Source organism: Protopterus annectens, chromosome 7.part0 (genome assembly GCF_019279795.1).
Source record: "Protopterus annectens isolate FY-2018-M chromosome 7.part0, PAN1.0, whole genome shotgun sequence".
Lineage (NCBI taxonomy): Eukaryota > Metazoa > Chordata > Ceratodontiformes > Protopteridae > Protopterus > Protopterus annectens.
In genome coordinates this window covers 151388544-151460632 of record NC_056739.1, presented here as the reverse complement: position 1 = coordinate 151460632, position 72089 = coordinate 151388544, and positions in this window count along the sequence as shown.

Here is a 72089-nt window from a genome sequence, read left to right as displayed (position 1 = left end):
AAGTTAAAGACACACTTACTAGGATTTAGCAGGATGGTAAGACCCTGTCTGTCAAACAAATCTGTTTCCCACCCCTTAGACTAAAGCCAAAGAGGTGTTAAAAAAATGTCATTCAGAAAACCACTGGGTTATCTTCAAGACACAGTTGGAGACAGACCACTCCCCACCTCCCCGAAGCAGAGGGGTAGGTAACTCAAATGGAGGTTGCCTCAGGGGCAGAGTCAGATCTCATAATCAGGGTTTTCATGGTTACTTCACCAAGGAACCCTATTAGCACATCTGAAGGGTTAACAATCTGCTGCACGCTGCAGGTAGTTGGGGTTGTGCTTAACCTTACACCCACAAGCCAGGAAGAACATTACATTGGATTCCTGGGTTCTAAGGATAAGCTCCAGAGGCTACACCATTCCATTTTATATCCTCCAAGAAAGAGGTTAAAGATTCCAGATGTTCCACCCTGTCAATTGGAATGTGCAGATCAAAGGCTTCAAAACTGCTAGGAAAAAAGAGTTATCTAACTCGTCCCCACAAACCAGTTAGGATCAAGAGTCTGTTCAAGACGCTTTTTAGTTCCATAGAAAACAGAAGCCTTCAGGCCAGTTTTGGACCTTAGCCACTTCAGTTAATTTGTGAAACAGACAAAGTTCCAGATGGTCACAGTACAGTGCATATTACCTTTGTTGAGGAAGGATGATTGGCTCTCCAGGGCACCTACTATCATATACGGATACAGGGGCAATACAGGAGAATTCTCAATTTCTGACTGGTAGTCAGTAATTTTCAGAGAATTGCCTTCTGTCTCAACACAGCACCCCCCCCCCCCCCACACACACACACACAGATGTCCACCAGGGTTATGGCAGTGGTAGCAGCTCATCTCCAACTGCAAAGGTTCCAAGTCTTCCCATATGCAATTGATTGGCTCCTAACTGCTACTTCGACAGATCTATATTGGTACAGCAAAAGGCACTACCACCCCATCTTACAGATCTGCTAGGAATCACAATAAATCAAGCAATAAGCCAACTATCTGCTGTGCAGCAAATAGAGTTTATAGGATGTCATATCAACACAGTTCTTCAAATTGCCAAACTTCCAAAGGCCAGGTTCTATCCTTAAGACTAATGGACACTCTGGTAGTCCATCATACCCTTCCTCAAGCAAGATTGACTCCCCATTTGTTAGGCTTGATGACCTCTTTAGTTCCACTTGCAAGATATCACACAAGAGTGTTATAGTGGACCCAGTACTCACAAAGTCTTCACCCCCTCTATGCCAAAATTTGTTTCACACCAATTTTCAGAGATATTATCAAATGGTGGACAACCTCCCTGTCAGTCACAGAAGACCTTTTTGCCCACCAATTCCTTGGGCCACAGTGACCATGGGCATTTCCTTTCTAAGGTGGGGGGCTGTTGTGAGGGGACGGTGGTTCAAGGTACTTAATCACCTGTAGAGGTCAAACTTCACATCACTATCTTGGAGATGAGAGCAGTCTGCCTAGCACTGCAGGCTTTACAGGACTAATTACCAAGGGTCTGTAGACAGACAATTTGTCAGTGATGTGATACATCAACAAACCAGGGAGAGAACATGATCATACCCACTTTACATGAGTCCATAAGAGTTTGGCAATGGGCAATATATTCCCATTGTTTTCTGGTAATAATGCACATACCCAGGACGTCAAATGTACTAATGGACCAGTTAAGCATGTCAGTTCTCTTGCCCAACCAGTGTTCTGCCAGACAGATAGTGGCAACAGACATTTTCAGCCACTGGAGCCAACTTTGCTGCATTCTCTTTGTTTCATACCTGAACAAAGTATAGCAGTTCTTTGCCCTAATCCCTCCACAGGGACAGTCAGAGAGAGAAAGATGCACTAGTCCACAATTTGCCTCTGGGTCTCCTATATATCCTTCTCCCATACCACTTTTAACAATATCCATTCAGAAAGCAACAAGGTGCAAGACAAGGGTGGTCCTCGGTGCTCCTTGTTGCTGTAGCAGGTTTGGTTTCCCTTCTTTTGTCCTCGTTTAATACACCGACCTAGGGCATTGGATCCTTGTCCAGATCTTCTGAGTCACTCATCTAGGTTGCCTCTAACAAATGTACAAGCCCTAAAGTTGACCGCATAGTTTCTCCAGTTTTTAAGATAGCCAGAGATGCTAGCCTTTCCTCATTGATGGTTCACATTATTTCATTCTCACAAAAAATAGTTAACCAAAAAAGATTTATCAAAGCAAGTGGAATAGATTTTCTATCCAGGCTTCATCAAGGGGATCAGATATGCTCTCCATTCCTCTCCCATCGATCTTGGATTTTCTATCAGAACTTTTTCAGCAAGTATCTTGTTTTTCTACAATCAAAGTGCAAGTTGCTGCTACTTCATATTTTCACATAGGGCATAATGATTTTTCCATTGCCTCTCTTAAAATCTCCAAAACTTTTCTCAAGAGAACTTCCCTGCTAAGATCCCCAAGTAAAGATACATTTCCCCCATGGGACCCCATGGTCACACTTCAAGCTTTATCTCAGAAACCTTTTGAACCAGCAGCCTCAGTGGATCTTAAGTATCTCTCTTGGTAGACCATTTTTCTAGTTGCAATTACATCTACTAGACAGATTTCTGAATTACAAGCACTATCAAGCAGACCACTTTATCTAATTTTCCATAAGATAGAGTAACTATTAGAACAAATGTTTCTTTTTTTTTCCAAAGGTGATATCCAAAACAAATTTGAATCAATCTATTAATTTGCCAGTCTTTTCCCCAAGTGGAATATCTGCTGCACACACTTGATGTTCAAAGACAGCTCAAATTCTACTTACACCATATGAAGGATATAAGAAAGTCAGATCAACTGTTTGTATCCTTTTCCAAATTAAAATTAGGAAGAAATATATCAAAAGTCACAATTTCCAAATGGCTGTCAGGCTGCATTTCCTTTGTAAATAGTGACCAGGGTTTACCCCTACATATGACACCAAAAGTCCATTCCACAACCTGTAGGACATTCATGAAGAGAGTTCCATTGATTACATTTATGCAGCAGCAGCATGGTCTATGGTTCACACATTTATATCTCATTACGTACTATATATGCAGTCTAGCACACGTTCATCTTTTGGTTCCAGTATACTCAGGAATGACCTTTCTTGATTCCACTTGGGGTTCTTGTTTGATAGCTTGGGAATCTGTCCCAAACTCTGAATTGGACAAAAACAGACAACATTGGATATGTAACTTACGCACTTACCATAAAAACAGATCAGTGTTGCCTCATTTTCATCCAGTTCAGTATCTCTTCTTTTTTCTACCTTCTAAAATTGCAATCTGTATTTTCTGGTGCTTGGATAGACCTCACCTAAGACCCTGTCAGTTCAAAATGTTCTTTTGATTCTTACTGTGGTATTAGCAAGTCTACTAATCTTGACACCTGTAGGTTTCTGCAGCATCTGGAATAGGTCAATAATTTGGATAAAGTCAGCAAACTCAATCTGAGGTAACAGTGGAGAGGAGGGAATTATGGGTAGAGGAGGAGATCTAGAAGAAGATGCCAAGGTTGGATTCAACAACCCAAACATTGAACTAGATGAAAATGAGACAACACTGATCTATCATTAAAATAAGTACATAACTTTTATATATAACTCATTGCAGACTACAGAGTATCCACATTTTCCATATTTAGATGACTTGCTTATCTTTGCAGAGTCTTTTTCAAAGCATCAGGAATCTCTGTCTTTGGGTGAGAGGTCTGTTTTACAAGCTGGAATTCCAAAAGAACATTCAAAAGTTTTTCTAATCTCCTTCACACAAGATTGTGTTCCTGGGATGTTAACTAGACATCTCAGTTCAAAGAGCTTTTCTTCCACAGGAAAAATATAGATCTTTATCTAGATCTGGTTCTAAGGTTTTCCACTCAAACTTCAGTCACTGCAATGGAATACCTCAGAATTTTGGGTCTCATGGCTTTTATGATTCTCATGATACCTCGGGTAAGACTCCACATGAGAAAGATATAGTGGTATCTGAAGTCACTTTGATCCCAGCACCAACACCCTTTTTCTTTTCAAACCCTAGTGATATGGTTTATCAGAAGAGAAATCATTTTTCAGAGTAGTCAGTCACCACAGATGATTCAAACTTAATTTAGGGAGAACTTTTAGGTGAGATAAAGGTGCATAGTGTGTGGGACACCAAAAACAGATGCAAGCACTTAAATATCAGAGATGCTTGCCCTTATCAAGGCACTCAACTCAAAGAATCATCTTTGGTCCCTGGGACCTCTTCGAGTTGCAGACAATATCATAGTCATGTGGAACATTAACAAGCAGGGGGACTCAGGTTATGCCCCCTTTGCAGACTAGCTGTGTTAGCTTGGGATATAGTTTCACAGCACAGTCTCACTTTACAGGCATCCTAATCTCCATCAGAGCAAAATTGTGTGGCTGACTAGGTGAGTAGGACAAGAACAGACCTTCATGAATCAAAACTAGATTGAGGGTCTTCTAAGATTTGAATCCTTGTGGAGTTCCTCAAGTAGTCCTCTTTGCCTCCTCTCTGAACAATCAACTGGCAAGATTCTCTTCCAGGACTCCATGCAGGAAGGCCTGGAAGACAGATGCCTTGTTTTTCTCTTGGGCAGGAATGTTCCTGTAGGCTTTTCCACCCTTTCCACTAATATATAGAGCACTTCTGAAGATTCATAAGGATTCCCCTTACATCATTGTTGTGACACCCATCTGGCCCAGGCAACCATGGCTGTCCCTTCTTTTGGAAATAGCCAGGGGTAATTGCCACAAGCTTCCTCATTGACCGGATCTACTTTCACAAGAACAGGGATGTTTGACACACCCTAACATCGCTCAACTTAAACTGACAGTCCAGATGAAAGTGCCTTAATTCCTTTTAGACACCTGTTTACTGAGGATGTCCAGCAGGTACTAATGGAGGCAAGAAAGCCTGCTACTAAAAAGTCATATATTAGCAAATGTAAAAGGTTTTCTAGTTAGTGCCAACAACATAACCAGCACCCATTCAGGGTTAGATGATCTCTAGTTTTACAATATTTGTGTGAGTTGCTACCCTATGCCCTTTCTTATTCCTCTGTCGAGGTTCATTTATCAGCAATTTCAGCATGTTTGCCCATGGATTCTCTTCTTTCAATACAGTCACATGTCAAAAATGTTTTTGAAAGGGGTTTTGTACAAGAGGCTGTGGCCAGTCTTTTGGATCTTAATTTTGTGTTAAAGAAGCTAACATTTTCTCCATTTGAACCAGATAACCTATCTGACTTGAGGTTCTTAACATGGAAGAAGACAGTTTTACTGATTACCTTGACCTCTGCAAGATGAGTATTTGAGTTGCGAACAGTGAGTCAACCTACCTCATTTTCCATAGGGACAGGGTTTCTTTAAGAACTAATCCTCTGTTTATGCCTAAATTGGTACCAGAGTTTACTTTAAGCCAAATTATCCATTTATTCGCCAAAACAAAACTATTCCAGGCAGGGTCACGACCCACTCTGCTAGGGACTTGGCTTCATCTGTGGCCTTTTGAAAAGGTTTGGATTATAGAAGTATTCTAGAAGTAGCAGCTCAGTCCTCTAAACATACTTTTACAAAGCTTGATTACTTCTCTATGTCCAGATCATGCTTTGCTAGGACCATTCTCCAGGATCTCCTGTGGTCTTTTCCTTCCACCTCCCAAGTGTAGTTAGCTAGGGTAATTTATCCATATAGCCAGGGCTACTGCAGCAGTGATAAATATAACGAGCTTAGTACAGTTGTATATTTATTTATTTATTTATTTGACATTTATTGACCGAGTTAGTCCGACTGGGCAAATATCCGTTTTTCAGTGGATGCCTGAGAAGAAAAGCTCCAGCTTATACAAGTAAAAAATGTCTATGACAAAAATAGAACAAGAAATGTTTTGATAATAAAAACCCAAAGAATAAAAGTAATTACATACAAGAGTTTAGCAAGAAAAAAAACTTATTATGACAGCAGATGTTTGAATGATCAGTGTTGCAGTAACTGATCCCTACCTTCATCCACCCCCCACCTTATTTATTTTTGTTGCTAGCATTGCCATTTCAGGGCTGATTCTCCCTGTCTATATTGGCAGGGAAGCTGTTAAGGGCTTGGCTCCCAAATTTGTATTTTAGTCAGTTCAGCTTGAGTTGCTTGACAGTTTGGGGGCATGGAATGCATCCTGAAGCTTTGGATACTGGCCAGCTGTTATATCCTTGGCAGGATATAACCCCATATAGCTAAGGCTACTGTAACAGTAATCATTCAAACATCTGTCATTATGATAAGTAATGTAACAGTAATGTAACAGTAATGTAACAGTAATCATTCAAACATCTGTCATTATAAGTAATGCAACAGTAATGTAACAGTAATGTAACAGTAATCATTCAAACATCTGTCATTATGATAAGTAATGTAACAGTAATGTAACAGTAATCATTCAAACATCTGTCATTATGATAAGTTTACTTACACAACTGTACTCTCTGCATTGTGTGAGTTATAAAGTACTAATAAGTATTGTCACAAAACTGGTTTCAAGAAAGCTGTACAGACCAGGCATGAGCCTTCTATACTGAAACAACCTTATTTGTATTTCTTCTGTATTAATACAGGGGAGTAGATAAGAAGTCTGTATTCTGTTCATGTTCAAATAAGTAATACATATGTAAACTAACATCAGCACTACCTCCCCTTCTTACTATTATTCTTAGATCACAGGTGATAAACTAGGTCTTTTTAATAACTGTGCTCATAGCCGGTTTTAGGCAGCAGCCAGTGAACCCTGTGGTTGCTGGGGCCCCCTAGACCTGGGGTGCCCCAGCCACAGCAAGTTATCTTATTTTGATCATTTGTAACATATCTGTCAATACAACAAAAGCTAGTACAGCAATCATGTGTGCTTAATAAACCAGACGTGTAATAATAACGCTGAATTTTAAAGGCGATATAAATAAAAGGTATTCTGGTTATAGTAACAATATTTTAACAAATAACAGGCTTCACAGTTTTATTAGATATTTTACCACTGACATAGTGCCCTTGGCTTAGTTAAATCCTGCTAGTGGACACTATTTCCATAAAAACTAACATCATAGCCAGTTTTAGGCACCTGTAATAACTGTGGCTGCAGGGAGCCTCCTTTAATCATCCTTGACTGTGTGAGGTCCTCAGAACAGCTGCTGTTTGTTGGGGGAAAATGAGGAGAAAAACAATTGTATTCATTTTCCAGTTGTGCTGATTACCCCAAACAGGTTGTGATATGACCCTGATAAGGTAAAGCTGATAATCATGAATGAACATGAGCGAGGTAAGCACTGGAGATCAGCAGCCCAGAATGACCAATCTCAGTGCTTACCTTCAATTTTAACAAGAGCTGATGTATCCCATCATCAGGAATAGTTTTCTCTTTAAGAGAGTTTTATAAATACTGGCAGAATACCAAATACCGTAACACTCAACTTCTTTGTTTAAAAATTCTGGGCAAAGCCAAAAATAATAGCAGAATAAAGGCTCAAAATCAGAAACACAATTTAAATATTACTGTAATTCACTGAAAAAAGTTAACAGAGTATTTCATTTTGCATCAACATGCACTTGTGGACAATAAAAAAGTATTAAACTCTGATGTCTGGATTTATTGACTGGCTGTAATCCTGAATGATTTACTAGCAAATCAAACATTTAAGAGAGACAGAGCAAAATGATAAATTATCAGCAACAAATATTATGAAATATATTATCAAGGACAAAATTATGAAAATCAGGGGCAGTCTGTGAAATCAGGGAGAGTGATAGGTATGCATTACTCCTTAATGAGGTAAATAAAAGGGACTTACCCCTGCTGCTGTTTGACGACTGCTAAACTGCAGTCATTGATCTGATGTGGCAGTACCGTTGTTGCACAGTGTATTGCAATTTTATGAAATAAGTTCAAAATTAGTATTACTATGGCTTACACGCACATGTGTGTTATCGTGCAAGTGTAAGAAGCTGGATATACTTTATTTCACTTTCTAGCACACACATCATCAGCACTGTCATTATGCCTGTGTGTGTGTGTGCATGTGGGAGTGGTTGCAGCACATTTAAAAGTAACAAGTTGGCCATATTTTCTTTCACTTACCATCACTAACCTAGACCTTACATATAACCGGTGGTTATCTTTGGTGGTTTGGCCAGAAGAGGGTGTGTGAAAGTAACTGTTCATTGCTACCCTGACAGAATGAGTAGCATTGTCATCTCACAGTGGTTTGCACTGGTTGAGTTCTTGGCTATGTGGAGTCTGCATTCCTTCCGTGTCTGGGTGAGTGTGTCCACCCATGTGCTCTGGTTAACCCCAGCACCTTTAAAATATGCAGCTGGTGAAATGGAATTCCTCCCTTTTCTCTGAAGTTGAATATGCAATATGTGCGTGAGTGTGTGTGTGTGTGTGTGTGTGTGTGTGTGTGTGTGTGTGTGTGTGTGTGTGTGTGTGTGTGTGTGTGTGTGTGTGTGTGTGTGTGTGTGTGTGTGTGTGTGTGTGTGCATGTATCACATATCACTGAATGTGAAGTTGTTCAATCTCGCCGTTCATTCTTACACATCGGTTTGGAGCCGATACTTTGGCTCCGAGTTGGCCGCTTTCACAAGCTCAAGGTTTTAGAGTAGCTCGAAGCCAAGACCCTATCCCATGATGCTCTCTGTCTCACCTCAGATCTAGTTTGGCACTGCAACAGATCGGAGGTCGAGAAGGAGTTCGGGCCAGTATTCTTCTTTAATTCAAATTTTTGGATAGTTATTTCCACTTTTTCTTGCATATATATATATATATATATATATATATATATATATATATATATATGTATATAGAGTGTGTTTTTGGCTAGTTAACCTTAGTGTGTGTTTAGTCTCTATTCCTACAGTTTTTGATGAATTTCTTCGTCTTTATATAGCGGCTGCTCTTAGGCCTTATTGGCCGTGTTTTTGTTCTCTAATTCCGTTAATACGGAAAGTTTAGAAAGTAGAAAATACTGTTCATTACAGTTTAAATAGCTGTTTGTGTGTGTTATTGGCTAGTTTGACAGTAGTTTGGGCTAGTTTTTCCTGACTGGTTACCCTTAGACATTACATAGATATATATATAGACGTGTGTGTTCTCTGGTTTATATACTGTTGGATATAGCTGATCAAAAAGAGAAACAAAAATCTGGATTTAAGAAATGCCCTAACTGTGATCAGAAAATGTTCATAACTGACTTGCATGTCAGTTGTGTATACTGTTTGGGGGCAGTTCATCTGCAGGAGGATTGTTCCATCTGCCACTCCTTTAGCAGTAGGGTGTTACTGGAGCGTAGGATGCAACTTGTAGACAGGGAATTGCTGAAACCAGATTTCCAGGAATCATTGAACAAGGCTGACTGGACTTCTAAGTCTTTGAAAGGTTCAAAGTCATCAAAAGCATCGTCGGAGCCGAAGTCGTCAGCTCCAAGCCTTATTGAGAAGGTGTGGTTGCCGGTTCTGCAGTCTTCGGAGCCAAGCAATGAGCTAGTGTTTCGGAGCTGGTCCCCGGTGTTGGAGCCAGTTCCCGAAATCTTGAGGTTGCCCATTTTGCAGTCGGTGGCTTCCTCGATACCTTCTACTCATTCTTCGAGAACCCTCTCCAATGTGGATGTGGACCGAGTGGTGCAGAGGCTTCTCGAGAATCCAGCACTGGCCAAATTATTATCGGCTTTGACCCAACTGGTTTCAGAGCTGAAGACTATATTACCTGCTGTGTCTACACCTCCTCCGAGCTGAGCCAGGCCTTTGGAGCCAGGGGAGGTGGAACGGATGATTGTGGAACCCTCGGAGCCGAGGCCTGTTCCAGTGCCATCGGCTCCATCAATTCAGACTACTTCGGTGCCATTCGAGGAGTCTGGGAGCCAACACTCTCTGGTCGGCTCCAGGGGGGGGTTGTCAAACCAATGGGTCAGTTCTGACTCTTCCACTCTGAGCTTCGGCTCGGATGAGCTTGGCTCCTTCCTCTGGGTCGGAGCCCACTGTGTCGGCACTGGGGAGGGTGCCTTCTTCCTCAGAACCGGCTGTTTCCTCACGTTAGAGCAGTGGAGCCTTCGATGCTATGAGGAGAGTTATGTCTTCCAAGACTCCTACGTCATCAGGACCTTCCTCCCCTAAAGTCCCGCTTTCTGCCTCTGCATCGCAGGTCCCTGTAAAGCATCGAGACCCAGAGCCAAAGATAGCCCTATTGGGTGACCCTTGTTCTACTGAGACCTCACCGGAAGCTCCCACCGATGAGGTCCCCAGGATGAAGCTTTGCAAGAGGAGGCATTTGGACTCCCCACAAGAGTCTATTACATCAGACACTGATTTAGAGAAGTCAGAAGTGTTTCCATGGTCCCCTAGGAGGATATCTCCTTTGGTGATATCTTTGAAGTCCTGAAGCAGAGGGGTGACTGGCAGTCCATTAGCCCTACTGATGATGAGTCAGTGCTTCTGAAGGCCTTTGGGTCTCAACCTTCCACCTTCTGGGTGACTCCACCCTTCGATGAACTCATGGAGTTGGTTGCTCGAAGGGTGCAGGAGTCTCCTGATACTGTGGAACCTGTTCCTTGAAGGCCCAACAAATTTATTACTTCACCCCAAGACAAAATGTTCCTTACCAAGGGAGTGCCAGTTGATGCCATGGTGGTGGCGGCGGCCACCAAGAAAGAGATGTCTGAAACCTCTTCTACTGTTCATCCTCCTAATAGAGATTCTAGGATGATGGACAGGTATGGGAAATGCATCTTTAGTTCAGTGACTTTTGCTATGCGATCGCTCAGCTATTTGACTCATTTTACCCGCCTTCAAAGAGATCTCCTAAAAGAGCTTGGAGATACTCTGCAGGGTAGTACAGCTGAAGGTGTCTCTGATAAGGTGACGGCCCAGCTCAATACCCTTAATTCCATAGTTTATTCATCCATGCGGCTCATTTCTTATGCAGCCGATGGTTTGAGTCGGGCAGCAAGTTCAGCAATAGCTCTGCGGAGACATTCCTGGATGCGCTTATGCTCCTTTGCTGAAGCCTTCAAATCTTCCTTCGTTAATACCCCATTCAATGGTTCATCCCTTTTCAGGCCTAAAGTCAAGGAGACCCTCACTAGGTGTGAACAAGATGGAAAGACTCTATCTGCCATAGGAGTCCATTTTTCCACCCCTACTAGACCGTACCCCAAATGGCAAAAGGGAGGAAAAATGTGGTTCCTAAAGTCCCAAGGAGCTTTTCAGAACACATGTACTGAACCCCCTCCAGGGGCAGAGGAGGGGGTAATAATGGAAGGCACCGCCCAGGTGGCAGAGGAGGTCCACAAAATGAGGGTGACAGGGATCATTTCTTTGGCAAGCCTTATCAGCGCTCCTGAAAGGAGGCCCAACTGTCCTACTCTGGAGGCAGTTGGGGGTCGCTTGGCTTTGTATCCAGACACCTGGCTAGAAATTACAAAAGATTCTTGGGTACAAAGCATTGTTACCAGAGGTTGCATCGTCCCTTTTTCAGAACCCCCACCTGTTTGAAAGAAAATCCCAGATGTTCCACCCAGTCTCAGGGATCAAGCAGCCATAGAAATCCAAAGGCTGCTGGAAAAGAGAGTCATCCAGCCAGTCTCAGCAGACCAAATAGGACCCGGAACCTACTCCAGATTCTTTTTAGTTCCAAAGAAAACAGGGGTCTGGAGGCCCATCTTGGACCTCAGCAGACTCAACACTTTTGTAAAGAAGGAGAAGTTCCGGATGGTCACAGTTCAATCAATTCTTCTGTTCCTAGGAACGGGTGATTGGATGTGCTCTATAGATCTCAAGGATGCATACTATCATATCAAAATGGCCAGACCATCCAGAGATCACTTGCATTTCTGGCTGGGAGCCAGCCACTATCAGTTCTGAGCACTACCCTTTCGTCTCACAACAGCCCCCAGAGTATTTACCAAATGCATGGCAGTGGTTACGGCTCACCTGAGGCATCTAGGATTCCGAGTGTTTCCGTACCTGGATGACTGGCTCCTCACCGCCACCTCCAAGCATCAATTAATTCAATCCAGGGATCACACTCTCAATCTGTGCTCTCAGTTAGGAATAACTATAAATTTCAACAAGTCTGTGTTGTCACCATTGCAGAGTAACTCCTTTATCAGTGCAGACTTAGACACCACCACCGCCATGGTAAAATTGCCACTAGACAGAATAGTTACTCTTCGACAACAGGTATCAGACATTCTGAAGAGCAAAATGTTACAGCCTCTCAAGTGTTGAAACTACTAGGTACTATGGCAGCAATGCTCATAGCAATTCCTCTGGGGCGTATGTACATGAGAATACTCCAATAGTTACTCTTCACCCAGTGGTCTTACCAACAACTTCCAATGTCATTCTTGATAATGATTACAGATTCATGCAGAAAGGATCTTCTTTGGTGGTTGACCAGCCACCATGTAACAGTAGGTCGCCCTTTTGTTCTTCCCTTGCCATCAGCCACGGTGACCATGGACGCTTCTCTGATAGGGTGGGGGGGGGGCTTTTTCAGGGAAGAGCATCCCAAGGCACCTGGTTAGAGACAGAGTCACAGTTGCATGTAAATGTCCTGGAGTTGAGAGTGGTACTTTTGGCGTTGCAGTATTTCCATCACTCTCTACCTCTGGGGACAATTGCTATCCAGACCGACAACGTCTGTGGTCTGGTACATCAACAAGCAAGGGTGAACCAAGTCTTACCCCTTATGTCGAGAGGCCCTGAGAGTTTGGCATTGGGCTGTATTCACTGGGCGCTTTCTGATAGCAACGCACATCCTAGGGAAATCCAACATGATTGCGGACAAACTGAGCAGAGCCATTCTGATGCTGCATGAGTGGTCCCTCAAAAATGAGGTTGCAGAGAAGATTTTCCACAGATGGGGCCAGCCTTGCTGCGACCTGTTTGGATCCCCTATAAATGCCAAATGCAGAAGCTATTTTGCCCTGAATCCCCCACCAGGGGACAGCCCAAGGGATTCGCTCGTACATGATTGGCCCTTGGGATTCCTATATGCCTTTCCACCAATTCCCTTGATTCCAAAATTCTTGCAGAAAAACAAAGCCCTGGGGAGAACTGTTATTTTAATTGCCCCATTTTGGCCCTGACAGATTAGGTTCCCCTTCCTTCGACTCTTCCAACTGGAGGAGCCTTGGATTCTGGACCCAGTTCCAGATCTACTGACGTATTCATCAGGGGCCCTTCATCCTTTTCTTCATTCCCTCAAATTGGCAACTTGGCTGCTCCAATTCCCAACTTAGTCAGGTCACACGATTTATCCTCAGAGGTACTGCATATTCTTGTATCCTCTCATAAAGCTTCCACCAGAAAGTTGTACGACAGCAAATGGAAGCGATTTGCCTTTTGGGTTTCCCAGAATAATATTGAACCTTACGTCGCCCCAATTGCTAGCATTTTGGAATTCCTAACTAAGCTTTTTAATGAAGGTGCTGCAGCTGCCACTATTAGAATTCAATTGGCTGCAATTTTGAATTTTCACCTTGGATCTGAAGGTTCTAACCTAATGTCTCACAGACTATGTAGGGCCTTCCTTAAGGGTACCATACATCTTAGACCGCCTGTTAGACAACCTTTTACTCCCTGGAATCTGAATTTTGTGTTGTCATGGATTGTTCTTCCCCCCCTTTGAACCTGCATCATTCTGTCATTTAAAATTTCTCTCTTGGAAAACTATCTTCTTGGTAGCTATTACCTCAGCACATAGGGTGTCCAAACTTCAGGCCCTATCTGTAAAACTCCCATACTTGGTGTTTCATCCCGACAGAATGTCACTGAGGACTAACCCTTCCTTCCTTCCAAAGGTGTGTTCGGAGGCCAACCTGAATCAAACTATTGAACTCCCAACTTTCTTCAGTAACCATTCTAACAAGTTGGAGTATATGTTGCATAAGCTTGATGTTCACAGGCAATTAAGATTCTATTTGGACAGAACAAAAGAATTTTGAAAATCAGAACAACTCTTTGTTTCTCATGTTGACACAAAGAAAGGGCTACCAGTATCCAAAGTTACTCTTTCCAAATGGTTAACTGACTGCATAAAATTCACATATTCCTCAGTGAATCAGCCATTAGAACATAGTGTAAAAGCACATTCCACGAGGGCTGTTTCTATTTCCTCAGCTTATCCGGCTAGGCTGCCTTTGGACACTATATGTGCAACTGCCACTTGGTCTAAGCTGTATACATTCATCATGCACTACAAAGTAGATAGGGCCTCCAAGGACAGGGCTTCCTTTGGTTCCACTGTCCTCAGGAATATACTCCCGTGAGCCACCCTGGATTAGGGTGCTTGCGATGCTACCCATGTGTAAGAATGAATAGCGAGATTGAACAACTTCACATAATGAAGTTATGTACTTACCATAATGTTCCATGTGAGTTGTTCATCTCGCCTTCATTCTTAGGTTCCGACCCACCTTCCCCCTCCAGGCTTCTCGAAGAACGAGTAAGACTTACGGTCTGGTGGGTCTTGTTCTAGGATTTCTTACTCTGGCTGGAGTACCTTTTATGTGTTATTATGTTTTACATGCTGGGATCAGCAAACTAGATCTGAGGGGATACAGAGAGCATCATGGGATAGGGTCTTTGCCTTGAGCTACTCTAAAACCTTGAGCTTGTGAAAGTGGCCGACTCAGAGCCAATGGATCGGCTCCGAACCTATGTGTAAGAATGAAGGTAAAATGAACAACTCACATGGAAAGTTATGGTAAGTACATAACTTCTTTTTTATCTGTTCACACACATAATAATGCTGGGACACATACATTACTCTTCTGCGTAACAGTAACAAATGCATTTAACAAACAAATATATTTCAAAAGTAAGGCATGAAATATTTCACAGAATGTTCATACATTTAGATCTTCTAGAGTGTTGTCACCCCCACACTCAAGACTGTATAAATGGATTTTGACAAAGACTTGATGGTGACCTCTGCCCTCAACCTGTACCTAACAGCAACAAAGCGAAATACATTACTGTAATCACTATTTTTTCACTTTTCTCCCAATCAAACATCAGGCATGTATACAGGTACCTTTGTGTGGTAGGGGTGGGGAGTGAGAAGGCAGGCTGTATATATGCATAACAGCAGTCACTTGAAATACATGACTGTGGTCATTTGAACCTCTACTTTCGTCCCAGTTAATACCAGAGGAATGTACAGGTATTTTTGTGGGGTTAGGGAGGCAGGCAGTATTCCCAGACAGGATTTGTGTATTCTCAGAACAACTGTCTTGTTAGTTTATTGTGAGCTAATATTTTGAATATTAAGCTTTGGGCACAACTTATAGCTTCCTTGAAAGAAAAAAAAGTGATTTTTTTTTTCTTACTTATGATTTTTGCTCAGGCTACCACTGGATTAAAAGGTTGGGAAATGCTCTAAAATGCATCCAGGAGAATGTATAACCCTGTAGCTCCTGTGGGCCTCACCCTAATTGAGTTATTTCCCAGGTGATTATTACTGTGCTTTCTTTTTTCTATTACTGCGCTGCCTTGGTCAGGAAAGGTATGTTGAAATAATACAAAGAAAGCTAATGCCGAACAGCAGTACTGATTTTTCCCTTAATCACAATTTTTGTTTGAACCATCACTGGATGAATAGGTTGTGTAAAAAGAAAGAAAAAACACGATCTGAAGTAGGAGAATTCATTTGTCAGCAACCTGTGGGTATGGATCCGATATCGGATCCGAACCGGCATGGTTTATCCAGCTATGGATCCGAGCTCCTAGCTCCTCCCCTCACCCATAATGCCCTGCTCTCCCTACATGACCCCAGATCTAGTTTGCCGCGCATGGTGAAGGCTGGGTCGTCAGAGCTCCAAAAGCTAAGTTTATATATTCTTATTAAGGGGTTTTAAAACTTTTAAAACTTTTTAGTTGTGTGAAAGTTGTAGGTTTCCCTTCTATTTTTATCTTTTTTGGGTTAATTTAATATAGTTTTTACCCTCCCCTCACTGGTTCATAGTTGGTGTGTGTGTGTGTGTGTGTGTGTGTGTGTGTGTGTGTGTGTGTGTGTGTGTGTGTGTATTTTTTGGGGCCTTGTGTGAATGCTTTAGTTTATTTTAGTGTTACTATTTAAAAAAAAAAAAAAAAAAAAAAATAGTGATGTCTGAGGCCCCACAGGCTATTTTTTCAAAGTGCTCCGAGTGTGGCCATAAGTTTTCCCCTGCTGATGGCCACACTCGGTGCATTCGATGCCTTGGGGTTGAACACCTCACTTCAGGGTGTTCAATCTGTGCAGGGTTCAACCCCAGGGCATTGAAGGAGCGGAGGTCGAAGCTGGTCTTGGCGGGACTCTTGCCCCCAGACTCGGCTTCGGCCCCCGCCCCCTTGGTGGTGACTGCTTCGGCAGTCCCTGCCTTGCCTGCTCCCCCTCCTCCACCCGGGATTCAAACTCCCGCCAAAGGGTCGGAGGAGAGGGAAGCCAAGAAAAAGGACCGGAGAGAGAAGCACCACAAGCAGCGGGCCGAGACCTCTGTTTCGGCCCCGCCGGCTAAGCGGGCTTCTCCTCCGGCCTCTCTGGCTGCTGGCTCTCCCCCTCCTCGGCTCCGGTCCCCGTGCTTTTCACCGGAGCCTGAGGATGAGGAGACACGACCTCCTTTGAGGCTATCAAGGCGGCACTCAAGGCCTACCTCGGTAGCCTCGTCGAGGTCTACTTACAGCCTCTCCGATGCTGATCTGGACCGGATGATGCGAAGGTTCATCCAGGCCCAGATGCAGATGGGAGTGCTCCTGCCTCCCCCCCCCTCTGGGGGGGAGCTCGACCCCCTTTTTTAAGCCCATTGCTCCTTCTCCGACCCGCTACCCGGGTTCGGAGCGCCCGGAGCCGGGCAGCCTCGGAGCCGTGGGTGGGTCGGCACCAACAGTACTGGGTACTTCGGATCCGACCCTGCCCTCGAGTCTGTCGGATCCAACCTCTCGGAGCCTTGGCCTGAGCTTCAGTTCCGAGGGACTCAGTGTGCCTTCGGCACCATCATTGTCGGAGCACACTGGTCACTCGGATCCGAGGGGCTCGGCGCCGGCTCCGATCTGCTCATCGGATCCGAGGGGGAGCCGACTTTCGGATCCTATTGTCGAAGCTGGCTCCCCCTCGGCTTTTGATGTAGTGGAGAGGGCTCTGTTGAGGGCATCCGGACCCCCGGCCCTTGCTTCGGCTCCGTCCCGCACGCCATCTGCTCTGGGCCAGGCTTCCATCACCCGGCCACTGGGACAGCCCGCTTCACTGCCCCAAGCAGTTCCTGTGGTTCTGGACATTGCTGGTGAGGGCTCCTCGAACAGCCCCCCCGAGGAAGCACCTCGCAAGCATTCGTGTAAGAGGAGGCACATAGACTCCCCCGAGTCTTTGACAGAAGACACTGACTTGGAGGAAGGGGAAGGTTTTCCAAGATCACCCCCTGAGGATGTCTCCTTCGGAGACATCATGGAAATGTTACGGATTAGAGGTGGGTGGTCTGCCCCAAAGTCTTTCTCGGACGAGTCAGTGTTCTTGGAGGCATTTGAAGCGGGCCCGTCTACCTCTTGGGTGTCCCCTCCTGCCGACCCCCTGTTGGACCTTATTACCACCAGGGCGTGGAAGGACCCGGACACCGTGGAGCCAATCCCTAAGAGGCCCGACAGGAACCTTAGCCCCCCTGCTGACCGTGCCCACTGGAGCAAGGGTCCCCCGGTAGATGCCATGTTGTCGGCAGCAGCCACTAAGAGGGAACTCGCCCAGGAGAGTCCTTCAGTCCATCCCCTGATCAAGGAGTCTCGGATGATGGACCGTTTGGGGAAGCGAATCTTTAGTTCAGCGACCTTTTCAGTGAGGGCTCTCAACTATTTGGCACACGTCATTAGGATGCAGCGCGATCTTATCAAGGAATACGCTGCATCCCCCCCAGAGTCCATGTCGGAGGAGGACAAACTTATGCACTCCACCCGTATGGCCACTCTTCGTTCTGTGACTAACACCTCTATGCGGTTACTTTTCCACGCTACCGAGGGAGCCGCTAGAGCTGTGGGAGCGGGCCTAGTCACAAGACGGCAGGCCTGGCTCCGCCACTGTGATTTTGCGGAGCCCTTCAAGGCGTCATTCGCGAACGCCCCCTTTGACGGTTCTGCCCTTTTTGGCAAGACGGTTCGCGATACCTTGGTTCAGAGCGAGAATGATGGGAAGACGCTGTCTGCCATCGGAGTCCGCTTCTCTGTGCCCCAGAGGTCCTACTCTAGGAACCAAAAGGGCCAGAAGAAGATGTGGTTCCGGAAGTCGCAGCATTCCCAACCCGCTCCGGACAACCAGTCCTTCCGCGGCAGAGGAGGACAGGGAGGACGCCGCCCTAGGGGCAGAGGGGCTCCCAGGAACTTTGGGTCCAGGGAACCTTTCTCTGAACGGCCCACGCAGCAACCCTGAGGGGTTGCCTGACTGCTCCACTCTGGAGGCAGTCGGGGGACGTTTCTCGGAGCACCTAGTGGCATGGAAGTCCATTACATCGGACCGTTGGGTACTCCGGATTATATCCAGAGGTTACAAGATCCCCTTTCTTCATGTCCCAAAGTTAAAAATCCTCCCCGATGTTCCACCCGATCAGAGGGAGGCCGCTTCAGCAGAAATTGGCCATCTGCTGAGAAAAAGAGCCATCCAGCCCGTCCCACCAGACCAGATCGGATCAGGGTTCTACTCCAGGTTCTTTTTAGTGCCAAAAAAAATGGGGGACCTAAGACCCATTCTAGACCTGTCCCTGTTGAACCTGTCAGTTCCCAAAGAGAAATTCCGGATGGTCACTTTGCAGTCCATCCTCCCCCTTCTAGGGGAGAATCACTGGATGTGCTCTATAGACCTCAAGGACACGTACTACCACATTTGGATGGACAGACGATCCAGGAGGTTTCTTCGCTTCCGGCTGGGAGCCAGTCACTACCAGTTCAGGATCCTTCCCTTTGGTTTCAGCACAGCCCCCAGGGTGTTCGCCAAAGTGTTAGCAGTGGTTGCGGCCCACCTGAGGCTTCAGGGGGTGCAGGTCTTTCTGTACCTAGATGACTGGCTTCTCACCGCCCCAACAAGGCATCTACTCTCTTTGGCAAGAGACTCCTTCCTTCGTCTAGCTCCCAAGCTAGGCATCACGGTAAACATAGAGAAGTCCAACCTGGTCCCTACTCAAACAATAGAATTTATAGGAGCCAGGTTAGACACGAGAAATTTAAGAGCCTTTCTCGCAACCGACAGGGTTCGGAATCTGCGACTCCAGGTGCGGGCCATCCTTCACTCCAGCTCAACACCTGCGGAATTGATCCTGAGGGCGCTAGGGTCTATGGCGGCAGCGATTACTCTTCTTCCGCATGCCTGCTTGAACATGCGGGTGCTTCAATGGACACTTCAGGTGCAATGGTCATTTCTCTCCCTCCCCCTGTATCATCCCATTGCAATCAGCAAGGCTTGCAAGCGGTCTCTCTTGTGGTGGCTTCATTCTCCGGACCTCCACAGGGGCCGCCCCTTTTGTGCATCTCCCCCTCTCACCATGGTGACCACGGACGCTTCCCGCCTCGGGTGGGGGGGGCATTTTGCAGGCCGGATGGTCCAAGGCACGTGGAGCGATTCAGAGACCTCCCTGCATATCAATGTTCTGGAAATGAGGGTGGTGCTCTTGGCGTTGCAAGCACTTCAGGCCCTCCTTCCCCTGGGAACAATTGCGATTCAATCAGACAACATGTCGCTGGTCTGGTACATCAACAAACAGGGGGAAACCAGGTCTTACCTTTTATGTCGAGAAGCCATGAGAGTGTGGGAATGGGCGATCTCCACCAACCGCTTTCTCATCGCAACGCATATTCCGGGTCGGACCAACATCCTAGCGGACAAGCTCAGTCGCACCATTCTCTCCCCGTACGAGTGGTCTCTCAATTCTCAAGTAGCGAAATGTATCTTCGCACAGTGAGGGACTCCCTGTTGCGATCTCTTTGCTTCTCCTTTGAAAGCCAAGTGCGACAGTTTTTTCGCTCTAATCCCCCCTCCAGGGGATTCTCCGAGAGACGCTCTGGTGCATGCTTGGCTTCCCGGTCTTCTTTATGCATACACCCCTCTACCTCTGATGCTACAAGTACTTCAGAAAGCCTCTCGGTTGGGGTGCAGAATGATCCTCATTGCCCCGTTCTGGCCTCAACAGATCTGGTTCCCTTACCTAAGGTCTCATTCAGTGAATCCACCTTGGATTCTAGATCCCATTCCGGATCTGATATCACACCCATCGAACCTGCCGACTCCGAACCTGGACAACCTGAAGTTGACTGCTTGGCTGCTCCAGTTCCACTCCTAATCAGGACTCCCGGTATCTCGTCCCCAGTTAAGGCCATTCTGGTAGCGGCCCACAAGCCCTCTACCAAAACAATTTACCGCAGTAAATGGAAGTGTTTCTCCATTTGGGCAGAGCGGCAAGGCCTAGATCCTTTCACGGTTCCCCTTCCTTTGGTTCTAGATTTCCTTGCTACTCTCTTTAATGATGGCGCCAGTAGTTCCACGGTCAAAGTTCAGCTGGCGGCCATATCTCATTACCATGTTGGACACGATTCAGGGTCTCTTATGTCGGCTAAGTTATGAAAAACCTTCCTAAAAGGCACCTTTTTGCTCAGACCCCGTCAAAGAAACGGTTCCCCCGTGGGATCTTTCCTTGGTACTTCAGGCCTTGACCGCTCCCCCCTTCTAACCTGCGGCGAAAGTCGATCTTAAATACTTGTCCTTTAAGACTGCTTTTTTGGTAGCCATTACTTCGGCTAAGAGAGTTTCAGAGCTTCAGGCCCTGTCCATGAAACTGCCTTATTTGATTTTTCATCCGGACCGGGTGTACCTCAGGATCAATCCCTTTCTTCCTAAAGTAGCTTCGGAAGCTAACATTAATCAGTCCATCAACCTCCCTGTTTTCTTCCCTAAGTATCAAAACAAAGGTGAATACAAGCTGCATTCCTTGGATGTTCACAGGCAGCTTCGTTTTTACCTTCATAGGACAGCTGGTCATAGGCAATCAGACCAGTTGTTCATTTCTTTTGCCAAATTCAATCTGGGTAAACCAATTTCCAAAGTTTCTTTGTCACGCTGGATTTCTCAGTGTATTCTGTTGGCGTACCAAGCCTCTGGGAGGCCCGCACCAGAGGGAGTCCATGCTCATTCGACCCGCTCTGTCTCTACTTCAGCGGCCTTTAAGTCTAGGGTTCCTCTGGATGACATTTGTTCAGCAGCCACTTGGGCTTCATCTCATACCTTTATTACTCATTACAAGCTGGACGTCACTTCTAGAGTTAGAGCATCCTTTGGCTCTGCGGTGCTCCGGAATATCCTTCCATGATGGCCACCCAAGATTCAGGTAGCTGGGGACTCTGTCCCACAGGTTGCTGACAAATGAATTCTCCTACTTCAGATTTAGAAGTTATGTACTTACCATAACGTTCCATCTGAGTAGGTGGATTCATTTGTCTGCAACCATCCCGCCCTCCTATCCCCCTGGCCTTGTCAGTTTCCTGCATAGGGTGTGTTACCCTTTGGTTAGGGTAGTTGGTGCAGGGCAAACTCGATCTGAGGTCATGTAGGGAGAGCAGGGCATTATGGGTGAGGGGAGGAGCTAGGAGCTCGGATCCATAGCTGGATAAACCATGCTGGTTCGGATCCGATATCGGATCCATACCCACAGGTTGCAGACAAATGAATCCACCTACTCAGATGGAACATTATGGTAAGTACATACCTTCTAATTAAAATGCACTTTAGAGCACACAGAAAGTTTTGGTTTCTTGTAAAAGTCAAAAAGTAAGGCAAACTGTGAGAAAATGAAGAAAAACTAAATGTGCATGTTATGGGGACCACTGGAGGATGTGTGTGTGTGTGTATGTACTGGGGGGTGTGAAACAGTAGGCAGTGCCTGAGGTGCCATTTCACTTACGTCCAGCCCTGTCCATAGAGTTATAGACTTGTTATACTATATCACTGATTAAATAAACGCCATTAACTATGAATGTCCCTTTGTGAAATGGGCTAATATAGTGTGGTACATAGGCCTGTCATAATGTAAAAGCATTGTAGTTACAAGTCAATCTGTGTTCGCCATTCTCAAAACTTTGCAGCATGAAGTAAAAGGTTGCTTAGGAAGGGTGGCAGTGATAGGGTGAGACAAATGGAAGTGTCCAAGGGGCTCCCAACTTTCCATTTAGTGGGACCCCCCAAATTCTAACACTGGCCCTGACTGTGCTTCATAATGGTTTAATTCAGAATCATTACTAGTTTTCTTAAAAATGTTTTCACATTTTTCAAATGCCATTTTTACTTTTAAGAAATGTTTTGATAAACTGTATTTGTGACTGTGTATTGTTGCTAAGATATGGGTGAACAAACTAAAGTAAGTTAACAGCATAACAAAGGCAGTAATGGAAGTAATGAAGGAGCACATTCTGAGTACCTTTAAGAATAGTACAGTAGGTGCGTTCAAATACACTTAGTGTTAGGGCAGAAAGTAAAAAGTGTTTCAGCAGAGGAAGCTCAAATTAATGGACATTAACTGCATTTGGAGAACCTTATGCCTAATTCCACCTAAAAAATAACTATGGCTTTAAAAATGAGCTTGCATTTTTCCAAGTAGAAAAAAATCTAGCTACTAGGCTTTCTTTCGAAGCTGTCGTATAAAATCAAATAAGACAAAGTGATTCAGGCAGACATTTTACAACACCGAGTCCACTGAAGAAAAACTTCAGTTCATGTATTTTTACCCTCAGTCTGGCGTAAGTAATGGCAATCTCTAACAGTATTAGTTATCAACTCACATAATTGCAATGTTTTTTCCATTCAAAGCAGTTTGAGTTGCTGTCGTTTCGGCTTTTAGCGGTAGGGTTGCCACCTTTTCAAATGGCCAAAGTGGGACATTTTTGGTACAAACATCAGATTTTACACGCCGACCCATACCCACGGTCAGTACAAAGGTTAGAACTTAACTTTTTTGCCTAAATAAAAGCTTATTCTTGTAGCATTTTAGTTGCTTATTCTGTTTCTTATAACATTTAGGTATTTTAGATACAGAATAACTGTTTTATGAAACTATTACATAAAATATAGGAAATAATTTTGCCTGAAATCTCAGGACATTTGCCATTTTTTTGTCAGGACATAACTGCCCAAAGAGGGACTGTCCCTCGCAAAGTGGGACAGGTGGTAACCCTATTTAGCGGTCATCACCGCGGAATACCGGTCCGCTAATGATTGGCATTTGATTTTTACGGTGCCAGCCCGACGCCCAGCCTTCAACGAAGGCCGCCTATTCACACATCGCGGGGAGGACGTGCAGATTTCACACAGAAAGCGCTCGAGCCGAGAACCGAAACGTCTTACTGTGAAGTGACGACGCTACCGCTGCACCACCGCGGCTATTGGAAACGCTTTGAATAAACAGCACTATTGAGAGTGCCATCAAGTAAGCGGGATGTTACAGATATCAGCAGCTGTGTAGAAATTAACAGAAATAAGTGCATAGATATTTAGAGCCTTTTCATGTTTGTTTTATTGCATGTTATTAGATCACCCAGAAAGCATTTAACCCATTCATTTTTCTCCAAACAATCCCTCACCTTTAGTGACATCTCCGTGTTGCCTATTTCAGCCGACTCTGGTGTTTAACCAAGCCGTCATACTTCATCTTAGAGACAGTGCACAAGCACTGGATTAGATAAAATATATCTGCAAAGGGTACTGGCTTTAAATGATAACTATACAAAAAGCTTTAAACTCGTTTCATGCAAGTTACAACAAGGCTGCCATTTAGACTCCCTGTAATTCTATGCAATTATTAATGTGAACTAATGTAATGTCGTCCACTGAACAGTAGCAGGATTGCAGTTAATGTTTGATTTCAAATTAATTTAAATTACTTTAATGTTGCAGAAATTGTTACTGTAGCATTTTTGTTATTCACGTTAACCTGGTAAGCTAAGAGTGCGCCTCTTCAGACACACTATAAGAGTACTCTCTGGGTAAGTGATGCTGTGAGTCATAATGGAGACTAGCAGAATCAGACCCAAGATTACAGGGTGAAAGTGCAATTTTACAGTTTGCTTAGCACTATAAACCGGTAAAACAGTTTTAGAGGAAAGTGAATTTGGATAATACTGTTGTAGAAGCTCTGCTTCAGCTTGTATATCACATTGCATCAGTTATAACAACAAGCAGATCTGGCCCTGGGCAAAAAATGAAAAGGCAGGGGAGGGATAAGAGTTACCATCCCGTGAGGAGGGTGATCTTGAGAGTGAGTGTTCCCTTTACGATCCCTGGTAGAGATGAGGGACGTGTGAAAAAGGGGGCATAGTTGTAAGAAGGATTAAAGCAGAGTACTTGACTGTTCAGCTGCAGAGACAGTGGAGTACATCAATATATCCACAGTATGGCCGCCCTCTTGACATAACCAAGAGACCACAGGCGAGGAGAAAAATAGGGTAGGGCATAAATGAAAAATTAAATCTCCTGGCATAAGTTGAGATGACCAGACCTCTCATCCCCCCTGGACACCCTCAGACTCTGAACTGACCCCAGCCCATATGAAGAAGTCCAAGGGGTATTGGAGAAGTCTGGTATATACAGTGACTGATGTGGGACACTGGGTTAGGGTGCTGTAAGATGAAGCAAGGGGGACCAAAAAAGAAAATCAGCAAAACAGATGTGATGACACTTTCCATTTTTCTTAATTTAGACTAAAAAATAAATAAAAAGCAAAGAATTAATTCAGCATATGAATGTGTGTCAGAACATGACATGACCTAAATGTCTGATTGCTGAGTTCCCCAAATATTGGATGGATGCCAGGTATGTCACACTATCAAAGTTAGATATGCAAGATTTTCCACTTAATTAATACAGGTAATACAGACATACAAGGAAATCCAGCATTATTTCCAGATTAATTTGCTAATTATCCTTGCCCACAGGTGCTGGCCACATTGCAACAGTGTAAAGATTTGCAAGCCTGTCCAGAGTCATCATTGCTGATTCATTGCTGACTTCAAAAATAGTTAAGGTATGGCATTTGTCATATTTCGGCTACTAAGGAAACAATCAACCATTCTTAATATTCAGGCCATAATATCTGAAACTAAAATCTAGTTATCTCCTTGCTTCTGTTGCTGCTGCTGTGAATCTAATAGATTCATAGTCTTGAAAGGGCGGCTACCAGATTCTTAACAATGTTATGATGTCAGTGAACAAGAAAGAAACAGATATGAGTTCTAATTAAGGTTATAGAAGTAAGCTCCATATGAATACATTTATTTGTTCATTATCAGAACTGTGAAACAGAGTAAGTCAGCAGATTTGTTTTAAAATATATCTATCAAACCGCAATTAAATTAAATGACAGTGTCACATAACATGAGTAGAATAAAACAAAGAAAGAGTCCTGAAAGACATTGACACTGAGGGCTGCAGAAAACAAGTAGGGGAATGGAAATGTTTTAATACTTACTCAGCATGGGGGGGGGGGGGTACATTAAAAAAAGACTAGAAAGACTCCTGGGAGAGAATGGTACCAGGAGTTACACGGCATGAGCTTTGGGGATGGTCAGAAAACTAGGCAGATCATGAGAGTGATACATCAAGAGTACGGGGTAATAATGTAGGAGTAGGTAGATCCCTACAAGGTATGGGTCTGTCACGGCACTGAGGCTTATGCTTTGGAGAAGCGTCTTCAGTGTCTGCATAAGTATACATTCTGTGATTGCTAAGCAGAAGGATGGGTTGTAATCACATACTTTACTACATAGTTTCACAGCTAAAATACTGGTTATCTAAGAAATTATTTATCTAGTATAAGAATGCCACAGATGTGCTGGTAATAAAAGCAAATTATTTGATTTGTGTATGAGGGTACGAAACTGTAGAAAATCTTTCTGAGCTTTCTATAATACAGTTCTGTTCATTACCTTTACATTTCAAAAACATAATTTAAAAAAACTCGTAGTTTTGTTGGAATAATAAATTATATGCGTTATAATTAAAACATCAGAAATAAATCTTTGAAGTTATATTTCTGGAGTTTTATGAACTTGGGGTCAAATGTACCATCCCTACTATTAAAGCATGGACATTCCTGACTATAAAAGACACTAAAGTTCTGTTGAATCCACTGTTAACACGATATTAAGTTGCATTCTTGTCTGTGCTTTTCGGTTAACAAAAGTACTTTCTAAGGCACTCTAAGTAAACTGATATTCAGGATGTTAGAAAAAATGTACAGCTTTACAGTTGTCCAAATGAAGGCTTGTATGCGGGGTCCTGTGGCAGGTAAAATAAACTGTAGAACCACTACTATTTGGCTTACTTAATCCATTTATTCAAAGAAAAAAAAAAAAAAAAAAAATATATATATATATATATACACACACACACACACACACACACACAAACACGAGGTAGTAAGCCATGATCAAGGATAAAAAAGAAACAAATATGAAATATTCCAGTTGTCTCACCTGCAAATCCTGTTTCTTTCCTTGCTGCTATTTCTTAGAGAATGTCTTGGAGTTAGGAGAAAAGAAAGATAAAAGACGGATCTGAAGTTTCTGGCAGGTTTGTTCCTACTACTTTCCTAGCATTTGTGACAGAATCCCTGATGCGATCCTGTGTGTGTGTGGTCTTTCATCTCGGTTGATAGCCTTGTCTTGTTTGTGTCTCTTTTTTCTTCTCCTAGATCAGAAGGAAGAGGAATAATTTACCTGATTGTACTTCAAACAGTGACACACCTACCAGTGGTACAAAGCCTGTCTGGAAAGCAAATTTAAAACAATATACACACCCCTCTTCCTGGATGGAAAATCTAACAGTAAAGCACAAAATGGGACCAAAATATCACAGGTTAAAGATATACATGCTAATAACTTATACTTGCTTTGTAAAGTCACAATGCACAAAATGTAACAAAAAGCATCTGCAAGTACAAGAAACATTGTTTCTTACTCACACGACAAACATTTTAAACATTCTTTATAATGTCTTAGCTGTTGAGAAGCCAGTTACTTAACGTTACAAAGGATTAATAAATAGTCACAAATCAACTTATACTTTATACTGTATAAATCTTAGCAGTATTTATTTGTTCAGTATTGATACTTACATGAATTTCTGCTGTTTTCTGTGGCTGCTGTCAATGGCCACCACTGCTGCTTTACTTGTGAGTTCTGGTGGACATAATTTTAATATCATAAAAACGATGCTTTATCCAACTAAGTCTAGATGACAATAGACTTGTCTTCATGCAGGGTTCTTGTAAGCAGTATAAAAATGAAGACAGAACTACAGTCGATGTCTTTAATAAAAAATAACTGTATCAGATTCTCACTGTTTCCATTTTTCACTTCAGTCTTAGGGCAGTATTTTTTCTTGGAGCAGTATTTTTTCAAACTGCTGACATAGTTTATGGCCAGTTGCTTTATAATATGATTTTCTTCTGCCTTTTTTTTTGTAGGGGAAGGAAATATACCTTCTGCGTAAGGGTGCCATAGCAGGATGTTTTGTCACATGAGGCAATTTTCAATGTGTGTGTGTGTGTGTGTGTGTGTGTGTGTGTGTGTGTGCATGTGTTTGTGTGTGTCTGTGTCTGTGTATCTGTGTGTGCCTGTGTGTGTGTGCGTGCACGTGTGTGTGTCTGTGTGTGTGTGTGTGTTTGTGTGCGTGTGTGTGTCTGTGTGTGTGTGCGTGTGTGTGTGTGTGTGTGTGTGTGTCTGTGTGTGTGTGTGTGTGTGTCTGTGTGTGTGTCTGTGTGTGTGTGTGTGTGTGTGTGTGTGTGTGTGTGTGTGTGTGTGTGTGTGTGTGTGTGTGTGTGTGTGTGTGTGTGTGTGTGTGCGTGTGTGTGTGTAGGTTTGGAATGGACTACAAAATACAACCGAGTATGAATAATTATACTCTGTAAATCTCTGCTGCAGAAAATGTAGACACTCTCAAGGCGGTTGCCAGCACTGTAGCATGTGTGTCTATATAATGGTGAAGTGGAAGTACAGCAACAGTCGTCATCCCTTCTTAAGTTGGTTTGCATTACATTCAGTGATTTGGCAGAAAAGTGCATAGTACCTAAGCTAATGACCACTAGAGTTTTTATAAGCCTAGCTGTTTAATCTAACCCAGCTGTGTCCTTATGTATCTTGGGTATTTTTAGGAGGTGGTGTGTTAGTTAGGAAGTTTTTAGAGGCTATGCGGGGGAAGTATGTAAGTTTGGGCACTACTCTTGTCTCTGTCTATCAGAAACACAGGGGCCAGAACTAGGGTGAATTTCTGATTTCTCATCCCAAAGTTATACTTAAATAAGATTAATTGTGGACTCAGCTTCAAATGGATGAGGAACCTGTTTCAGGGCATGGGAATCTTCTGAGATACATATAAGTACCTCACAAAGAGGATCCTAGGCCTTAAACACTTGATGTTATGTTGTCCAATCTCACCTTAATTCTTGCTGGTTGGTTTCGGAATCAAGCATCTGTTCCAGCTCAACTTAATACAAAAGCTCAGTAGCTTCCACTGGCTCAAGGCCAACCCCCTATCCCATGATGCACTAGGTAAGTTGCCCAATCTCGTTTGCCGCTCAAGCGACCAGGATGTCTTCTAACTGGCTCATTGGCTAAGTAGTATTTAATTACACTTTTTCAATAGTTTTCAGATAAAGCCTTTTTCTGTAGTGTGCGATAGACTAGGAAACCCCCGTTCATAATCTCTAGCATGTGTTTTCCCCTCTTGTTCTTGTGCGAGACCCGTTTAAGTTAGAGGGCTTTTGGCAGCCTATTTTAACTTAGAGGGCTGCTCCCCTTCCCTGTGTTGTTAGTTTTGTTTTTCTTATCTGGAGAATCCATCTAAGTTGCAGGATTCCCCTCTATGTTTATCTTAGTTTTTTCATAGGATTGTTGGTGGCTGTCGTTAAATTAGCTATAGTGTTCCTTTTAGATAGTGTGTTTGAAACAGTTAACCCATCCTTTGGTGGTTTTTGCGACCTTTCTTTTAAAAGCCTGCAGTGTGTTGGTTTATTTTTCTTGTGTGGTGTGACCATAGTTAGTAGGCTCCATTGTGTGTTAGAGACATTTTTTGAACATTTTCTATAATTTCTTTTCAAGTCTAGAAGTGTTGTTAGATTAGTTAAATTTATTGCTGTCTTTTTGCTGGTTGACAATGCTGAAAGAAAAAAGATAAGGTTTAAAAAATGTGATAAGTGTACACAAAAGATGTCTCTTACGGATGGACATAGTGACTGTGTGTATTGTGTTGGTGCCATCCATTTGCAAGACCCTTGTACAATTTGCCATGGTTTCAGCAGCAGGGATCTTCAAGAGCAAAGAAATAAATTAATGGTGAGAGGCTTGTTAAAAGGTCCTTTCCAGGAATCATTAGAGGGTTCTCAGAGCTCCAAGCCTACTTCTCCCTCTACTTCCCACTCAAAAGGATCCAAAAGACCTGCCTTTGCGACTCCACCTTCGGAGCCACCTAGGAAAATTACCACATTGGAACCGAGGACTCATGGTTCCGACAAATTAAAGTCAACCTCTTCAGCTCCATCTGTGACAACGGAGCCAGTAGAGTTGTCAATTACTACAAGGTCTCCTATCTTGGAGCTGATCATTCCAACTTTGAGATCACCCATTTTGGAGAGGGTTAAATCTCCTTCTTTATCATCCTGTTCCTCCAGGAGTTTATCTGATGAAGATGTGGAGTGGGTGGTGAACAGACTGCTCCAAACACAGGTACTGGCAAAAATGTTATCGTCATCGACTCCAAATGAATCGGGACTGGCAAAGCACCATTTTCAATTCCTCCTCCGACCCAGCTTGTGGTCTCAGAGCCAGAGATTGTGGGCTGCTCCCCTTCCCCGTGTTGTTAGTTTTGTTTTTCTTATCTGGAGAATCCGTTTAAGTTACAGGATTCCCCTCTATGTTTATCTTTAGTTAGTTGAAACTGGGTCCTCCTTTAGGATCGGTTCCAGCATCTGCTCTGACCTCTTCAGATCTATCAGATTTCGAAGGGTCTGGGAGCCGACGCTCACTCATCGGATCCAGGGAGGGTAGTCAGCGTGGACAGTTGTTCGATCTGACTCTACCCCTTGGTGCCTCTTTGGGGTTGAAGTCGGCCCCTACATCAGCTTCTGAGCCACCTGTTCTGCGTCAGAACCAGTCCTCTGCCTCTCCGGAGTGGGAGATCTCGTCAAAGTGGAGCGAGGGGGCTTTTGAACTGATGGAGAGGGTGCTGTCACCACAGACAGCTTCACTTTCGGGCCCAGTTTCTCTTCCCTCCCAGGCATCAGTATTGGTTTCATCATCACCTCCTTCTCCCAAGTGTAGAGGCCCGGCACCTCAGGAAGCCCCTGCAGGCAGCATTATCTCCTCCAAAACTTCACCAGAGTATCCCTCTGAGGAAGTCCCTCGAAAGAGACTGTGCAAGAGGAAGCACATAGACTCCCCTGAGTCTGTCACGTCAGATACCGATCTGGATGAGTCAGAAAGGTCCCCACGGTCCCCCTCTGAGGATGTCTCATTTACTGACATCTTTGAGATCCTGAAACAGGTGTGGCTGGAAATCAACCAACCCTTCAGTGGACGAATCAGTATGACCAATTGCTTAATGTTATATCTCGTAAGGCCTGGACTTCCCCTAATACATTGGAGCTGTTCCATGAAGGTCCAATAAATTTAACACTGCCCCTGCTGAGAAGGAGTTCCTAACTAAGGGTGTCTCTGTAGATGCGATGGTGGTGGCAGTGGCCACTAAGGAGGAGTTATTGGAAACATCCTCCTCTGTTCATCCTCCCAATAAAGAATCACAGACTATGGACAGATATGGAAAGCATGTTTTTTCTTCAGCGGCCTTTACTCTACAGTCGCTGAATTACCTGACCCACTTTACGAGGCTTCAAAGGGATCTCCTCAAAGAGCTAGGAGATACCCTTCAGGGTACTATAGCTTCAGGGACCACGGACAAGGTTTCCTCACAGCTCTCCATCCTCAACTCAGTTGTCAACTCCTCCATGAGACTGATTTCATATGCAGCTGATAGAGCGAGAAGGGCAGCAGTGACAGGAATTTCCATAAGGAGACATTCCTGGATGCATCTTTGCAACTTTGCTGAACCCTTCAGGTCTTCCTTCACCAACACCCCCTTTGATAGTTCTTACCTTTTAGGGCCAAAGGTGAAAGAAACTTTGACCAGGTGTGAGCAGAAAGGAAAAACCTTGTCTGCCGTTGAAGTCGTTTTTCTGCCCCATTCAGACCTTATCCCAAAGGTCAGAAAAGCAGTAAAATGTGATTCCACAAGTCCCAAAAAGGTTTTTCTGATGTACATGGTGACACTTCCCCCAAGCTCAGAGGGGGAGGTAATAATGAAAGACACCAACCTCGTGGCAGAGGGGGGGGGGTCTGCAGAATCAGGGTGATAGAGATATGTTCTCTGGCAGGCTCTTCCAGTGCTCCTGAAAGGAGGCCCATCTGCTGTTCTCTGGAGGCACTCTGGGGACGCTTGTCACTTTACCCAAATGCCTGGCTGGAAATCACTCAAGACAAATCATATACAGAGGTTATTACATTCCCTTTTCTACTCCTCCTCCTGTAAATCAGTCCATTCCAGATGCCCCACCCAGTCAGAGAGATGAAGCAACTGCAGAAATACACAAGCTGCTAGAAAAAAAGAGTCATCCAAGAGGTCCCTGCAGACCAAACTGGATCCAGAACGTACTCAAGGTTCTTTTTAGTTCCAAAAAAGACAGCGGACTGGAGACCCATTCTGGATCTCAGCAGACTGAACAAATCTGTAAAAAAATCAAAGTTCCAGATGGTGACACTACAGTCTATATTCCCCTTTCTCAGAAAAGATGATTGGATGTGCTCGATAGATCTCCAAGATGCGTTCTACCATATAAAAATGGACAGGTGGTCCAGGAGCACTTGCGCTTTCAGCTGGAAGTCAGTCATTACCAATTTCGAGCCTTGCCCTTTGGCCTCACTACAGCCACCAGAGTGTTCACCAAGTGCATGGCGGTGGTTATGGCTCACTTGAGATGTCGGGGATTCCCTGTGTTTCCATACCTAGATGACTGGCTCCTGATCGCCACCACCAAGCATCTACTGCTGAAAGCAAGGGATGAAACAATACTTCTTTGCACCAGGCTAGGCATTACAATAAACCTAAAAAAGTCTGCCTTGCCACCTTCACAGCATATTACTTTCTTAGGCGCAGAATTGGATTCAACAGAAAAGGTGGCAAAACTTACCCCCCGAGACAATTCAGTCCCGTCATCGTCAAATCAGGATATTGATATCAAAAAGAAGGGTTCAAGCAAGGTATGTATTACAGGTTCTGGGCACCATGGCAGCTACAATTCTTCTAGTTCCTCTAGCTTGGCTGCACATGAGGGTTCTACAGTGGTTACTCTTTTCCCAATGGTCCATGCAGGATCTTCCTCTATCACACCAGATAATCATTACGGAATCATGCAAGAAGGATCTTCTCTGGTGTCTACAAATGAAACAGTTGTCCTTAGGCCGCCCATTTGTATTTTCAGAACCGGCAGCAGTACTGAACTAGGACGCTTCCCAGATTGGGTTGGGGGTGGCATTATCTGGGAAAGACTGTCCAAGGTTTATGGCTAGAACACATGAGCAACTTGCACATCAATGTCCTAGAGATAAAAGTGGTGCTCTATGCATTGGAAGCATTCCAGGACTCTCTTCCGATAGGAACAGTTGCAGTTCAAACAGGCAACATGTCAGTAGTGTGGTACATAAACAAACAGGGAGGAACCAAATCGTATCCCCTATGTCGAGAAGTACAATGGGTGTGGCAATGGGCTGTTACTTCTCAATGGTTTCTGATAGCAACGCATAACCTGGGCAAATCCAACATGATAGCAGACAAACTCAGCAGAGCATTTGTGTTGCCTCACGAGTGGTCCCTAAAAATGAGAAATTGCGGAAGAGATCTTCCAGAGATGGGGCCAGCCTTGCTGCAACCTTTTCACCACCTCCATGAACGACAAATGCAGCAGCTACTTTGCCCTCATTCCCCCTTTGGGGATGTCACAAAGGGATGCGTTTGTTCACGATTAGCCACTGGGACTACTCTATGTCTTTCCCCCTTTCCCCTTAATACCCAAAGTACTTCAGAAAGCCAGCGTGTTGAAAAGCACTATGATACTCATTACACCTCACTGGCCTCAACAAATTTGGTTCCCCTTTCTCTGGGCCCATCTTCTGGAGGAACCATGGATTCTGTACCCAGTCCCAGACCTTTTAACCCACTCATCGGGAACGTTCCATCCGTCCATCAGACCCTCAAGTTGACAGCATGCCTACTCCAATTCCACGTTTAGTCAGGTGTTATGATTTTTCCCCTCCAGTTAAACATATCTTGGTTTCTTCCCACAAACCGTCTACAAGGAAAATGTATTCAAGTAAATGGAAAAGATTTTCCTACTGGGCTGTTAAGCACAATATAGAACCTTTTAAGGGTCCTATCACTGCAGTTTTAGAGTTTCTCTCCAAATTTTTTGCTGAAAGGGCAGCAGCAGCTACCATCAGGGTACAATTAGCAGCCATTTTTAATTTTCATACTGGTGAGATGGGAATGCCTATGATGTCCCACAGGTTATGTTGTTGTTGTTGTCTTTCAGCTTTTCCCGGTTACGGGTTGCCACAGCAGAACTTCGGTCCGCTAATGATTGGCAGTAGATTTTCATGAACGCCGAGGTGCCAGCTCAACGTTCAACCTTCAACAAAGGCACGCCCATTTACGCATGTCTTTCGAATGCCCACCCAACCGCGGGGAGGACATGCAGATTCCACACAGAAGGCACTCCCCGCACTCCAGCCAAGAATCAAACGGGAGAACCTCTTGCTGTGAGGCAACAATGCTACCGCTGCACCACCGTGGATGTCCCACAGGTTATGTAAGGCCTTTTTGAAATGTACCTTCTTACTCACACCTACAATCAGAGAACCTCCAGCCCTTTGGGACCTAAATTTGCTCTTTCTGCCATAGTGTTGCCACCCTTTGAACCTGCATCATCTTGTGATATAAAGTTTTTGCAGTGGAAAACTCTTTTCTTAGTAGCCACTACCTCTGCCAGATGAATGTCGGAGCTCCAAGCACTCTCGATATGCTTTCCTTATATAGTTTTTCACAAAGACAGAGTGTCCCTAAGAACTAATCCCTCTTTCTTACCAAACGTTTGTTCCAAAAACAATCTGAATCAATCTATTGAATTATCAGTGTTCTTTCCCAACTATAGCGACAAGGCAGAGTACAGATTGCATCAACTAGATGTATACAGACAGCTACACTTTTATTTGCATAGGACCAAAGGTTTCAGAAAGTCTGATCAGATTTTTGTGTCCTTTTCAGACAAAAGGAAATCATTGCCAGTTTCTAAAGTAACCTTGTCTAAAATGGCTTACAGACTGCATTTCCTTTTCATACAGTAATAATAACAGTCAATTAACAGGCAAAGTGAAGGGCCACTCCACGAGAGCGGGCTCAATTTCCTCTGCTTTCCAGGCTAGACTTCCTATGGACTCTATTTGTGCAGCTGCCACATGGGTGAGGCTTCATACCTTTATTACTCATTACAAAGTAGACGTGGCCTCCTGGAACAGGTCTTCCTTTGGTTCCACTGTATTGAAGAGCTATGTTTTCCTGAGCCACCCTAGGATAAAGGTGCTAGGGATGCTGTCCCAACCAGCAAGAATTAAGGCGAGATTGGACAACATAACATTAAGAAGTTATATACTCACCATAACGTTCCATGTTTGTTGTCCATCTCCCCTATATTCTTGCGTCCCACCCACCTTCCCCCTCCTTCATTCCTGGAGGACCGGGTGGACTATCTTATATATATATATATATATATATATATATATATATATATACATATAGTTATACTGGTTTTGGAGGTGGAATAACTACTACTACTGTTTTTGCTTGCAAACAAAATCTGGGTAACTTACCCGGTGCATTATGGGATAAGGGGTGAATCTTGAGCCAGTGGAAGCTCTCAAGCTTTTGTATTAGGCCGAGTCAGAACCAATGCTTGGTTCCGAACCCAACCAGCAAGAATATAGGTGAGATGGACATGGAGCATTATGGTGAGTACATAACTTCTTAGTCTATATTGACAGACTCAAAAAACTCCCAACTATTCTCTGTCTCATATAGCCTACTTAGAGGTGATCTTTGCTTGACTTACAAAGCCATGTCTGACCCAGCTCTGGTAGAAATGCTGCATCTAAAGAAATCCCAATCCCTCTGCACCACATGCTCTAGAGACCTCAACCTCATTACCACAATCAAACTTGCAAATGACATCAGGTGATCTCTACATTTATAACACTGGCCTGTTGTCAAGGTTGTTGTTGTTTGTCTTATGACTTTTTTCCGGTAAGGGGTCGCCACAGCGGAACTCTGGTCCACTAATGACTGGCAGTAGATTTTTACGAAACGCCAAGGTGCCAGCTCGATGCCCAACCTTCAACTAAGGCATGCCCATTTACACACGCATGTCTTTTGAATGCTACCCAACTGTGGGGAGGACATGCAGACTCCACACAGAAGGCACTCCCAAGCCAAGCCGAGAATCGAACGGGAGAACCTCTTGCTGTGAGGTAACAATGCTACCGCCGTACCACGTAACTGACTGAAGAATTACTGTTCCGTAGTTACTTACTAAAGCAAGGTGAGATGAAAGTGGATGAGTGTCTCTTTTCTGGTCCAAAAACAGAGTGCACTTATCACATCTCCCACTAGTATTCAAATACAATTTCAGTGCTGGCTACAGAATGACATCACATCTGGTCACCTGACTGTGTGGTTTCCACACTACCCCTCATATTCTCTGGCAGCATTCAGACGTGTCAGATAAAATCTTTATGGCCTAAACCAAGTCATTTGATTTCAGACTATGTTTCTTACGGTTTGCTGGGCTGAGCTTAACCCCTTCACTTCCAGTATCCCCTGTAAAAATATATATGTTTCATCAGTTACAACAATACAGTCTGACATACATTTATATTTATTTTTTGTCCCACAGAACTCACTGCTGATACATTTTTAACACAAGCAACTTTACAAATACATTTTTAACACTAGCATCTATACAAATCAGTTTGTTATTTAAGTGACATATAATTCTTTACAAAACTCCAGCTAGCTATGCTGGCATATGTTACGGGTCTATATCAGAACATCGAAGTTTTAAAACTTTGAATGTTCTAATATCGACCCGTTTTGAGTGAATGCTAAAAATAGCGAAGCTGCAGAACATCGAATTCTTTCCTAGGGAAAGAATTTGGTTGGTCGGTTCTGTGGCTTCACTATTTTCAGCGCTGTGGTGGAAATTTACGGGTCAGGTTCAGGTAAGTGTGCGATTGTGTGGTTGTTAGGATTAGGGTGCAGGTTAGGTGAGTTAGGGTTAGGGGCAGGTTAAGTGAGTTAGGGTTAGGGCGCGGGGTTAGGTGAGTGTGCGATAGTGACGGACCTTAGGGTTAGGGTTTGGGTTAAGGTAAGTGGATAGATAGTAGTGTCTGTATAGTTTAGTGTAGGGTTAGTTGTACGATTATAAGTGTATGTATTGATGTTTTTTAGGTGTGCTTGTGTTGTGTTTCGGAATAGCAAATTTTTTCCCAAGGAAACAATTCGCTGTTCTGAATGTTCAATATTATGTGTTTTAGATATTTTAGGTTCGATGAAATAGCGTTCGCTATTTTCATTTTTCGATAACGTGATATAAACGCTATGCACTCTCCTACTCCCTCTGGCACAGGTGGCACTACGTCATGTCATCAGAAGTGGCATGTCTACACAATCAACAAAGTAAATTATATGTGTGTGTGTGTGTGTGTGTGTGTGTGTGTGTGTGTGTGTGTGTGTGTGTGTGTGTGTGTGTGTGTGTGTGTGTGTATATATATATATATATATATATGTATATGTGTGTGTGTGTGTGTGTGTGTATGTATATATATATATATATATATATATATATATATATATATATATATGTGTGTGTGTGTGTATATATATATATATATATATATATATATATATATATATATATATATATATATGTATGAATTCACTAGACAATCTCTAAATACTGAAATGTCGAATTTCAGTATTTCGAGACTGAATAGTAGAAAACCCACATACCCGAAAACCCAAAACCGCAAAAAGCACAATCGGGACCATACACACACAGACACAAACCAGCACATAAACACACACACATACACCTATGTAACTACACTAAAACAAACAAAACAATACATACACAAACACAGCATAACACACAAACACACCTACCCTACCTATTAGCAGGGGTGGAAGCTGCCCTGCACCCCCTACTTATATATACTAACTCCAAAGTTGCACTAAACACACAGAAAACACCACTACACACACTCACACACACTAAAATCCCTACCCAATACCCTTACACAAACACCACTTACCTGAAACCCCAGATAAATCCACTCACCACACTGCACATCACGAACGCGACACCACAATAGCGTATTCTACATTTCCGCATTCGACATAGTGCAGTTTCATGTAACTGCACTTTTGACTATTATATCTCAAAATACTCCCTTTGACTGCCTTTGACTGGGTGGAATTTCAGTATTTCGAGATTGCCTAGTGTATCTATATACATATACACACACACACACACACACACATATATATATATATATATATATATATATATATGTATATGTATATGTATATAGTGTCTAAATTATATATATATATATATATATATATATATATATATATATATATATATACACACACACACACACACATATATATATATATATATATATATGTAATATGTGAAATATATATATATATATATATATATATATATATATATATATGGGTTCCATACATTAGAACGAAAGCTCGGATGATCAACACTGACATCACTGATGCCAGAAGACCGACGGAGCAGATAACCGACAACTCGGAATCCCAACAGTGAAAACACCGACACGGGAAATGTGTGAGCACGACTAGGTAAGTGTGCGATAGTGAGGGATTTAGGGTTAGGGTGTATGTAAGGTAAGTGTGCGATAGTGAGGGACTTCAGGTTATGGTGCGGGTAAGGTAAGTGTGCGATACTGAGGGACTTGAGGGGTAGGGGCAGATTAAGTGAGTTAGGGTTAGGGTCTGGGTAAGGTAAGTGTGCGATAGTGACAGACCTTAGGGTTAGGGTTTGGGTTAAGGTTAGTGCATAGATAGTTGTGTGCAAGGTGTAGTGTAGGTTTTTAAGTTGTTGGTGTGCTTGTGTTGTATGTGTGTTGTGTGGAACAGCGAACGTTTTGTTTTGTTAACTGTCGGTATTGTGGTTTGTCGGGCATGTGAGCTTTCATGTTTTTGCGGTTTCGTTCTTGTGGTGTCGGTGTTGTGGACTGTTGGTCTAACGTAGTAGACCAATATATATATGTATATATATATATATATATATATATATATATATATATATATATATATATATATATATATATATATATGTGCCACATTTTGCCTTATTATAGGCTTTGAGGGCATAAGGCTATAACATCTGTGATCTACAAGATATCAGGAAAAGGCAGCTTTGCTCATTCTGGGGTAAAAGGAATTCATTTTACAAGCTCGAGATACCAAAATATCGAATTTCAGTATCTCGAGACTGTAAAGTCGACAGTGCACAAAACGAAAAGTACAAATTCTCGAGACTCAGAATATTGAAACCCCAAAATATTGAAAATCAGGGTTTTGCGAAAACCTTTATTTACTATATGTGCTCCAAATACTTCCTTTATTTCGTATATGTGCTCCAAATACTTCCCCTCACCATCACAACTACAACGACATCACCAGCAAATACATAATGCACCATCCACTAATCGAGGGACTTCACAGGTATTCCCCACTTCATGTGCTGTCAGCACTCCTTGTCACTGTAAGAAGTCCACTGCCATGACACGTACATAAACTCACACAATCCCTCACTAGGAACACTGTTCCGTCACTGCAATCACAGAGAGTATCTTGTACTGCTGAAGAATAGGAATAGTAAGCACACAGATTGTAATGTACATGGCTCACACTTTCAGAACTCATGTAAGCACACAGATTGTAATGTACGTGGCTCACACTTTTAGAACTCATGCAATTGCTCTCAAGAAACCCACTGTATCATAAGATCCTCTGTTATTCAGAAAATGTTCAAATTGTGCATGTCTCTGGACTACCTGCCGTCTTTTCAGTGAAGGCAGACACTCACCAGCCATCCGAGTTCTTCTACCCGATCCTGCTCCCTGGCCAGTGTTGGCATCAAGATAACCAAATCTGTAGCTCTGGCTCTTAATAAACATTTTAGTCTACGATGCCAGCCCTCCACAGAGTTCTGCGTCCGGGGTAGAAACAGGGGCATTTAAATCAAACACATTCCAGAACTCAACAGGAAAAAGGGGTGGGAATCTACATTGAGACATGGTATGTGTACTAAATTTCCTACATTTGCCCAGAACATACCAATCTAAAAAGTACTGTATCAACTCCCTTCCTTCTGCAGGGAAAGACTCCGCAGCAGTGCAAATGCTGGTAAAACCTCCTGCTCAGGCAGGAAAGCCATTGCCACCAAACACTTGACTGATAACTGAAAGTTATAATCAGTATTATAAAGAGACGCCAAACCCAACTGTTGTACTTTTCTCCAGATATTCTGGCCAAAGTGGAACATACAGACTTTAGCTTTAACACCATTCATATTGGATTTGATACTTTTAATAGCCACTATGTCGAAATCTGACAGCACATAACGGAGAGAGGTGTTAAAGCCATGTTCTGCAAGCAGCTGAAAAACACAGTGCCACATATAATTATATGCCTTCAATGATTTTTTACTCAGCAAACAGAATAATAACGGCACAGATTTGCTATAGCCACCGCATTTGACTAGTCCATGTATACTGTAAAGTTGACGGCAGATGATGCCCTTATAGAAAAACGTGCCGTCCATCAACCATATTGTAGCGTTGCTGAGATCGTATAGGTTATTGGCAGTAGTAAGGACAATTACTGTGTTATCTGTGCTAGTATCAACAATCCCCTTTTCTACAAACACCCCTGTTTATTGTAGCGTTGCTGAGATCGTATAGGTTATTGACAGTAGTAAGGACAATTACTGTGTTATCTGTGCTAGTATCAACAATCCCCTTTTCTACAAACACCCCTGTTTATTGTAGCGTTGCTGAGATCGTATAGGTTATTGACAGTAGTAAGGACAATTACTGTGTTATCTATGCTAGTATCAACAATCCTCTTTTCTACAATCACCCCTGTTTATTGTAGCATTGCTGAGATCGTATAGGTTATTGGCAGTAGTAAGGACAATTACTGTGTTATCTGTGCTAGTATCAACAATCCTCTTTTCTACAAACACCCCTGTTTATTGTACCGTTGCTGAGATCGTATAGGTTATTGACAGTAGTAAGGACAATTACTGTGTTATCTGTGCTAGTATCAACAATCCTCTTTTCTACAAACACCCCTGTTTATTGTAGCGTTGCTGAGATCGTATAGGTTATTGACAGTAGTAAGGACAATTACTGTGTTATCTGTGCTAGTATCAACAATCCTCTTTTCTACAAACACCCCTGTTTATTGTAGCGTTGCTGAGATCGTATAGGTTATTGACAGTAGTAAGGACAATTACTGTGTTATCTGTGCTAGTATCAACAATCCTCTTTTCTACAAACACCCCTGTTTATTGTAGCGTTGCTGAGATCGTATAGGTTATTGACAGTAGTAAGGACAATTACTGTGTTATCTGTGCTAGTATCAACAATCTTCTTTTCTACAAACACCCCTGCTTATTGTAGCTTTGCTGAGATCGTATAGGTTATTGACAGTAGTAAAGACAATTACTGTGATGTTATGTGATCCTATCTCGCCTACATTCTGTACTGATGGGTTGACTCGGCACGCTATACTATAGAACGAAGTCTCTTATTGGCTGAGCTATCCCACATCCCAGGATGCACCACCACTGCTTCCCCAGATCTCGTTTGCCGCTTTACAGCAAAGATGTGGTCTCGGACTTGGCTGAGCTAAGTGTTTATTTCTTCAAAAAATTTCTGTCAGGAATTTTGATTAGTCTATCCAAAAGCTGTTTTAACAGCTATCGTTATTGTGTGACTTGAGTTTGAGTGAATTTTTGTGGTAAATTTGTCTTTAATTTGAGGGAAAGGATCCCGTTTAAGTTAGAGGGGCCTTGCCCTCGCGCGTGATTGAAATATTTAGTGTGAGTCTTGTTGTAGTGTTGTAGTCTAGTTGGTCAAGTAATCCCATTTCTGTTAGAGGGGTCTTGTCCTTATTTAAATTTTCTTTAACAAAATTTTGGAAAAAAGATTTTCTCTCCAAAGGCGTGGCTGTAGATGCCCTGGTGGTGGCATCTGCTACCCAGCAAGATGTGGCAGAGGCTTCAACGTCCATCCATCCTCCTAATAAAGAGTCCAGGAGCATGGACCGGTACGGGAAGTGCACCCTTACTTCAGCAACCTTTACTTTAAGGTCTCTGAATTATCTGATGCACTTCACCAGACTTCAGAGGGATCTGGTCAAGGAACTTTCAGATACCCTCTCTGGTAACCTACCTGAGCAGTTGGCCCAGACGGTTAGCTCTCAGCTGGCTACCCTAGCATTGTTATCTAACTCGTCCATGAGGCTCATTTCATATGCAGCCGAGGGGGCGAGCAGAGCGGCGGGAACAGGTGTTGCTCTATGGAGACAAGCCTGGCTTCGCCTGTGTCATTTTGCGGAAGCCTTCAAGTCTTTCTTTGCAGACGCTCCCTTCGATGGGTCCTCTCTGTTTGGACCCAAGGTAAAGGACACCTTGACTCGCTGTAAACAAGAGGGTAAGACTTTGACTGCCGTAGGGGCACGGTTTTCCACTCCCTTCAGGCCTTATCCCAAGGCTAGAAGAGGGGGGAAAATGTGGTTCCGTAAATCTCAAAAGACTTACTCCTCACAGCAGGGCGATCCCCCTTCTAGAGGCAGAGGAGGGGGAAATTTTTCAGGAAGATGCCATCCCAGAGGCGGCAGAGGCCCCCGCAACACTGGAGACCGCGAGTCCTTTCGTGGCTCCTCAACCTTCCAACATCCCTGAAGGATTGCCCGACTGTGCAGCTCCGGAGCCAGTCGGGGGTCGTTTTTCGAAGCACCTAAAGGCCTGGGAGAGTATCACTCAGGACCGATGGGTGCTCCGAATCATCGCCGGAGGTTACATCATCCCCTTTTCTCAACCCCCCCACCATCCCGAAAAATCCTGGACCCGCCACCCAGTCAACGGGGTCTTGCAGCCACCGAAATCTCAAAGCTGCTTCAAAAAGGAGTCATCCAACCGGTCCCCGCAGGCCAGACCGGATTAGGGACTTACTCAAGATTCTTTTTGGTGCCAAAAAAGACCGGGGACTTGAGGCCCATTTTGGATCTCAGCAAGCTAAATCGATCTGTCAAGAAGTCCAAGTTCCAGATGGTCACCTTACAATCCATTCTCCTGCTGCTGGAGAAAGGTGTTTGGATGTGCTCCATAGATCTCAAGGACGCCTATTATCACATCCCGATAGATCAGGCGTCCAGGAGACACTTGCGCTTCAGCCTGGGAGACAGTCATTTTCAGTTCCGTGCACTGCCCTTTGGTCTCACCACAGCCCCCAGGATGTTCACCAAATGTTTGGCGGTGGTGACTGCTCACCTGAGAAGTCTAGGATTCCAGGTGTTTCCATACCTAGACGACTGGCTCCTAACTGCCACCTCCAGGCATCTACTCTTACAAAACCTAGCAGCCACTATATCTCTAGGCAACTCCCTAGGAATCACCTTCAATTGGGCAAAGTCTGTGTTGCTGCCATCTCAGCGCATACGGTTTATCGGAGTAGAGATAGACTCAAAGCAAATGCGGGTCTATCTTCCTACAGAGAGGATAGAAACATTACAGTCTCAAGTTCGAGCCTTGCTCCTCAAACGCCGAGCCCCAGCCAGGATGGTCCTACAACTGTTAGGTTCCATGTCGGCCACTGTTCTCCTAGTCCCCTTGGCAAGGTTACATATGAGGATTCTCCAGTGGCTCCTGTCAGTCCAGTGGTCTTATCAGGATCTCCCCCTCAGTCACCACATTCTGATCACAGAGACGTGCAAACAGGACCTTCGTTGGTGGCTTCTTTCCTCCAACTTGGATCAGGGGCGATCCTTCGTTCCACCACCTCCAGTGGCCACTTTGACTACGGACGCCTCCCAGACGGGGTGGGGGGGACATTACCTGGGCAGGTCAGTCCAAGGCAAGTGGCATTCCGACGAGAGTCTCCTCCACATCAACATACTAGAAATGAGGGCGGTGCTTCTATCGCTGCAAGCACTACACGATTACCTCCCCCCCGGGCATGATTGCCATTCAGTCCGACAACATGTCAGTAGTCTGGTACCTGAACAAGCAGGGAGGGACCAGATCCTACCCCCTTTGCAGAGAGGCCATGAATGTATGGGATTGGGCGATTGCAACCAAACGTTTTCTGGTAGCAACACACATTCCAGGGAGATCCAATGTGATAGCCGACAGACTGAGCAGAACTATTCTCTCCCCTCACAAGTGGTCTCTGAACGACAGAGTGGCAACTCAAATTTTCAGAAGATGGGGAACTCCTTGTTGCGACCTTTTTGCAACCCCCCTCAACACGAAATGCCAACAGTTCTTCTCTCTCACCCCAGTTCCGGGGGAGATTCCCAAGGACGCCCTAGTCCAAGCTTGGCCCACCGGCCTGCTATACGCTTTTCCACCGGTTCCCCTTCTTCCCAAGGTGATCCAGAAGGCGATTCGCTTGGAGAGCAAGATGATTTTAGTTGCCCCATACTGGCCTCGTCAAGTCTGGTTTCCCTTTCTTCCAGACCTCTTGACCCATCAGTCGGGACAGCATCATCAGTCCCTCCACTCGTTGAGGTTAACATCTTGGCTCCTCCTCTTCCAACCATAGTCAGGAACCATGCTTTGGACCCGGAAGTCATACATATCTTGTCCTCGGCCCACAAGACTTCTACTAAGAAAATGTATAACAGCAAATGGAAGAGATTTGCTATTTGGGCCCAACTCCAGGGATTAGATCCCATAACTGTCCCAGTGTCAGAGGTTCTGAAGTTTTTAGCTTCTCTGTTCAATCAAGGTTCTTCGGTCTCTACCATCAAGGTTCAATTAGCAGCTATTTCCAATTTTCATGAGAGCATAGAACCACCTTTGATGAGCAACAAGTTGTGTAAAGCCTTCATGAAAGGTGCTGGGCTGCTACGGCCCCCGATATCTCATCCCGCTCCACCGTGGGACCTTAATGTGGTGTTAGGTGCTTTGACCTCTTCCCCCTTTGAACCGGCAGCAACTTGTGACTTGAAATTTCTTTCTTGGAAGACTGCTTTATTAGTTGCAATTACATCAGCCAGAAGAGTTTCGGAACTTCAAGCGCTATGTGTCAAACCACCATACCTGTTTTTTCACAAAGATAGAGTATCCCTCAGACCGAATCCATCCTTTGTTCCTAAGGTTTGTTCTAGTTTTTGTCTGCAACAGTCATCGGAACTTCCAGTTTTCTTCCCAAAATACTCAAACAGAGTGGAATACATCTTCCACACCTTGGATGTTCACAGACAATTGCGCTTCTATTTGGATAGGACGCACCAAACACGGAAAACAGATCAGTTGTTTGTGTCCTTTTCGGACAATAAATTAGGCAAATCCATCACGAAAGTCACTATTGCCGAGTGGATCAGAGACTGTATCAGTCATACTTACTTCATTTCTAATAAAGCGCTTACAACTACAGTGAAAGCTCATTCTTCCAGGGCTATGGCTACTTCGGCAGCTTTTCATTCTAAGCTTGCCATTAGTGACATTTGTGCTGCGGCTACGTGGTCTTCTCCTCACACCTTCATTTCTCATTACAAATTGGACGTGGCATCTCAGGGGCGAGCTTCCTTCGGTTCCACAGTTCTCAGGAGTGTTTTCCAGTGAGCCACCCAGGAATCAGGTGCTAGGGACGCTGTCCCATCAGTACAGAATGTAGGCGAGATAGGATCACATAACATCTTTTAGTTATGTACTTACCATAACTTTAGATGTATGGGATCCATCTCGCCTACATTCCTAATAACCCACCCACCTTCCCCCTGCCTTGGAGATCAGAAGAGACCGGACGGTTCGAGTTCAGCCGTTTCATCTTGAAACACCTGGCAATATTATATCAACAGTCTATGTGTGTATGCATGTGTGCGGACAAACAAGATCTGGGGAAGCAGTGGTGGTGCATCCTGGGATGTGTGATAGCTCAGCCAATAAGAGACTTCGTTCTATAGTATAGGGTGCCGAGTTGGAGCCGAGGATCGGCTCCGAACCCATCAGTACAGAATGTAGGCGAGATGGATCCCATACATCTAAAGTTATGGTAAGTACATAACTAAAAGTTATCTGTGCTAGTATCAACAATCCTCTTTTCTACAAATACCCCTGTTTTCATGGGAAGAGGTTTACATCTATATCCTGTAACTGCATGGTGGGGTTGCTAGTATGTCTGGTGTTTTTCCTCCTCATCCTCCCAACTTGCTGTAATAGTGGTTTTCGTGAAGGTAGGTTAGGGATTATATCTACAGATGTGGAAGCTAGAGCATCATCCACTAGCAAACACGGGGTATCCCTTGACACTTCAGCCATATGTTTCAGTTCTGAACATACCTTGTACCTGGCAACTTCGGCCGGATCCCCTGCATGATTATGCTGGACAGTTTTAAGTAACTCTTCTACAGTGGCACACGTCATTGTAATTGCCCTACCTTTACACTATTCGGCAGCTTTCCACTTGCAACACCAATACTTTTTATTTTTCAGGGCTCTTTCTAGGTTCATAATATATCCTTGTAGTAGCAGCACCGCTTTCCTTTTTTGTGATATACCCATTTCATAAATCGTGCCTAAACTTCCTGGCGCAGGGTATTGCACGTCAGCCATACTGCCTAGAGTGCTCCGTAGACCCAGCTACTGCTGACGGAAGCTATATGTACGGAATTGCTGTAGGAAGTGTTAAATCATTTATTTGTGCTGCGAGTAAGTGGATTTTGGTTTTGTGAATTGTCGACTTTACAATCTCGAGATACTGAAATTTGATATTTCAGTATCTCGAGCTTGTAAAGTGAGTCCAGTAAAAGATAGTACTAGGAAAGGAAACAGCTGAATGAAGGAGATGAGGGTGTATGAAGATGCTAGGGACCAAGCAGAAATACTAAATCAGTTGTCAGTAGTGGAGAGGACAGCTTGGAAACTAAACAAGCAAAAGGATAGCAAGTAAGAAGTAATCATGCAGTGAAGGAATTCAGGAGACTGTGGGGGAAGAGAAAGGGTATTAACACACACGGACTACATACGTTTTACCCCTGTAGTGCTAAATGAGTTGCCAAATAAGTTAAAATAAGTAGTGCATAACGACACATTCTGGAACATGCTATCATTTTTGGAGGGGTTGGCATAATGGGAAAGGTCTTTACCTCAGCGATACAGGGTACAGGGTTTTATTCTTACTTCTGGTTGTTGGTTAGGCTTATGATACAAACAGATAATATGTCAGTAGTCTGGTACATCAACAAACAAGGAAGAACCAGATTTTACTCCTTGTGCTGAGATGCTCTGAGAGTGTGGCACTGGGTGATCTCATCCATTTGCTTTCTGATAGCAAAGCACATTCTGGGGAAATCCAAAGTGACAGCAGACAAGTTGAGCAGGTCCATTTTATTAAATCACAGGTGGTCTCTCAACATGAAAGTTGTAGAAAAGATATTCCCACCAGTGGGGCCAACCTTGCAGCGACTTCTTTGTATCTCCCCTCAGCAACAAGTGCACCAGTTTTTTTGCCTAGATGCCCCCACCGGGGGAATCACTGGGAGATGCTTTCTCCTACAATTGGCCCCCAGTCTCTCTTGTGTTTACTTACAAACCCCTCTAATCCCCAAGTTTCTCCATTAAGCATCTCGATTGAATCCTTATTTCCCATTATTGGCCTTGTTAGATCTGATCCCCCTTTCTTTGTCCTCATCTAGCTCACCCATCTTGGATTCTTGATCCAGTTCTAGACCTCCTGACCCACCCTACAAACATGATTCACCCAGACATTTTAGGTCTAAAGTTGACTGCGGTTTCTCCAGTTCTATTAATAACGAGACAATCCAGGCTGTCCTCCCTCTGTCCATCACATTTTTTAACTTCCCATAAAGCTTCTACCAGGAAGATTTACAAAAGTAAATGGAAAAGATTTGATGTGTTGTTGTCCTATCTCACCTTCATTCTTACCAGGATGGCGTTCGGATCCAGTCCTCGGATCTGACTCGGCCTTATATACAAGCTCGAGGTCTTTCACTAGCTCGTGGCTAAACCCTATCCCAACATGCACTAGGAAAGCTCCCCAGATCTCGTTTGCCGCTAAACAAGATCAGGTGCTCGTCTACTGGCTCTGGCTAAGTACACTATTGATATTAACCAATATTGTTGGAAATTGTTTATTCCTGATTATTTTTACTCTAGTTAAACAGTTTGGTAGTGGTTATTTCTGGTTTGTTCGGCTGTATTTTCTGCTGTTGGCTGTCATTTTCTGTTAGGCCTTTCCCTACTCTGGCCTCCTGTTTGACAGCCCGTTTAGTTAGAGGGCTTTCCTTACTTTTGTTTTCTCTAAAACTGTTAATGTTTGTTTAAATTCGAGAAATGCTTTACCACAAGCCTGTTTAAGTTAGAGGGCTTCCTGTTTATTTCATTCTTCTGGGCATAGCCCATTTAAGTTAGAGGGCTGTGCCATCCTTTTTTTACTTTCCCTTACAAGTAATAATTCTTGTTTAACTACTTGTGGTTACTGTTTTAGTGTCATTGTAGTTGTTAAAAAACAAAAAAACAAAAAAAAAACAAAACAAAAGATCTGTTCTAGCCTTCTTTCCTGTCACTATTCCCTTTGTGATAATGTCTTCTAAACAGCTGAAACCCTTGGGTTTAAAAATGTGAAAAATCTATACAGAAAATATCCCTCACTGATAGGCACACTATTTGTGTGTATTGCTTAAGAGCTGTTCACCTTCCGGAGTCTTGTTCAGTTTGTCATTCCTTCAACCATAGGGCTCTTCTGGAGAGAAAAAAAACAAATTAATATTAAGAGGTCTCTTAAAAAACCCTTCTCAGAAGCAATACAAAAAGGTCCGGGTTCTTCAAAGTCTGACCAGTCTCCTTCTTCAAAATTGGACAAGTGTGGGAAGCGACCTTCCTCCTCCAGTGCTCCAGTGGAGCCTTCCAAAAAAAATTGCAAAAAGTTCCACTCTGGATTCTAAGGGCATAGGATCTGAGAGATCTACTGCTTTGGCACCATCAGTCTCGGTGCCGGTTAAGTTTGAGTTGCGGAGTTGGTCCCCTGTCTTGGAGCCATTCTATCCTACTCTCAGATCACCTTTGCTCCAACCATCTAAGTCTCCAGCCCCCCTCCACTTGGTCTTCCAGGAACTTGTCCAATGATGACGTGGATCGAGTAGTACAGAGACTGCTAAGGACATCGGCACTGGCCAAACTGTTATCGGATCCAACCCTGAGGGCTTCAGATCTGAACATGTCCTCCTCTTCTACTTCAATTCCTCCTCCTCCGACCTGACTTCGAGCTTTGGAGCCAGAATGTCCTGATCTGATATTGGTGGAACCATTGGAACTGAGACCTATTACGCGATCTTCAAGTCCAATCATTGCTTTGGCATCCTCAGCTCCATCGGAGCTCGAGGACTCTAGGAGCTGATGCTCTCCATTTGGGTCTAGGAAGGTGAGTCGGATCGGACAGTTGTCGGATCCGAACTTACCTCTCGGGGCATGGTCTTGGGTGAGTGAGGCTCCTACCTCAACCTTGGAGCCATCCTCTTTGATTCTGGGCATTCCTTCTGGTTCTTCAGATCCAGGGATTTCCTTGGATCAGGGAAGGAGGGCTTTTGAGGTGATGAGGAGAGTGCTGTCTCCACAGTTAGCTCCACTGTCATCTCTGGATGTTCTTCCCCAAAAGGCACCGGTGTCTGCCTCTATACCCTTGCATCCACAGGGATGCGGAGATCTCAGGCCTCAGGATGCCCCTAAGGGTTCCCCCCACTGAAACCTCTCCAGAGTACCCCTCAGAAGAGGTCCCTCAGAAGAGGTTATGTAAGAGGAAGCATTTAGACTCCTCAGAGGAGTCCATCACTTCAGATACGGACCTTGATGAAGCCAAGGGGTCCCCACGATCGCCTCCTGATGATGTCTCCTTTGGAGGCATCTTAGAAATACTTAAATAGAGGGGGAGCTGGAAGTCCACCAACCATTCAGTAGAGGAGTCCGTCTATCTGAAGGCCTTTGGATATCACCCTTCTTCCACTTGGTTGTCTCCACCTTTCAACAAACTTCTAGACTTAGTTTCTCAAAAGGTGTGGGAGTCTCCAGAATTGTGGAACCTGTTCCTCAGAGACCAAATAAGTTCATCACTTCCCCCCCAGACAAAAACATTTTGACTAAGGGAGTCTCAGTAGATGCTATGGTGGTAGCAGTGGCAGTCACCAAGAAGGAACTCTCAGAAGCATCTTCTTCTGTCCATCCACCGAACAAGGAGTCTCACACGATGGACAGATATGGAAAGTGCATTTTTGTTCTCAGATCGCTGAATTGCCTGACCCACTTTACCAGATTGCAGAGAGATCTCCTGAAGGAGTTAAAAGATACTGTCCAAAGTTCAATAGCTGAAGGGATGTCAGAAAAAGTTTCCACTCAGCTCTCTACCTTAAATTCAGTGGTTAACGCCTCCATGAGACTGATTTCTTATGCTGTGGATGGAGCGAGTAGAGAATCGGATTCAGGAATTTTCCTAAGGAGATATTCCTGGATGTGCTTGTTTGACTTTGCGGAGCCCTTTAAATCTTCTTTTGTGAATGCCCCATTCAATGGCTCATCCCTGTTTGGGCCCAAAGTCAGGGACACACTAATCAGGTGTGAACAAGAAGGAAAGACTGTTTCTGCCTTAGCAGACCATTTTTCCCTACCAGACCATATCCCAAAGGTCAGAAAGGAAGTGGAAAAATTTGGTTTCGTAAATCCCAGAGAACTTTCCAGGATACACGTGGTGAATCTTCCCCCAGAGGCAGAGGGGAAGTAGTAAAGGAAGACACTAATTACGTGGCAGAGGGGGTCCGCAGAATCAGGGCAACAGAAAATCTTTCTATGGTAAGTCCTTTCAGTGCTCCTGAAGGGAGGCCCACCTGCACGTCTCTGGAGGCAGTCGGGGGTTGCTTATCTTTGTACCCAAAAGCCTGGCTAACAGTAATAAAAGGCAAGTGGGTGCAAAGCATCATAACCAGAGGTTACTCCATATCCTTTTCCTTCCCCGTCCCAAACATAAAAAACATCCCAGATGTTCCACCCAGTCAAAGTGAACAGGCAACATTAGAAATTCAAAAGTTGCTAGAAAAAAAGACTCATTCAAACAGTCCCTGCAGACCAAATAGGATCCAGAACTTACTCAAAATTATTTTTAGTTCCAAAGAAAACAGGGAATGGAGACCAGTTCTGGATCTCAGCAACCTAAACAAATCTGTAAGAAAGTCCAAGTTCCAGATGGTAGCACTACAGTCAATTCTCCCTTTTCTGGGACAAGATGATTGGATGTGCTCGACAGACCTCCAGGATGCATACTACCACATAATATGGACAGGCGATCCAGGAGATACCTGCACTTTCGGCTGGGAGCCAGTCATTACCAATTTTGAGCTCTGTCCTTTGGCATCACAACAGCCCCCAGAGTGTTCACCAAATGTATGGCAGTAGTCATGGCTCACCTGAGGTTCCTAGGATTCTGAGTATTTCCTTATTTAGATGACTGGCTCCTAACTGCCACCACCAATATCTACTAATAAAAGCAAGAAACAACACGTTGCAGCTTTGCTCTCACTCAGGAATCAAAATAAACAATGAGAAATCTCCCTTGCTGCCTTCTCAGCATGTCATTTTTAAAGGAGCAGAATTGGATACAACAAGGATGATAGCCAAACAATCGCCAGAAAGAGTGCAAGTTTTACGACATCAGGCCTTAAATCTTCTTACAAAGAAAAAAGCATAAGCAAGGACAGTCCTAAAAGTCTTGCGGACCATGGCAGCAGTAATAACCTTGATCCCATTAGCACGTCTACACATGAGAATTCTTCAGTGGTTATGGTCCACTCAGTGGTGAATGCAGGAACTGCCCATGTCCCATAAAAGTTTGATAACGGAATCTTGCAAAAAACACCTTCATTGGTGGCTTTACTCCACTCGTGTGACACTAGGTCGACCCTTTGTACTTCCCCAACCATTATCTACAGTGACCATGGGCGCTTCTCAGATAGGGTTGGGGGGGCATTACCTGGGCAAGACAGTACAAGGCACTTGGCAGAATCACGAAGCCCATCTATATATCAGGGTCCTAGAGATGAGAGCAGTGCTCCTGGCGATGCAAGCATTTCAGGACTCTCTTCCACTGGGAACTGTTGCAATACAGACAGACAACATGTCAGTTGTATGGTACATGCACAAACAAGGAGGAACCAGATCTTACCCCCATTGTCAGGAGGTCCTGAGAGTATGGCAGTGGGTGACCTTCTCCCAATGATTTCTGATAGCAACGCACATCACGGGGAAATCCAACATGATAGCAGACTCAGCAGAGCGATTCTGATATTTTATGAGTGGTCCCTAAAACAGGAAATAACAGAAAAGATTTTCCACAAATGGGGCCAGCCTTGCTGCGACCTTTTTGCCACATCCATGAATGCCAAATGCAGCAGCTACTTTGCCCTTATCCCCCCTCCAGGAGAGTCACCAGGGGATGCACTTTTACATGATTGGCCCTCTGGTCTCCTCTATGCTTTTCCACCCTTTCCATTAATACCCAAAGTTCTTCAGAAAGCCAATTACTTGGGAAGGGACTTAATACTCATTGCCCCATACTGGCCTCGTCAAATCTGGTTCCCCTTCCTTTGGCCTCATCTTCGGGTGGAGCCTTGGATTCTGGACCCAGTTCTAGACCTTCTGACTCATGCATCAGGAATGCTCCATCCTTCCCTTCAAACCCTCAAATTGACAGCTTAGTTGCTCCAATTCCAACCATAGCCAGGCTTCCTAACCTCTCTACATCAGTTAAACACATTCTAATGTCTTCTCATGAGACCTCGACGAGAGAGATATATAGAAGGAAATGGAAAAGATTCTCCTTACGGGCTTCTCATAATCATATTGATCTGTTTTCTGAACCATTAAATTTCATACTAGAATTCTTGGCAAAACTATTCAATGAAGGTGCAGCTGCAGCTACCATTAGAGTTCAGAAAGCAGCAATACCCAACTTCCATTTAGGTGAATCAGGCCTCAATATTAATTATCACAGACTATGCAAAGCCTTTCATAAAGGAACCTTGTTATTAAGACCACCTATCAAAGACTCTCCAGCACCATAGGGCTTGAATTTTGTCTTATCTCATTTAATTTTTCCCCCATTCAAACCAGCATCATCTTCCAGACTCAAATTTTTGACGTGGAAAACTATTCTATTGGTAGCAATTAGTTCTCCTAGAAGAGTGTCAGAGCTGCAAGCCTTGTCAATAAAGCCCCCTTACTTTTATGAAACTCTTTATGAACAAACCCTTCCTTTTTACCCAAAGTATGTTCAGAATCAAATTTGAACCAATCCATAGAGCTGCCAGTCTTTTATCCAAATTACGAGAATAAGGCAGAATATATGTTACACCAGTTGAATGTGCATAGACAATTACGCTTCTATTTACACAGGACTAAGGATTTCAGAAAATTGGACCAACTTTTTATATCTTGTTCAGATTCAAAGAAAGGACCAACTTTTTATATCTTGTTCAGAATCAAAGAAAGGTGCTCCAGTCTCTAAAGTGACACTTTCTAAATGGCTTTCAGATTGCATAACCTTTGTTTATAAATCTCAAAACAGAGATCTTCCCAATAGAGTTAAAGCCCACTTTACAAGAGCCATTGCAACCTCTTCCTCCTTTCTGACTAGACTGCCAATTGATACCATTTGTGCTGCGGTAATGTGGGCAAGACCACATATCTTTATCACTCATTACAAAGTCAGTTTGGCCACCAGGAACAGGGCCTCCTTTGGTTCCATGTTTCTGAAAAGTATTCTCCCTTGTGCCACCCAAGAAAGATGGTGCTAGGAACGCTGTCCCATCCTGGTAAGAATGAAGGTGAGATAGGACAACAGCACATAAAGAAGTTATGTACTCACCATAACATTCCATGTGTGTTGTCCATCTTCGCCTTCATTCTTACATCCCACCTCCCCTAGTCTTTTTCTCCTGGAAGACCAAGTTGGTGCAATTAGGTTATTATTATAATTATTGTTAATCTCTGACCCTCTTTATCACTTCCTATGGTATTAAACTACCTTACTTTTGTATTCTTTTATTATAACTGCAAACAAGATCTGGGGAGCTTTCCTAGTGCATGGTGGGATAGGGTTTAGCCACGAGTTAGTGGAAGAACTCAAGCTTGTATGTAAGGCCGAGTTGGATCCGAGGATTGGATCCGAACCCCATGCTGGTAAGAATGAAGGTGAAGATGGACAACACATGGAACATTATGATGAGTACATAGCTTCTTTTTCTTTGGGCACAACAGCTTTTACTGGCTTGAGGCTAGCCCCTATCCCAATATGCCTAGTGGTAGTTACCCAGATCTCGTTTGCCACTTGCAGCATCGAGATTGTGGATACTGGCTCAGGCTAAGTGTTTTTTTCTCTTTTATATTTTTGGAGGTAAATTTTGTAAGTTATATTACCTAACTTTGAAGCAGTAGTAGTTCTCTGTAGTTCTACCTTTTCCTATCCCATTCAAGTGTTTTGCTATTGTTGTAGACTAATGTTTTTCTCTAGGCCTCTTTCCCCTCTTCTAAACCCATTTAAATTAGAGGGGTCTTCATCTTTCCTGTCTTTCTTCAAACTCTATTAAGCTTCTGCCTGTTAGGAGTTGCCATGTGAGTTAGAGGCTCTCCTTCAGTGGGGAGTTTGCCATTTAACTTAGAGGCTCTCCCCGTTCTCTTCTTTCCTGTTTATAAAAAAAAAAAAAAAAAAAAAAAAAAAAAAAAGTTTTGTCTGTATTCTTTGTTTAATTTTTGCTAATAGTGTGTTTTTTTTCCTAGTTTATATAGCGCTGGTCAGCATTATATCAAAAGATCCTACCAAGGAATCTAAACCTTCTGGTTTCAAAAAGTGCGACTTGTGCTGCCAAAAGATGTCCCTTACGGATGGGCACATGAGTTGGGTGTATTGTTTAGGGCCAGTTCACCTGCAGGACTCATGTTCTATTTGCCATGCATTCAGTTCACGAGTCCTGCAGGAGAGAAAGAACAAATTGATCTTAAGAGGGTTACTGAAAGGCTCCTTTGAGGCTTCTATGGAGGGGACTCAGCCAAGAAAAAACCTGGACAAACCCAAGCCCTCATCCTCTTCGGCTCCTATTTCGGAACCGTCTTAAAGAGAAGGACAAGTATCAAACTATATCAGATCCGACTGTTGGTTCCGACAAGACTCTCACCTATGGCTCTATCTGTTGTATCGGAGCCAGTAAGGTCTCATAAGCATTCTAAGTCTCCTACCTTGGAACCGATGTGGTCTGCGCTACAGTCTCCTTTATTACAATCTGTAGCAGGCAGTCACCATTCCTCTCAGTCATCCAGGAGTCTCTCAGATGATGATGTGGAGAGGGTGGTAAAGAGGCTTCTTAGGGCACCAGCATTAGCTAAATTACTTTCGGGCCCATCCCAGATGGAAGCGGTGCGGGCAGCCCAACCAACACCTGTCTCGATTCCTCCTCAGACTCCTCTGAGCTCAAACCCAGAGTGTATAGAAGTTGTTGTGGTGGAACTGTTGGTTCCAGTAAGCTCTGTTTTTTTGGTTCTGACTACCGCTGCGATCTCCTCGCTACCCCCTTCTATCGAGGGATCTGGGGGCCAATGCTCCCTCTTTGGCTTCGAGGTGGGGAGCGGCATCGGCCCTTGTCTGACCCTACTCTCCCTTTCGGAGCTTCGGCGCAGGTCAGCTCAGCTCCTACATCGGCCTTGGAGCCATTGACCTTAGTTCAGAGGGGATCTCCAGGTTCTTCGGAGCTGGAGACTCTTTTGGGTTGGGACTGCAGTGCCTTTGAGGTGATAAGGAGCATGCTGTCTACTGAGACAGCTACACCCTCTGCTCCATTGGCTCCTTTGCCTTCGGTGCCAGTGTGTGCCTTCAAACCTTCCCTTTGCCCAAAGTGTAGGGAACCCATGCTCCAGGACACCCCACTAGGTGATCCCACCTCTTCCAAAACCTCCTCAAGGCACCCCTCAGAGGAAGTCCCTCAGAAGAGGACTTGCAAGAGGAAGCATGTGGAATCCCCTGAGTCCTTGACATCAAACACAGACTTGAATGACTCAGAAGGGTCCACGTGATCTCCCTCTGAAGGTGTCTCTTTTTCAGACATCTTAGAAATTCTTAGACAGAGGGGTGACTGGAAGTCCCTTGCCCCTTCTGAAGACAAGTCAGCGTACCTGGATGCATTTGGTTCCCGATCCATCACCTCTTGGGTGTCTCCGCCTTTATACCCACTATTGCACATAGTGAATCAAAAGGCGTGGAGCTCTCCAGACATGATGGAACCAGTTCTGCAGAGGCCCAGTAAATTCATAACAGCCCCTGAAGACAAAGCCTTCTTAACCAAAGGTGTGCCCATTGATGCTATGATGGTGGCAGCAGCCACCAAGAAGGAATTAGCAGAAACGTCTTCATCTGTCCTTCCACTGAACAAAGAGTCTCGTATGATGGACAGATACGGGAAGCGTATGTTTTCTTCAGCACTCAGGTCACTGAACTATTGGTCCCACTTTACAAAACTTCAGATGGATCTCCTCAAAGAGTTACGAGATATCCTACAGGATCCTACAGCTGCGGGAACCACTGACAAGATGGCTTCTCAGCTTGCAACCTTGACCTCGGTAGTTAACTCCTCTATGTGGCTAATTTCTTATGCAGCAGGGTGGCAGGCACAGGGGTTGCCTTATGCAGAAACTCCTGGATGCATCTTTGTCATTTTGCAGAGCCCTTCAAGTCTTCCTTTACCAATGCCCACTTTGACAGCTCGTCCTTGTTTGGGCCTCAGGTAAAAGTGACTCTTACCAGGTGTGAACATGATGGCAAAACTCTCTCTGCCGTGGGAGTATATTTTTCTGCTCCATCTGGGCCTTATCCTAAGGGCCAGAAGAGCGGAAAGCTTTGGTTCTGGAAATACCAGGGAGCATCACCTGACACACATGGAGATTTTTCCCCCAGGGACAGAGGGGGACTTAACAATGGAAGATGCCGGTCTCATGGCGGGGGGGGGGGTCCACAGAATCAGGGAGACAGAGATACCTTCTCTGGTAGGCACTTCCAGTGCTCCTGAAGGGAGGCCCGACTATCTGACTCTGGAGGCAGTTGGGGGAAGATTATCCTTGTACCCAAAAGCCTGGCAGACAATCACAAAAGATAGATGGGTACTATTGATAATATCCGGAGGTTACAATATCCCCTTCTTCCAACTACCCCTGTCAAAAAAACAACACTCTATCACAGATGTTCCACCCAGTCTTTGGGATCAAGCAAATCTAGAGGTTCAAAGGTTGCTAAAAAAAAGAGTCATCCAGGAAGTCCCCGCAGACCAAATTGGATCCAGAACTTACTCAAGGTTCTTTTTAGTTTCAAAGAATACAGGGGACTGGAGATGCATCTTGGATCTCAGCAGGCTAAACAAATCAGTCAAGAAAACAAAGTTCTGGATGGTAACACTGCAGTCCATTCTTCCCTTTCTGGGGCAGGACAATTGGATCTTCTCTATCGATCTCCAGGATGCGTACTACCACATAAAAATGGACAGATGGTCAAGGAGATATCTACGCTTCCAATTGGGAGCCAGTCACTACCAGTTCAGAGCTCTGCCCTTTGATTTCACCACAGCCCCCAGGGTGTTTCACCAAATGCATGGCAGTAGTTACGGGTCACCTGCGGTGTCTAGTATTCTGGATGTTTCCATATCTAGACAACTGGCTCCTTACTGCCACCACCAAGCATCAGCTAATCAAGGCAAGGGAATCCACAATTCAAGCTTGTTCTCAACTAGGGATCACCATAAACTATGAAGTCTGCCTTGTTGCCTTGTCAGGTATATTACCTTTATAGGGGCAGATTTAGACACAAAGGCTATGATAGCAAAGCTGCTTCAGGAAAGAGTATTAACAATTTGTTGCCAAGTTACAATACTGATGACAAAAAAGAGAATTCAGGCAAGATTTGTCCTCAAAGTCCTGGGTACTATGGCAGCAGCAATCACTCTGGTCCTTATGGCTTGCTTCCACATGAGAATTCTGCAGTGAGTCCTCTTTGCACAATGGTCATTCCAGGATTTATCCATGCACATCAGATTTGGATCATGGAATCCTGCAAAAAGGATCTGGATTGGTGGCTTCACTCCCCTATGGTAACAATAGGCAGGCCGTTTCTAACCCCCCCCATCCCATAGCTACAGTGACCACGGATGCTTCCCAGATAGAGTGGGGGGGGGGCATTATATGGGACAGACTGTTCAAGGGACTTGCCAAGAACACGAGTATCACTTGCATATCAATGTCCTGGAGATGAGAGTGGTGCTTCTGGCATTGCAAGCACTTCAAGACTCTACCTATAGGAACTATAGCAATTCAGACAGACAATATGTCAGTAGTATGGTACATCAACAAACAGGGCAGAACCAGGTCTTATCCCTTATGTCAAGAGGCGCTACAAGTGTGGCAAAAGCTTCCCAAAGCTTTCTGGTTGCAACGCACATTCTGGGGAAATCCAACGTGATAGCGGACAAGCTCAGCCTGGCTATTCTGATGCCTCATGAGTGGTCCCTGAAACAAGAAGTTGATGACTTGATTTTTTGCAAATGGGGCCAGCCATGCTGTGATCTGTTTCCACCCCCCTCAATAACAAATGCAGCAGCTACTTTGCCCTAGTCCCACCACTGGGACAGTCACCCAGGGACGCACTTGTTCACGATTGGCCCCCGGGACTGCTTTACACCTTTCCACCTTTTCCTCTGATCCCCAAGGTTCTTCAGAAAGCACAGTCATTGGGTTGCAAGTTAATTCTCACTGCCCCTTACTGGCCTTGTCAGATATGGTTCCCATTCCTTTTCCCTCACCTGCAGGGGGAGCCTTGGATCCTGGACGCAGTGCCAGATCTTTTGATGCATCAGTCGGGGGCTCTCCATCCTTCCATTCAAACTCTCAAGTGCACAGCTTGGTTTCTCCACTTCCAGTCTTAGCCAGGCTTCCCAATGTTTCTTCGGCACTCCAACACATCTTGATTTCCTCCCATAAGCCCACTACAAGACAACTTTATGCTAATAAATGGAAGAGGGTCTCTTGTTGGGCAGGCAAAAATGAGATTGATCATTTTACTGCACCCATTTCAAAGATTCTCGATTTTCTTGCTGAAACTTTTGAGCGAGGAGCAGTGGCAGCTACTATCTAGGTTCAGCTAGCTGCCATTTCTAATTTCCATGTGGGAGAAATGGGCTCTAGCATTATGTCCCATAGGCTATGTAAAGAATTCCTAAGAGGTGCTACCCTCTTAAGACTTCCAATAAGAGAATCCCCGAGACCTAAATTTAGTTTTAGACGCTCTGATTCTTCCCCCCTTTGAACCATCTGCTTCTTGTCCACTGAAATTTCTGACTCGGAAGACCCTTTTCTTGATTGCCATTACCGCAGCTAGAAGGGTTTCAGAATTACAGGCCTTATCTATTCATCCCGCATACTTGATTTTCCACAAAGATAGTGATTCTCTCAGAACCAACCCCTTTTTCTTACCCAAGTTGTGTTCTGACTGCAATTTGAATCAATCCATAGAACTTCCTGTTTTCTTCCCCAATCATGGCAACAAGGCAGAATATAGGCTCTATCAAATGGACATTCATAGACAGTTACATTTCTGTTTACACAGGACCAAGGACTTCATAAAATCCAACCAATTGTTCATATCTTTTGCAGACAATAAGAAAGGTTTTTCAGTCTCAAAGGTGACTTTATCTAAATGGCTTTCAGACACCATAAAATATATCTCTGATTTGCACAAACAAAAAAAGGAAAAATTAAAGGATACTCAGCAAGGGCCTTGGCTACCTCTATTGCTTTTCAAGCCAGGCTGCCTTTGTATTCGATCTGTGCAGCAGCTACATGGGCTAATCCTCATACCTTTATCATTCATTACAAAGTAGATGTGGCCTCCCAGAACAGAGCATTCTTTGGCTCCACGGTCTTGAAGATTTATTTCCAATGAGCCACCCAAGAATCAGGTGCTGGGGATGCAGTCCCAAACAACAAGCATGAAGGCAAAATATGGACAACATAACATAAAGAAGTTATGTGCTCACCATAACATTCCATATTTGTTGTCCTTGATCTTGCCTTCCTTCTTGCATCCCACCCTCCTTCCTGGAGGATCGAGAGGGACTGCCTTTTATTGGCTACACTGGCTAAGGTTTCCTTTTACCATGCCATTTGGTTAGTCCTAGTCTCCCCTTCTTACACTTGCTGATGGTTTACACCTTTATATGCAGGTATTCTCTTATATGTAAAATAGAATATTTTTTCTCTACCTATATGGTCTAGTGCTGGGTTGTCACAAATGAGATCTGGGTAACTACTGCTAGGCATGTTGGGATAGTGGCTAGCCCTGAGCCAGTAAAAGCTCTTGAGCTATAGTATATGGCTGAGTTGGAGCCGAGGGACGGATCTGAACCCAAACAGCAAGAAGGAAGTTGAGATCGAGGACAACAAACATGGAACGTTATGGTGAGTACATAACTTCTTTTTCTTCTTAGACCACTTTTAAAGTTCCAACTCTGCCATGGGATTATAATTCTTGTTACTACTTAACCATATCTTTTTTCTGCTATTTCTACCCTGTTTTTAAACTCCACATTCATTTTATGCCACTCACTAACTATAACTTCTGGAGTAGTTTCTATCTTCCTTAATAACTTCTGGATAACTTTGGCTACCCATTCCTCAAATTCCACTCTTTTTAACATGTAAGTGGGGAAGTGTCAATGTACTTCATTACTCAACATTTTTATCTTGGTAATTATTGGCACATGATCTGAAATATGTATTGGCTGTATGTCAAAATTCTCAATTAAATGCATATGTTCTAGTGAAATATAATTTCTGTCTAGTCTACCCATTTATGTAACTTGGGGACTAATATGTAAATTCTCAACAAGTTCCTATTACTGAATTCACATATTCCATAATAAATATTTTCATAAATTTCTTCAGACATCTACCCTCCTTTGTATATTTTCCATTCTAGCTCCCCCCCAGATACATCCTCATTTTTGCACTTTAAATTCTAGTCCCCACCTATAAGCAATATTTCCTGCTGAAAACTGATTAATGTTAAGTTGTCAATCTCGCCTTCATTCTTGCTGGATGGGTTCGGAGCCGATCCTCGGCTCCGACTCGGCCACTCTAAAAGCTCGAGAGCTAGTTCCACCGGCTCGAGGCTCCCCTATATCCCACAATGCTAGGTGGTAACTCCTCAGATCTCGTTTGCCGCTACAGCGATCGAGGTGTGTTCCTACCGGCTCAGGTTAGTTTTTTGGTAAAGAACAAGTTTCTTAGCCTTTTCTCCCCTTAAAGTTAATATTTCTTTTAAATAGTTAGTGTTAAATTAGTTTATCCCATTCCTATTAACTTTCTACCCCCTTTTTTCCACAAAATCTTAAAAAATTTCCCTCGGGCCCTAGGCCCAGTCCCTCCCTTCCCAGTGAGTGACTGTGTTTTATAGGGAATTTTATTACTATTACTATAATTTGTTTAAATTAGTGTTAATTTAACCCTAAGTGTAATCGGTGTGTGTGTGTGCTTGTGTGTTACACTTTCCCTTAGATATGTCTAAGGAATCAAAGGTCTCAGGCTTTAAGAAGTGTGACTCGTGCTGTCAGAAGATGTCTCTGACAGACGGTCACACTTCTTGTGTGTACTGCTTGGGACCTTTGCACCTGCAGGACTCATGTGCTGTTTGCCATGGCTTCAGCCCTAGAGTCCTGCAGGAGCGAAAAAATAAACTTATTTTAAGGGGCTTACTTAAGCCTGAGGGTCCCTCGAGTCAGTCATCGGGGAAACCCTCGAAGCCTTCTAGACCTTCGTCTCCAGCCTCTGAGCCGTCTTCTGGAGGCACTAAAGCTACTTGAACATCGGCTCCGGCCGGAGCCGATGAAACTCGAATGCAAGCCCCTACGGTGTCCTCGGCTCTGGCCGGAGCCGAGGAAGACATTACTCTGTTGGCTCCGATTTTATTATCGGAACCGACATCCAGGAAGAGGTCCCGATCTCCATCTATCGGCTCCGTTCATTCGGCTCCAGCATCACCCTTGTTGTCTGAATGGAGCCATAGATCCCACTCTTCTAGGTCTTCCAGGTTATCGGACCATGACCTTCAGAAAGTAGTGAGTCGACTTCTTAAGTCCGAGGCATTAGCCCAGATGCTTCAAAGTCCGACTCAACAGTCGAGACCTATTCCTACCACTCAATCTATTCCTCCTCTGACTCTTTTGAGTTCGGAGCCGGGCGGCTCGGACCCGATACTGGGGTGGCGTCGGAACCGATACCTTTGTCTTCGGTTCCGTCGTCGGCTCCGATGTCTTCTTTGGAAGAATCTCGGCACCGGACTTCCCTCGTCGGCTCCGAGGGGGCGAGTAGCATCGGACCCTTGTCCGACCCCGCTCTCCCTCTCGGTGCTTCGGCGCTGGTGAGTTCGGCTCCGACATCGGCCTCAGAGCCATCACTGTCGGTGCCGGGGGAGATTTTCAGTTTTTCAGAACGGAGACCTTCGGCTCTGCCTGACAGGGGTGCCTTTGCGGTTATGAGGAGTGTGTTAGAACCAGGTTCTACTCCCCAGTCGGTTCTTTCTGCCCCCCTATGGTGCCTCTGGTGATTTCGACTCACTCTCTCATCCCCGATCGTAGAGAGACAGCTCCTCAAGTTTCCCCTGTGGGGATCTCCTCCTCTTCCGAGGCCTCTCCTGACCCTGCAGGAGAGCCCCCTAGGAAAAGGCAGTGTAAGAGGAAGCACATTGACTCCCCTGAGTCAGTCACCTCTGACACTGATTTAGAGGATTCTGAAGGGTCCCCTCGTTCCCCCTCTGAAGATGTCTCTTTTGCAGACATCCTTGAAATCTTAAAACAGAGGGGGAATTGGCCAGCCCTCAACCCTTCAGAGGATGAATCAGTGTACCTTGAGGCGTTTGGCTCTCGCCCTTCCACCTCCTGGATGTCCCCTCCCTTTGACCCCCTTATGCAAGTGGTGGCAAAGAAGGCTTGGGCGGCTCCTGACTCAGTGGAACCCACCCCCAGGAGACCATCTAAGTTCATCACGGCCCCCAAGGATAAAGAGTTTCTGACCAAAGGCGTCTCAGTTGATGCTATGGTGGTGGCTGCAGCTACCAAGAAGGAGTTAGCTGATCCTTCAGTGCCTGTTCATCCTCCTAACAAGGAGTCTAGGTCGATGGACAGGTACGGGAAGCGGATGTTCTCGTCAGCGACCTTTACTATGAGATCGCTGAATTACCTGTGTCATTTTACTCGACTTCAGAGGGATTTACTCAAGGAAGCGAGTGAAATGTTGAAGGACCCAACAGCTGCGGGTTTTCAGGACAGGATGAACTCTCAGCTGGCTACCCTTAATTCTATAACCAACTCCTCCATGCGCCTCCTTTCATATGCGGCTGATGGAGCAAGTAGAGCGGCAGGTACAGGTGTAGCCTTACGTAGACACGCCTGGATGCGGCTTTGTAATTTTGCAGACCCCTTTAAGGCATCCTTCACTAATTCCCCCTTTGATGGATCATCCCTCTTTGGTCCTCAAGTGAAGGAAACCCTGACTAGGTGTGAGACTGATGGCAAAACTCTTTCTGCCATCGGAGTCCGTTTTTCTACTCCTTCTAGACCTTACCCCAAAGGTCAGAAGGGGGGAAAGATGTGGTTCCGTAAACAATCTCAAGGAGACTTGCCTGACGCACAGAGTCGATACCCCTCTAGAGGCAGAGGGGGGAACAACAATGGTAGACGCTGTCCCAGAGGCAGAGGGGGCCCGCAGAATCAGGGCAGTCGAGAATCCTTTTCCGACAAGCCTTTTCAGCATCCCTGAGGTGTTGCCTGACTGTCCACTTTCGGAGGCAGTCGGGGGAAGGTTGTCATTGTACCCAAAAGCCTGGCTATCTTTAACTCAAGACATGTGGGTGCGGTCTATTATTTCCGTAGGCTACAGAATCCCTTTCCTTTTCATTCCAAAGCTGTCCAGAAAATCCCTTCCAGACGTTCCACCCAGTCAAAGGGAGCAAGCAGCATTAGAAATTTCAAAGCTGCTCGCAAAAAGAGCTATTCAACCAGTGCCAGCAGACCAAGTAGGATCCGGAACCTACTCCAAATTCTTTTTGGTTCCAAAGAAAACAGGGGACTGGAGACCCATTTTGGATCTCAGCAACTTGAACAAGTTTATCAAGAAAACAAAGTTCCGGATGGTCACGCTGCAGTCCATTCTTCCTCTTTTGGAACGGGACAGCTGGATGTGCTCTATAGATCTCCAGGACGCATACTATCACATCAAGATGAATCGACGCTCCAGGAGGTTTCTCTGCTTCAGGCTGGGAACCAGTCATTTTCAATTCAGAGCCCTGCCCTTTGGTCTCACTACAGCCCCCCGAGTGTTTACCAAATGCATGGCAGTGGTAGCCTCTCACCTGAGACGTCAAGGATTCCAGGTGTTTCCTTATTTAGACGACTGGCTCCTTACAGCCCCCACCAAGCATCTTTTACTCCTCGCCGGAGACTACACGTTTCGCACATGTCAGGCATTAGGCATTTCAATAAACTACGAAAAGTCTGTCTTGTCGCCTTGTCATGTTATTACTTTCATAGGTGCAAATCTAGACACAGTCAAGATGTCAGCCAGACTCACAGAGCAGAGGATAGCAGACATTCACAAACAGGTCTTTCTTCTTTTGCAGAAAAACAAAGTCAAAGCCAGACAGATCCTGAAAGTCTTGGAGATTATGGCGGCGGCCATCCCTCTCCTACCATTAGCTCACTTCCACATGAGGATTTTGCAATGGATACTCTTCACACAATGGTCTTACCAAAGCCTTCCAATGTCCCATCCTATTCGGATAACTCAGTCGTGCAAGAGTCATCTCTCGTGGTGGATCACATCTTCTCAGCTCCTCCTAGGGAGACCTTTTGTCCCTCCCCCTCCGGTTGCTACAGTGACAACGGACACCTCCCTGATTGGGTGGGGGGGGGGCATTTCCAGGGCAGGACAGTCCAGGGCATGTGGCAACCGTTCGAGTGCCACTTGCACATAAACGTCCTAGAGATGAGAGCAGTGCTTCTAGTGTTGCAAGCCCTACAAGACTCTCTTCCCAAGGGAACTATAGCAATACAAACAGACAACATGTCTGTAGTGTGGTACATCAACAAACAAGGCGGAACCAGGTCTTACCCCCTATGTCGAGAGGCACTCAGACTATGGCAATGGGCGATTTCTTCTCAGCGATTTCTGTTAGCAACACACATCCCCGGGAAGTCCAATGTGATTGTGGACAAATTGAGCAGAGCTATTCTCATGCCTCACGAGTGGTCTCTGAACAATTCAGTGTTGGAGAAAGTTTTTCGAAAGTGGGGCAGGCCTTGCTGCGACCTTTTCACTACTCCCCAAAACAGCAAGTGCGACAATTTTTTCACCCTCTTTCCCCAACCAGGCCATCCCAGCAGAGACGCTCTAGTGCACGTTTGGCCCCGGGGACTTCTATATGCCTTTCCTCCCTTCCCACTGATATCCCAGCTGATACAGAAAGCCATCGCTCAGGAAGCTTCTATGATCCTCATTGCCCCTTACTGGCCTCGACAAATTTGGTTCCCCTTTCTCCACCATTATCTGTTGGAACAACCTTGGCATCTGGACCCAGTTCCAGACCTCTTGACCCATCAGTCGGGTCAGTTGCACCACTCCCTTCCTTCTCTGAACCTCACAGCTTGGTTCCTCCAATTCCGACCTTAGCCAGGCTTCCTTTGATATCTCACTCAGTTAGAGATATCTTGATTGCCTCTCATAAATCTTCCACTCGGAAGATTTATCATAGCAAGTGGAAACGTTTTTCCTATTGGGCGCAGTCAAAGAATATAGATCCTTTCACTGCTTCTATTCAAACAGTTCTAGACTTTCTAGCTGAACTTTTCCATGCAGGTTCATCCCCATCTACCATTAGAGTTCAATTGGCTGCAATTTCGAACTTTCATGTTGGAATCTCAGAGTCCTCTATCATGTCTCACAAACTCTGCAAGGCCTTTTTAAAGGGAGTCTTTCTACTCAAACCACCCATCAGAGATCCTCCTCCTCAATGGGATCTCAACTTGGTTCTGGCATCCTTAATTCTTCCCCCTTTGAACCTGCGGCTTCATGTTCTATAAAATTACTTTCATGGAAGACACTCTTTTTAGTAGCTATCACCGCAGCTAGAAGAGTCTCTGAACTTCATGCTCTGTGTAGTCGAACCCCTTATCTAGTATTTCATAAAGACAGGGTGTCCTTGCGTACTAACCCGTCTTTTTTGCCCAAAGTAGCTTCTTTAGCAAATTTGAATCAAACCATTGAGCTTCCTGTTTTCTTCCCAAATTATTCTAATAGGTCAGAACAAAAGTTACACTGTTTAGATATTCATCGCCAACTTAGGTACTATTTAGACAGGACCAAACAATTCAGGAAATCTGACCAACTGTTTGTTTCTTATGCAGAAGGTAGAATGGGCCTTCCAGTCTCTAAAGTCTCTCTCTCTAGATGGCTTACTTCATTGATTACCCTAGTGTATGAGACAAGACATCAACGGTTGCCATCCAAACCTAGGGCTCATTCAACTAGAGCTTTAGCCACTTCTGTAGCTTTCCAAGACAGGCTGCCTATTGATTCGATTTGTTTGGCAGCTACTTGGGCTTCTCCCCATACCTTCATTTCTCATTATAAGTTGGATTTGGCCTCTAGAGACCGAACCAACTTTGGTTCCACTGTACTCAAGAGTCTGTTCCGATAGGCCACCCGGGACAAGGTGCTAGGGACGCGGTCCCATCCAGCAAGAATGAAGGCGAGATTGACAACTTAACATTTAGAAGTTATGTACCTACCATAACATTCCATGTTAGTTGTCTTCTTCTCGCCTTCTTTCTTGCGTCCCACCCTCCTTCCCCCTAGCCAGAACAGACCTAGAAGAGTTTTCTTCTTTGTTCCTTATGGAATTTTATTGCTGGCCTTAGCTTTCAAACGAGATCTGAGGAGTTACCGCCTAGCATTGTGGGATATAGGGGAGCCTCGAGCTGGTGGAACTAGCTCTTGAGCTTTTAGAGTGGCCGAGTCGGAGCCGAGGATTGGCTCCAAACCCATCCAGAAAGAAAGAAGGCAAGAAGAAGACAACTAACATGGAACGTTATGGTAGGTACATAACTTCTAATTTTTCCCCACAATTTTTAAGCTCCATAATTTTAGGCAAAATTTAAATATATGCCAGTGTAATCCTCATCCCTTTCCAGCAGCCCCTTACTACCAGAAATTTGCCATTTTTATCTTTTCCCTCTTCTATCACTGTTGGAGCTTCTGTAACAGTTAATATAAATACCTCTTTTTGTCCCTGGTATTCTGCTAAATATCCATCTAAAATCCTTTCTTTATCAACTTCACATGCTCAGTTCTTTCTAAATGTGTCACATGTAGCATTGCTGTTTGCACTCTGCATTTCTTAATATGATTAAATATTTTATCCTTTTTGTCTGTACCTGTGAGACCATTCGCATTCCAAGATAATATTGGAAAGTGTCGCCATTATGATAAGAAGCCATTATTTCACCTGTTATAAATAAGGTAGTTTTTTTTTAAATATCTATTTCCAGCTTTTGTGATACAGGTACCCATTAATGTTTGGCAGGCTGATCCTATATACATTTTTTTTCCTTATCAGCAACATTAAAACCTATGTCACATTTTAGAGAACTGATTGTTTTAATGGAAACCCTTAAGCAAAAAAAACAAACACACCCCAGTCCACCCCCATAACCTGTTAACTTAATGCAAACATACAAATCAGTGTACATCTTCAAAAAATGAAGTTTAACCCCCCCCCCCCCCAAAAGCAGGAACAATTGTCCAAAAAATTGACAGGTGCAAACATAAGCCTTAAGTAACCTAAAGTTGAGGTTATCCATGCTAAGATGCATGATACTGCCTGTGCATCTGCTTCCTCTAATTCTTTTGCTCGGTTCTTATCTTTATTCACCTCACAGATGGGAAAAATAACTTGCATCATTTTAGAAGTCTTAACTTTTAGCCTTGAATAAACCAATGTTTTGGATTTCTTTTATTGCCCTGTAATCAACTTGTTTCTCTAGAAGTGTAAGAGAAAAAATGTAGCCCTCAGCTTCAGGATTCTAAAGACGAGCTGAAACATTTTTTTATTAAAGGAAAACTTTTCATTATATTCACTGTTCTCTTATTTGCTTGTTTCCACTAAAAACTTGTAATTAGATTAAGCCAAGTGTCTTAATCCAGACAGCCACCTATACAGTAGTAAGGGGAAACATACCAACTCCAGATATATTATGGTCTGTGTACTTTTACATCCCATCCCCCTCCTCAGCAACCCAAGGTTACAGTCTATTAACTTAAATGTGCTTTTGTCTAACTTTTTTTTTCTGTTTTTGCATTGTAGTACCTACATTTTTTAATAATGAAAAAAAAAAGAAAGTATCTGTTGACTTTAGCATCTTTATCACATACAATGACTAACCATGCTTTAATATAAAACATACTGTTTATATCATGAAAAGCTTAATTGAAATATTATTTAGAAAATAAGTTTTTTACTTAAAGTTACCTTATGTGATGTCAATTTTAATTCTATCCTCAACTAATGTTTTGAATCTGATCCCTCAGAACCAACTCAGGCATTGCTAAAGCTCATGGCAACCAGGAACTCTTGAGCTTCTCCATTACCCACAATGCACCAGCCCCAATTATCTCAGATCTTGTTTGCATGTTTCACGTAAGACATGGTTCTCAATGCTCTTGAGCTCTTGTCAGATAAGTCTTTTATAAAACTTCTTGTTGATCCCTTTCTTAGTTCTAAAAATTGCTTAAAAGTTTCCCTTACCTGTCGTTATCTTTTTCTGGTACTCTCTAAATTTTCTGAATGTTTCCCTTTTTCTAAACCGTGTGTACCTTCAATAGTATTGTTAGTATCCTTTTCCTCTACCTAGCTTAGTTTTAAAATACTATTGTTGTTAGACTTTGTTGCTGTCTTCTCTTCTCTTTACAAAAAAAGTAAAAAAACGGTAGATTAATTGTTTAAGAACTTTCATTTGTTGTAGAACTGTATTTCTGTCTTTATTAGTATTGGCTGTTAAAATGGTGGATAAAGCACCAGCAGGTTTCAAAAAATGTACAAAGTGTGGGCATAAATTACCTTTGTCAGATGCCCACACTGTGCGTTTATTGCTTGGGACCACTTCACCTACAAGAAAACTGCTCCATATGCCATGCGTTTAATCCCAGGGCTCTAGCTGAGCGCAAGGATAAGCTTATTCTTAAAGGCAACTGAAATGCATTCCTCGGTGAAACATCATGGCTGGAATAAAAATGTTCTAAAAACTAGTAAATTTTAATCAACACTTAAAATCAGGCAAAACAATATAAAGGAGCAAAGTCGTTCACTTCAGATAAGTGCATTTGGCTAAGATAGCCTTCTTCAGATCATACTTTGCTTCCTGCTCTCCTTAGTTAAAACATGAAGTGACCTATCATCAGCATAGGATCAGACACACCTCTTCTTTTATCCAGTGGCAATACTCCCCAATCAATGGTGGTTTCACAAAAGTCAAGCTTCCTAGTTAGAGCCAATCATAAGTCTTCTGGCTTTAAGTATAGGTTTGAGCAGAACTAAGTTGCTCAACGCAGAACTACGATCTTCTCTCATATTAGCAATCCATTTAATTTCACGTATTTCTGTCCTGTTCTTTACATCTCCTTTTCTTTCTGTTTGAAAAACACATTCAATAACCTTAAACCTAAAGCTGTTTGTGGGATTCAGCAGACTATGTGAAGCAAGTGCATTATTAGCATCTGCATTTTTAATATCTCTAACGTGGCATAGTATCCTGTCTTTAAGCCGTTGGTCCATTTTGCCTATGTAGAAGGCATTACACCAACAACAGGATGCCAGATAAATGAGGTGTTTACTATTACAGTCAGCAAATGCATTAAAAATGCACATTCTTTCGGTACAAGGATGAACAAAAATATTACATCTGTTGCATCTGAATGTGCCTTTTCTAACTAGTTTTGCCTGGTGGTCAAATCCATCTTTGTTGCACAATAATCTTTTTAGTTTCTTCTTATTTTTAAATGTGAACCTAGGGATATCACCTATGTTCCTTATTTTCTCGTCTGTTGTCAAAATGGGCCAACATTATCTGATAATATCACATACTTGTGTATTATCCATGCTGTAAATAAGGATACAGTTGATTTGACCTTTATTCCTTGAGTTTACTCCTTCACCCTTTGGACACTTTGAAGTTCCTGGGCGGGCAAAGTAAGGGTGTCCTTTCTTACTCCTTAGGTCCTTAGGATTAGTTCTCATCTTGAGATCTTCATCCCTGTAACCTCTTTCTTTCAAACTATTATACAGCTTTTCACATTCCACTTTGAAGTCATCATCCCTAGTACAAAGTCGAGAAATTCTTAATGTCTGATTTTCCATGATGTTACTGAAGATATGGCCAGGGTGCATACTTTGGCAATGCAAATAATGGTTCCTCCATATATTTCTTCTGTGAAGGCTGGTACTTAGGCCAGTATCCTGATGTAAAGTGACCTTAACATCCACAAAATCAATTGCCTTTCTAGAATGATTAACCTTGAATTCCAGAAAACTTGTACTGGAATTCAGGTAATCAGTAAACAGGGCCAGTTGGTCTTCATCTCCTCTCCACAAAATAAAGATGTTGTCCACAAAATGACCGTAATAAAGTAGATATTTTTGCCATGGGTCTGCATCGCTGAGCACTCTCTCTTTTTCCCAGTGTGCTAGCACCAAATTTGAATAACTGTTTGCACAGGGGGTGCCCATGGCAACCCCCCCAGACCTGTCAACAAGAGAGTGTTTTAAGTATTCTTAAAGGCATGTATCTACTTCTTTTGGAGAGGGTATATCGGTGGAAAAAAATCTCCAAAAAATAAGACAAAAGTGAAATCTTTGTCTCCAAGGCCTTTGGCATTTTCTTTGGCATCTGAATCTTCTAAAAAATTACATTCTAAGGATCCAACCTCATTCAACCTTGGATCCGAAGAAATCAAAAAAGTCGAATCCGATGTCTTCACATCTAGCGAAGTCAAAATTATCTGATCCTACCTTACTGAATGTAACAGTTTCTAAATTGGAGCCTAATGGTGCTAAATAGTCAAATATTATTATATTACCAAGGACTCAGTACTGTTTGTCAGTGGACCCAGTGCCCTCAAGAGTATCCTCGCCACTTTTGGAAACACCCAGATCCCCATCAGTTTTGTCCAGTCATTCTTCTAGAAGTCTTACAGAAGAAGATGTGGCGAGAGTGGTGAGGAAGATTCTCTTGGAGCAGGGGCAGATAGGTATTCCTTCGGGTCAGGAGATCCGCTTATCTACAACACCTCCAATCCAAGTTCCTCCTCTGACTCAGGTTACAGTTTCAGAGCTCCTACATCCCGGATGTCCAGATCCATCAGGCTCAGATCTAAGGATCATTTTGTCTCAGAATCAAAGCATTCCCTGAACGCTCTGATCCCATCAGATCCAGATATATCTCAGAGTCAAAGCCTGCCTGTCAAATCTGAGATGTTGTAGTTGATGCCAAAGTTTTCAGAGTCATCTTTACACCTCGGAGCCTTGGCATTGGACAGCTTGGCTACAGCTTTCACCTTGGAGATTTTGCCCTTGGAGCAGGGGAGGACCATAGTCCAAAAGCTCGCCTTTTCAGATCCGGGGTTATCTCTCTCTCTCTCTCTTTCTGGACAATGTGCCTTTGAGGTTGCAAAAAGAGTTTTCGCTACCTTGCCAGAACAGATGGATACATCCTTCTCAGATCCTAAATCTGTAACCTTGATATCTCAGCACTTAGAGCCTCACCAAGTCTTTCCACGAGGACAGCCAGTACGAAGACCCCAGGTTTTTACTCTAGACATCTTAATTTCTTTTTTTGATATCTCTTCAGAGCACCCCACTGAGGAGGTCCCTAAGGAAGAAGACATGTAAGAGGAAGCACATAGACTCACCTGAGGAGTCCATCACAGAAGATGCAGATTTCAATGAAGGTGAAGAGTCCTCATGGTCACTTCCTGAAAATGCTTCATTTGGAGACATCCTGGATATCATTAAGCAGAGAGGTAACTGGGTGCCCAGCAACCCTTCATCTGAGGAGTCTTTATTCCTGGAGGCTTTTGGTACTGGACCATCTACCTACTTTTGTGACCCCGCTTACCAATGATCTCATTCAGTTGATCTCTCAGCAGGCATGGAAAGAACCTGACACCATTGAGCTCATATCTTAGACAGCAGCTAAGATTTTGGCACCACCAGCAGATAACCAGTTTTGAGGGAAAGAGGTGCCTGCTAATGCCAAGGTTGTAGCGGTGGCCACCAAAAAAGAACTTGCCGAGGAGAGTTCTACTGTCCATCCCCCAAACAGGGAGCCTTGGGCAATGGACAGATTTGGGAAGAGTGTCTATACTTCAACAACCTTTGCATTA